Source organism: Pinus tabuliformis, chromosome 1_2, assembly GCF_031772625.1.
Source record: "Pinus tabuliformis cultivar Carrire ecotype Pingquan chromosome 1_2, CPIR1, whole genome shotgun sequence".
NCBI classification, from domain to species: domain Eukaryota; kingdom Viridiplantae; phylum Streptophyta; class Pinopsida; order Pinales; family Pinaceae; genus Pinus; species Pinus tabuliformis.
The window spans coordinates 61,280,375-61,352,463 of record NC_142298.1 but is presented as its reverse complement, the minus strand read 5'-3'; the positions used below and the strand labels follow the sequence as shown (position 1 = coordinate 61,352,463).

General features: G+C 38.6%; 1 protein-coding gene across 1 annotated transcript; it reads right to left on the bottom strand.

Annotated features, from left to right (window-relative positions):
* Window positions 1-51,275: 51,275 nt before the first annotated feature.
* On the bottom strand, window positions 51,276-56,639 carry LOC149204423 (uncharacterized). Its single transcript, XM_089397119.1, has 4 exons — window positions 55,483-56,639; window positions 55,245-55,332; window positions 54,404-55,109; window positions 51,276-54,304 (listed from the first exon to the last, which is right to left on the bottom strand). The coding sequence occupies exons 1-4, from the start codon at window positions 56,637-56,639 to the stop codon at window positions 51,276-51,278; spliced, it is 4,980 nt and encodes a 1,659-aa protein (XP_089253245.1).
* Window positions 56,640-72,089: the final 15,450 nt, after the last annotated feature.

Here is a 72,089-nt window from a genome sequence, read left to right as displayed (position 1 = left end):
CTCGTTGAGATATTTGTTGTATAATTTTCTGCATAAATACCCCCTCAAATGGAGTATTGTGGGTGGATTCCTAGACTTCACTGTAATATTGATTTTTTGGAATAAAGAGCTTTTGGAATCAACTGTTGCATGGCTTACTGGATGAAGAATTGAAGCAAAGGACTTGTCACAGACTTATTGAATCAACCACTGGATCAATAAGTCCTCTATATCTTGTTTTTTAAAGTTTTCTTAGTTTATTATATCATTTGTGTTTCACAATCTGAATGATAAAGAAAAGATTTAATTTCAGAATATGCTTGATTGCACTCTGTTTTCAAGTCATTATTGTTCTCTGTGTTTTCTTCAGAATTAGGATAAGTAGTGAAATCTTAATTGCTCCTGTTTCCTAATTCTTTCATGTTGATTATTTGTTAAAGAATACTTAACTTCTCCTTATCAGTAATCATCCAATTTCCCTCTTTAAATAGGTTGAAGGATCCTTAACTGCCCTTCACCCAATTTGAGCCCATTCCATCTGTTTCAAGTCTTTATTTATTCCCTGTTTGACCACCTTGCTCTATGAAACCATCCTCTGTTAAGAAACCAAATCCAGAAAGCCATCTTCTTTGACTCCATTAGCCCAATGGACTGAACTACTCTGTCTTACCTCTTTGCTCTATTGAATCTCACCACCCAAACTCAAACAAAACCCTTGAACTTCATAACTAGCCTAATACCTTTAAAAATAAAGCTAAATCATAAAGAGAGAGCCCTCTCTGGATACAGATTGGCTAGATTCTATATCTAAAAGATTGTTCTGTGGCTACCTCGGCCTCCTTTCCCTTTCTTACAACTTTTGGGAAAACCTGAGTGATAACACTGCAGAGGCAAAAACCACTTCACATGAAGGTGGGGATGTGTACTTGGCTTCTTCAAGTACACATGTAGATCATAAGGCATGGTTGATTGACTCAGGTGCATCCTTTCACTTCACTCCCCATAGAGAGTGGTTCTGCGAGTACGAGAAATATGATGGTGGTGATGTCTTCTTAGGGGATGATAGGAAGGCTAGAATCATTGGTTGCGGAAAAGTAAAGTTGAAGTTGCAAGGTGGAAGGGTTAGAACACTTCTGCGTGTTCTTCATATTCCTACATTGGCCAGAAATCTGATTTCTATAAGCAAGTTGGATGATGCAAGTGTAAAAACAGTGTTCGAGAAGGATACCTGCAAAATGGTTCAGGGAGAATTGGTATTGATGCAGAGAGTTCGAATTGGAACTTTGTACAAGCTGCAAGGTAGCACTCTTGTTGATGGGTGCAATAATTTTGTGGTTCCTGAAAGTGGAGCAGAAAATCTAGTGGTCTATGGAGAGAAGACCATGTTGTGGAATCAAAGGCTTGGAAATATTGGAGAGAAGGGCCTTCGAATACTTCATGGTAAAGGTATGGTAGAAGGTATGAGTAATAGCTCTCTGGATTTTGATTTCTGTGAAAATTGTGTATATGGGAAGCAGAATCGGGTGAGTTTCCCCTCTGGTGGTAAGAGGGCGAAACATATATTAGAGCCTGTGCGTAGTGATGTGTTTGGACCTGTGAAGGTTCCATCACTAGGTAAGTCTATGTACTATGTATCGTTTATAGATGACTTCTCAAGGAATACATGGATATATTTCCTTAAGAAGAAATTTGAAGTCTTTGACAAGTTTAAAGAATTCAAGACTCTGGTAGAAAACCAGACAAAGAAGAAGATAAAGGTGCTAAGGACAGATAATGGTGGAGAGTTTTGCAGCAAGGAATTTGAAGAATTTTATAAGAAATGTGGTATATCACGGCAAAAGACTACTCCATATACACCTCAGCAAAATGGAGTTGCAGAAAGAATGAACAAGACATTAATGGAAAGGGCAAGAAGCATGCTCATTGGTGTCGGGTTAGGATAGGAATTCTGGGTAGAGTCAGTGGATACTGCATGTTACCTGGTCAATAGGTCACCTTCATCAACATTGGAGGATAAGACTCCACAAGAGGTATGGACTGGTAAGAAACCCTCTCTTTCACATCTAAGGGTATTTGGATGTAATGCATATGTACATGTTCCAAAGGAGAAATGAACCAAGTTGGATAGTAAATCTGAAAAGTGCATCTTTATTAGGTATAAGGGTTGTTTAAAGGGTTATAAGCTTTGGAACTCAGTAATAGGGAAGGTTGCGTATAGCCGAGATGTGGTGTTCAGAGAGGTGAAAGATGTTATTAAACATGAAGTCCAACCAAAGGAACCTAAGAAGATAGAGTTTGAGCTAAAGGAGGAAGAATCAAACTCTACAGCAGAGGAGGAATCAGAAGATGAAGAGCCACAAACTCCGGCTATGAGAATATCAGTTCGAGAAAGAAGGCAGCCAGAAAGGTATAGTCCATCTGTTTTTTGTTCAAATTTTACTATGTCTGTTATTGATGATGATCCCAAAACTGTGAATGAAGCAGTGGATTAAGAGGATGGAAAACTCTGGAAAGAGGCCACGTTTGATGAAATGGCATCTTTGCACAAAAATGATGCTTGGGATCTAGTGGAGTTGTCGACTGGAAGGAAACCCATTGGCAGCAAATAGTTGTTCAAAAAGAAGATAAATGAAGAAGGAAAAGTGGAGAAATACAAAGCTCAAATGGTAGCAAAAAGTTATTCCCAGGTGCTGAGAATTGATTTTGGTGATATTTTTTCTCCTATTGCCAAGGTAACTTCTATTATATTACTTTTATCTGTTGCTGCTGCTTTTGATTTTGAGGTAGAACAAATGGATGTGAAGACAATATTTCTTCATCGGGATCTAGAAGAGGAAATCTACATGAAGCAACCTGAAGGCTTTGCAGTGTGAAGGGTAAGAAAGAACTGGTATGCAAGTTAAAGAAGTCTATGTATGGGTTAAAACAGTCACCAAGGATGTGGTATCAAAAATTTGATACATTTATACGGGGACTTGGCTTCACCAGAAGCAAAGCAGATCACAGTGTGTATTTTAAATTAATTGGTGACCATGTTATTTATCTAGTCTTGTATGTGGATGATATGTTACTGGTTGGAAATGACAAAGAAATTATCTAGGATTTGAAGACCCAATTGTCCTCCAAATTCGACATGAAAGATCTTGGTGCTGCAAACTATATTTTGGGCATGGAAATTAAAAGAGATTAGGCAAAGAGGAAGCTCTGGTTAAACTAAAGGAAGTATGTTGAGACAATATTCCAGAGGTTTAATATGTAGGATAGTAAACTGGTGAAGGTTCCTATTCCTGTAGGTGTGAGGTTATCTGCGGAACAGTGTCCCCACACACAAGAAGAGGAAGAGGACATGTCCTATGTTCCATATGCAAGTGCAGTCGATAGCCTGATGTATGCAATGGTATTTACTAGACCAGACATTTCACATGCAGTGGGATTATTGAGCAGGTTTATGTCAAAACTAGGAAAGGAGCATTGGACAGTAGTGAAACGGGTTTTCAGGTATTTGCGTGGCACTAGTGATTATGGTTTATGCTACCAAGGAAGACCAGGATTGGACAGAGTGTTGGATATTCGTGGCTTTGTTGATGCATACTGGGATGGAGATCTAGATCAGAGAAGATCTACAAGTGGGTATGTGTTTAACCTATTTGGAGGTGCAGTCAATTGGATGAATAAGAAACAATCTATAGTGGCACTATCAACTACAGAGGCAGAACCCATGGCAGCCACTCATGCAAGCAAGGAAGCAGTTTGGTTGCAGAGATTGTGTTCAAGTATGGGGTTAGTACAGGAAGCTATAAGGATAGACTGTGATAGCCAAAGTGAAATTTTCTTGGCAAAGAACCCTGCATATCATTCAAAGACAAAGCACATTGATGTTCAGTATCACTTTGTGAGGGATATGATAGAAGACAAAAAGGTGTTGCTGGTAAAGGTGGACACTTTGAAGAATACTACAGATGCATTGACAAAATCTGTGAGCTCTGAGAAATTCTCTTGGTGTAGAGAAACAATGGGCATTGCAGGGTTGGATAAATGACTAAGCTCTCTTGTGGCCCCTTGTGGAAAGAAAACAACAAGTGGGAGAATGTTGGGTTGTGTTATATTCTTTCCATGACTAGCCCACATAGTTAACTAGGGGGGTCACATGGGGTTTGAGGGGTACTCGTAACCCCACCCTATGGGGTCCAGGGTAGTGCCCCGGAAAATTTTGGTTTTGGACCCTATGTCAGGTTGGGCGGACCCACCTATGGTTTTGTTCATGATTTTCGCACATGGTTTTGGATGTGATGGTTTTTGGTCCATGGTTTTGGACGTGATGGTTTTTCGGTCCATGGTATTAGATGCTTTGGCATGTATAAATATGTATTGTAACATTGAAAGGAATATAATGAAAAATCAAGCTAGTAGTCCCAGTTTTGGGATCCAGTGGAAATCTCTATGTATATGTGTTTTATGTGTTATGCTCTCGCATTGTTTATTTTCTGTGTTTTAGAATTCGTATGTAGGTAATTTCTGTATGGGGTTAAAACCTACACTTCTATCGATGCATATAATGCAGATTGTCCAATAAGTCATATAACACCCACAATGTGCAGTTGAGCAGAGCTAGATGCTGCTCCTTGAATATAAATCACAGGCTCGACAATGCCCGTGGAATTGAACCTCTGATCTTACTTTTCCCATAGAATAAGTAACAAGGAAATCTCCATTAACAGAATGTATGAATTATGTGCTTGAAGCTCATGCAATGGCTCGAAGTTTGTCATTGTCTATGTTCCATGCATCAACCTCCAAACATAGCATGTTCCATGATTATTTGCAGCTACAACCAGACTTCCATCCCACATAACTATCACTTGTTTCAAACTAACAATACATAGACATATTACTGCCCAAATCACTTCATCACCGAAGATACAATTCGTGATAAAAGAAACTTCAATAAAATGAAGGATGTTTTGGTGAAGAAATTAAGAGCAACAACACAGAATCATTGGACTCATAGTGTAGGAATGTGAATGTAGTTCAGGAATCCTTCATAGTGCAGGAAGCCCACTATAACTAGTGCAAGAATCCCAATGCATGGTGTAGGCAGGTAAGTGCAATGGTGCAAGCATGTGAATGCACTGGTGCAGGCACATCCCAAAGTATAATAAAACAAGCTTTAATCCTACAACATACAAGCCTTAATTAAACTCACATTAATGCTATTTTAATCCTATTAAAACAAAGAAGTAGCAAATACTCTTCAAAAATAATCATTTAGCCAATCGACAACATGAGAGAAATAGATAAAAAATAGGACATAACAAAGACCCAACAAAGGGTGACAAAGTGCTACAACTTCCTATGTAAAATAAGAAGGTGCACATGTATCTAAACACTACAAGGTATGTATGGTGTTGTTTCAATGTTATGTTTCAGCTGCAATATTGATGGAACGATACTCCCTAAGACATGATGAGTATATCACCTTCACAAATGGCTCATGTATGCATATGAAAGGAAGTTTGATTCATGATACCTATGATGAAATGATGCACTTGGTAGTGAACAAGTATCTTATCTTTTAGACATAATGAAATTCTTTATTCTATGTAACTACTTAATATTGAGCTTTGATATATTGATATACTTGATGTTTTCTATCATTTTGTATAACTTCATCATATAAAGAATCCTAGCTCCTTGATTCTAATAGATGGTAACATGATACTATTGATAATGGTTGTGATAAGCATGGTAACCATGATGATAGAAGTATAATAATGAGATTGATATTCATGATCTTCTTGTTGACCATGGTTAATTTTAGATGTGCTAGCTTGATTGAAAAATAAGTAATGTTGTGATCATGATTCTTGAAGTATAATCATATTAGCTATTTGACACTAACCCTTGATGAAATATTGATGTCATGATGTAATGGTGAAGTAGTTGATGCTAACATGATATGGACATGATAAATATGTGATATAGTATGACTTTATGATCTAACAGATATGTTGATGCATGATAGTATTATAAATAGGTTCATGACTTAAATGGAGATGACTAAAGTGGTTTCCCATTTAGAGGAAAAATCTCTCCCTAAGATCCCTACTCCTATTATCATTTTCATTTTATGTATAGAAGATTATTTATTATTGAAGTAGGATTTATGGACATGAATAGACAAATATATGATGTTGTTGGTCTGCAACAAAGTTTTGGTCTAAGAAGAAAGAGTTTCCCTTACTTGAGTTTCCCTTACTCTAACCCTCACCTGCACAGAAGCAAGGCTAAGGGTGTCACTCTAGCCTCTCAACCCCACGGAGGAAGTCCTATGGGTGAAATTATACCTATAGGACACAAAAGTGAATATTTGTGCATGAAATCATAAGTTCACTTGAAGGATGACAGTCGTACAGAAATAGTGTAGACAATAGAAAGTTATATGGGCAGGGAAGTTTGAATATTTGACTTACTATAGAGAATGTGAATATGTTGACTAAACTTTTGTTTGCGGGGGACCAAAATATGCATATCAATATGTCATTATGATTTAACCATTGAGTCTTGTGTGTGATAATTTCTTATAACAGTTGCAAGTGTTTGAATAGATTTGGCTGATTGGTATAGATAAGAAATGCTTTGAGTTTTGACATGATGTTTGATAATTACTTAGAACTTTGACTTAATGTTGAGATATGTTTTGAGCTATAGATTTCACTGTGATAACAAATTTTGGTTTTGACCTGATGACTAATGATTTTATTTGACTTGATAACAATGTTATATGGGCATAATGACTTTCAGTGACTTATATTGGTATTCAATAGATATTTAGTATTTCCATCATTAGCTTTGGCACATTGGTTGAAGTATAAACAATTGTGATTCAATATGTAAAAATCTCACTATGAATGAATGAAACTCATAAGACTTTTCCCTAATGTATCCACACATACTTAGTTGCAGAAATTATTTATGTTATGATCATGAGTATGGCTTGATAAAGTCTAGTTGGATAATTCTTGGAAAAAAAAATGTTGTAACTTGATATCTGGATATGAGCTCTACTGGCCACCTGGTCCAAAAAATTAGTGATATTGACAAGTTTGATATTTGTTGTGATATAACATATAGAATTTTAGACGATGACTTAATTGATTTGATTGCACAATATTGGTTTATGTGAGCATATTGGTTTGAAAAAGTGTTATGTTTGCAGAAAGCATTGTATGAAGAAAGCTCCTAGATCCTGATATGTCCGTATTGATAGTTATCTAGTAAAGATAGGATGATGTGTTCATCCAAACCTCTACTTCAAAAGTGGTCTAAGATATGACCTTGATTTTTTTTTTATTATATACTTATGGTATATTCTTGACAGGTAATGAGTCTCTGATGATCAAAGTAAGAGGGAGATGGACTTTGAAGTTCAAAATTGTTGAAAAGTGTAACTAGGTTTGGTCTTCATAATGACATGTAATTTTAATATTTGTAAAGAATAAAAATATATTTTTTATTGTGATTCTTGCTTCATGGGTTTCATGAGAAATGGATTTTATTTTTAGGTGGCTCCCAGTGTGAGCCTTTAGGATTTTTCAAAAGATTCAATGTCATGAATAACCCTTCTTGGGCATGCTACAATGTATATGAGTCTATAGTATTGTCAAGTAGCCCTCTAAATACAAGCACAAATTTATCCTCTTCAAGTCGGCCTCAAGTTAAATTGAAGAACTCATGTCGGATTCACCTAATGAAGACACACCTATTCAAATGCACATGTCATAATATTTATGTAGGACAAACCAATATATGTGTGTGTGTGTGTGTGTGTGTGTGAAGGATCTTCACATTTCCACAGACATCAAGCTTGGATCTCTTTGAAACTTTAGATCACAATTCATATGTCAAAGAAGGAACTTGGATAGATGAGTAAGGGAAAATGAGGATATTTTTGGGCTAATCATAGTGAATAAGTTCAGAGCTCTCTTTTAATATTTGGATGACAATTATAGAGGTAAGTTTGGATAAGAGTATAGATATTGTTTCAGTGAAAGTACTCAGTAAAGGGTGCTAGATGGAAGAGGTAAGCTCGGTGATATCTCGCCGTGAACTGTCTCTATGTCTCGGTGTCATAACAAGTTCAGAAATACAATATTAGTGTCCTAACCATTTGTTGCAATCACAATTCATTGATGATGTTGTTGTGTTTCGGTGCCATTGTAGTAGTAAATATTCGGTGAAGGAATCAAGATTATCAAGGACTCAGTTCCATCACAAGGTATCATTAATATGACAACGAGGATTTCTCATAGTAAAGGAGATCACAGTGTCAAGACAGTGATAAGATCTCGGTGGTAATAATGTCTTGATGCTAATAAGGTCAAACTGGAAGAGGATTCAAGAAGAATATTGATTGTTAAGAGAACTTGTGTCTTGGTCTTAGAGTGGAAAACATGTTAAGGGTCTTGGTCTTGGTATTCATCAATTGGAATATCTATAAGAATAATCTGTGCGGGCTTTCCTCTCAAAGAGTGAGAGGTTTTTTCCCTAGATGATAACCTACAATCTGTGTATATTGTATATTTATGTTCATGCATTGGCAGTTGTTTGATGAATGAGAACACTAATAATCTAAGTAGAAGAAGATCTGAATCTAAAGAAGTTAAAATAATTTGTAAGCAGTTACTAATAGAAGAGAAATCACCTAACTATTGATTCCCTATATTTCTCAACATGTTATCAGATCTAAGGTGACAAAGTCAAGAAAGGGGCATCTTATCAAGGGACACTCAAGGATCGAATCTTGAGAAAGACACCAAAGCATGTTGAAGGATATCAAGGTATAGTCGATATATACATAGAAATACCAACCCTAGATAAAAGAAGAATTCTACATGAGAAAATTTTTTGGGAACCTCTAGTCATCATCAAAAGACCACAAAGTCCCTCTTGGAGAAAGTCAAAACTTTAGAATCATCCCTGGATCTGCACTCTTCCACCACCATAGAAGTCAAAGTATCTTAAAGGCTAATTATCCAGAGAAGGCTAAAGGAATTGTCATCATACTCAAGAATGCTATAAGGCAAGGTCCTTCACATTGAAGTAAGATTCCCCTCCTTATCCTTATAAGAAGATCATCAAAGGAAGAATCAAGGCATCTTCATCAGTCACCATCAACAAAGGGAGCTAGATCAAAAGGAATTATCATCACAAAAGGGGCAATATACCTTTTTTTGAAGAAGGGATTTCATTAGGAAGAAGATCATCCAAAACTGCATTAATACATCTTCGTCAACCACCATCAAGAGGATCAAGTTGAAGGTTTCATCTTCACTTGTCAAGTAAGTATCTTTTATTCTATAATCTAATCTAGTAAAATGACTTTGTTTTGCAAGGAGATCTATAATCCAGTTGGGTCATCAAACTTCATTTCATGGAAAATGAGGACAGACATAGTCCTCGAAGAAAGTGAAGTCATTGATCATATCAATGAAAAGTCTCCAAACCATATGAAGGTAAAGTATTATCTGAATACATGGAAAATGATCTAAGGGATCAAGATATTCTTATGGACTCTGTTAAGGATTCCCTCGTAGATGGATTGGAGACATCAAAAAACATATATGATAAGCTAGTAGAACTATTCTCTTAAGATGCGATAAGGAATGTGATATAACTTAGATCTAATCTATACAAATTAAATGTATCAAAGGATAAAGGGTTAACCTCGTAAGATCTCAACTACAAGATTTGGGAGAGATGATTTCATATAAGGAAACAATCTTTTTTTCTTTTCTAAATGCGTTAAATAATGAATAAGGTAACAACAACCTATGGGGATAGGAAAGCTATTCCATTGAACAACTTGTGGTTTCTATGCAAGATAGAAGAAGATAGGTTGAGGGAAAAAAATCTCAGACATTTTTCGGAAAGAAAGAATAACATAGCTAAGATTCAATGCTACGAGCATTATAGGAAATATTTTCCTAAGTTCAAGAAGGGAAATATCAAGAAAGATAGAGAAGAAGCCCATTTCACCACAAAAGTGGAGGAATCTAAAAGGAAGTCAAAGGAATAAGTCAACCAGGACAAGTCTCATGAATCCTCATCAAAAGGTTCACCGATCTAGAGAGGAACAAAGTGTTTCATTAGGAAATCCAACTTGTGGAATTCATGGGATGATGTTGTGATGACATAAGAGATAAAAAAATTCAAGGGGTTGAAGCTCTTTTTAATCAAGGAAGTTGTTCAAAGAATCTTAGATGACCTAAAGGTAAATGAGGTATGTATTCTTGTATTCAATATTATAAAGTCATTTTATATGGTTGTAGGTAACATGGATCACTACTCTATCCTGAGAAGCATGATCAAAGGAAAATGATCTCTTCCTTCGAAAGGATTCAAGATGGCATAGGTCACACTAGATGAAATCAACATAATATCTCCTCATATGAAAATGAGGTGGTTAACAGTAATTAGAGGAACTATTATTGGAAGTTCCTAGGAATGTCATGTGTCAAGTAATAAAGGAAGACATCGTAGACTATGAAATCATAGTAAAGGAAATCAACATCCGAGGACTACAAGATTTGACTAGGAAATATCCCGAAAAGATATTAAGACTCTGATAGAAGTCTAAAAAATATGGAGACCCTTGACAATGGATATCTTTGGGAGATATGTCATCATGTATGCAGGATGTTGATGCAAACTAGAAGATTTCATGATGAAAAACCATCACAAAGGTAATTTTGAAGTGTTCATTTCTTATTTTTGAATAAACACCTTGATAGCTATATGCAAGTCTTCCAAGGGAAGAACCGTGGATGTCTTCCAAGAGGACCATGTAGAAGGATGTAAGTTCCTTCAGAAAATATTGCATGAAGAAGGAATCATGACATGAAGCAAATCCAAATATAGACTGATGGATCACCTTCTGATGAATGGAATGATGACATTACTGACTCATGGATGAAAGTGACAGATGGTTTGTTCCTTATGAAGAAGTCCTAGAAGATGAAGACTCCATAATGAAAAATAGATTGATGACATGGAAGGAAGGATTTCTTCAAGCAGCTAGTTGTCTTTACATCTCCACCCGAGGAGGTGATATAGGTCCCTAATTAAGAGGGAGTCTGGAAGAAAGATTCTTACTTGGAAGAAACTTGGAAATTCCTAAGCCAAGAGGGATCTTAGGTACATTCCTTTCGTAGGAATGAGTACATTTCTTTATTGGAATAGATATGTCCTCCCTAATTAAGAGAGAGAGATAGACACGCCATTCTTTTCTTCACTTAGGAAGATAGAATGGAGGATTGGGTGATCATCTGACATTTGGTGCTCTTTACGGATGCGATAGGGCATCAAAGGTAAGGGTAATCGTAGAGGACCGATATTATTGAGGACTAGGAATCCAATACAAGAATACTCCTAGTGGAACACACCCTGAGAACCTGGGTGGGGTACGTTCAAGGAGAGACAATGATTAGAGTGTCTATAAATCATTGGTCTAACCAGCATTGAGCTCAGATCTTGCAGAGAGATAGAGCTATTAGTCAAGGCCTTGCTATGTGAAATTTTTTGTTGATATGATGTTATACAGATGGATTACCAATCTGATTCTTCTTATGAGAAATTATTCAGATTGAGAATGACCAAGTACCATTATGAATAAATCCCTACTTAAGAGAGAGTGTTGAAAAGTGTAACTAGGTCTGGTCTTCATAATGACATGTAATTGTTACTTTTGTAAAGAATAAAAATAAAATTATTGTTGTGATGCTTGCTTCATTGGTTTCATGAGTAAGGTATTTTATTTTTAGATAGCTCCCATTGTGAGCCTTTAGAATTTTTCAAAAGAATCAATGCCATGAAGAACCCTTCTTGGGCATGTTACAATGTATATGAGTCTATAGGATTGTCAAGTAGCCCTCCAAAGACAAGCACAAAGTTCTCCTCTTCAATTCGGTCTCAACTTAAATTGAATAACTCATGTCAGCTTCACCTAATGAAGACACAGCAGTTCGAATGCACATGTCAGCTTATTTATGTAGGACAAAACCACTATATATATGTGTGAAGTATCTTCACATTTCCATAGTCAGCAAGCTTGGATCTCTCTAAAAATTTGGATCATAGCCCAGATGTCAAAGAAGGAACTCAGATAGATGAGGAAGGGACAATGACTATATTTTTGGGATAATCATAGTGAGAAGTTCAGATATCTCTCTGAAATTTTGGATCACAATTACAGAGGTAAGCTCAGATAGGAGTGGAGAGGTTGTTTTGGTTAAAGAGATCGGTCAAGGGTACAATATGGCAGAGATAAGATTGGTGCTATCTCATGGTCAAGTGTCTCTTCATCTCGATGTCATAACAAGTTCAAAAATATAGTTTTAGTGCCATAATTGTTCGTTGCGATCACAGTTTGTTGATGATGCTATTGTGCTTTGGTAGCATATTAGTGATAAAGGGTCAATGAAGGAATCAACGTTATCAAGGAATCAATGCCATCACAAGGTCTAGGTAATATGAGAGTGACGAGGTCTCACAGTAATGTAGATATCAGTGTCAAGATAGTGATAATATCTCAATGGTAACAATGTCTCGATACTAAGAAGGTCGAAGTGGAAAAGGAGTCAAGAAGAATATTGACTGTCAAGTGAACTTGTGTCTTGGTCTCGGAGTGGAAACTAGGTCAAGGGTCTTGGTCTTGGTATTCAACAATTGGAGTCTATATAACAAGCATTTGTGTGTGTTTTCCTCTCAAAGAGTGAGAGGTTTTGGCCCTGGATGATAGCCTACATTTTGTGTCTTTTGTCTTTTTATTTTCATGCATTGGTAGTTGTTTGATGAAGAAGAAAACTAATAATCTAAGTAGAAGAAGATCCTAATCTAAAGAAGTAAAAATCATTCACAAGCGGTTACTAATAGAAGAGAAATCACCTAACTATTGATGCCTTGTATTTCTCAACATGGTATCAGAGCTAAGATGACAAAGTCAAGAAAGGGGCATGTTATCAAGGGGCACTCAAGGATCGAATCTTGAGGAAGAAACCAAAGGAAGTTGAAGTATATCAAGGTATATTCGAGATCTACATTGAAATATAAAACCATGTATCGAAGAATAAGTATACATGAGAAAATGTTTTGGGAACCTCTAGTCATCATTAAAAGACTACAAAGTCCCTCTTGGAGAAAGTCGAAACTTTAGAAGCATTTTTGGATTTTCACTTATACACCACCAAAGAATTCGAAGTATCTTAAAGGCTAGTTATCCAAAGAAGGCTAAAGGAATTTCCATCATCTTCAAAAATGCTATAAGGAAATATCCTTCTCATTGAAGCAAGAATACCATCCTTATCCTTAGAAGAAGATCTTCAAAGGAAGAATCAAGACATGTTCATCAATCACCATGAACAAAGGGAGCTAGATCAAAAGGCATTGTTATCTTAAAAGGGGCAATCTTCTTTTTATTGAAGAAGGGATTTCATTTGGAAGAAGGTCATCCAAAAGGGCACTAATACATATTCGTCAACCACTGTCAAAGGGATGAAGTTGAAGGTTTCATCTTCACTTGTCAATTAAGTATATTTTATTCTATAATCTAATCTAGTACAATGACTTCATTTTGAAAGGAGATTTATAAGTTGGTTGGGTGATCAAACTTCCTTGCATGGAAATGGAGGATAGACATATTCCTCGAAGAAAGTGAAGACATTGATCATATCAATGAAAAGTCTCCAAGCCATCCGAAGGTAAAGTACTATCTGAAACATGGAAAAGGATCTAAGGGCTCAGGATATTCTTATGGAATCCGTCAAAGGATTCTCTTGTAGTAGGATTGGAGACATAAAAAGAGATATATGATAAGCTGGTAGAAATATTCTCTGAAGATGCGATAAAGAAGACCATATCACTTAGATCTGATCTACACATATTCAATGTATAAAAGGATAAATGGTTATCCTCGTAAGATCTCAACTGCAAGATCTGGGAGAGATGATTTTGGATAAGGAAATGATCTCTTTTATAAAAGGATAAATGGTTATCCTCATAAGATCTCAACTGCAAGATCTGAGAGAGATGATTTCAAATAAGGAAGTGATCTCTTTTGTTCTAAATGCATTAACTGATGAACAAGGTAACAACTACATATGAGGATAGGAAAGATATTCCATTCAACAACTTGTGGTTTCTAAGAAAGATGGAAGAAGATAGGTAGAGGGAAAAAGTGCTTAAACATTTGTTGGAAAGAAAGAAGAGCATAGCTAAGATTCAATGCTATGAGCATTATAGGAGAAATTTTCCTAGGTTCAAGAAGGGAAATATCATGGAAGATAGAGAAGAAGCCCATTTCACCAAAAAAGTGAAGGAAGTTGTAAAGAATGAAGTCAAAGTAAGAAGTCATCCAGGACAAGTCTCAACATACATCAGTCAAAAGGAAACATCTACTGGTAGGGATATGCAATATTCTCAAGACTCTCTTATAGAATCCTCATCGAAAGGTTCACCGTCTAGAGAGGAAGAAAGTGTTTCATCAGGAGCTCCATCTTATGGAATTCATTGGATGATGTTGTGATGACATAAGAGATAAAGAAGACCAAGAAGTTGAAGTTATTTTTAATCAATAAAGTTGTTGAAAGAAGCCTAGACAACCTAAGGGTAAGTGAGGTATGTATGATTGTATTTAATATTATAAATTCATGTCATATGCTTGCGGTAACATTGATCACTACTCTATCTTGAGAAGCATGATCAAAGGAAAAGGATCTCCTCCTCTAAAAGGATGCATGAAGGAATAGGTCACACTAGATGAAATCAACATAATATGTCTTTGTATGAAGATGAGGTGGTTGACATTAATTAGAGGAACTATAATTGGAAGTTCTTGGGAATGTCATGTGTGAAGTAAGAAAGAAAGAGATCATAGACTATGCAACCATGGAAAAAGGAAATCAACATCCGAGGACTAGAATATTTGACTAGGAAATCTCCCAAAATGATATGAAGACTCAAATGGAAGTCTGAAAAAGATGGAGACACTTGAATATGGATACCTTTGGGACATATGTCAGCATCTATGCAAGATGTTGATGCAAACTGGAAGAGATCATGATGAAAAACCATCACAAAGGTAATTTTTAGTTAAGTGTTCATTTGTTATTTTTGAAAAATATCTGGATGGGTTTATGCAGGTCTGCTAAGGGAAGAACTAAGGATGTCTTCCAAGAGGACCATATAGAAGGATGTAAGATTCTTTTGGAAAATATGGCATGAAGAAGGCAACATCACATGAAGCAAATCTAGATATAGAATGATGGATCTCTTTCTAATGAAAGGAATGATGACATGACTGACTTGTGGATGAAAGTGATGAACGATATGTTCCCTATGAATAAGTCCCAAAAGTTGAAAACTCCATAATGAAAAATAAATTCATGAAATTGTAGGAAGGAATTCTTAGAGCAGTTGGTTGTCTTTACATATTTACTTGAGGAGCTGTTGTAGGTCCCTAATTAAGAAGGAGCCTAGAAGAAAGTTTCTTAATTAGAAGAAACTTGGAAATTCCTAAGCCAAGAGGGAGCTTAGGTATATTCCTTTCTTAGAAATGAGTACTTTCCTTTATTGGAATAGATATGTCCTCCCTAATTAAGAGGGAGAGATAGGCACATTATTTTGGTCTTCACTTGGGAAGATAGAATGGAGGATTGGGTAATCATCTACCATCTGATGCTCTTTGAGGATGAGGTGGGGCATTCAAGACCAGAGTAGTCATAGAGGACTGATATTTGAGGACTAGGAATCCAAGATAAGAATACTCCTCATGGAACACACCCTGAGAACCTAGGTGGGGTATGTTCAAGGAGAGACAGTGATTAGGGTGTCTATAAATCATTTGTCTTGCCAGAATTGAGCTATGATTTTATGGAGAGATAGAGTTGTTAGTTAAGGCCTTGCTATGTGAAAATTTTGGTTGATATGATGCTATACAGATGGGTTACCAATCTGATTCTTCTTATGAGAAATTATTCAGATTGAGAATGACCAAGTACCATTATGAATAACTCCCAAGTTAAGAGGAAGTGTTGAAAAGTGTAACTAGGTTTGGTGTTCATAATGAAATGTAATTATGATTTTTGTAAAGAAGAAAAATAAAATTATTATTATGATGCCTACTTCATGGGTTTCATGAGGAAGGGATTTTATTTTTAAATGGCTCCCATTATGAGCCTTTAAGATTTGGCAAAAGAGTCAATGTCATGAAGAGCCCTTCTTGGGCATGTTACAATATATATGAGTCTATAGGATTGTCATTAGCCCTCCAAAGACAAGCACAAAGTTATCCTCTTCATGTCAACCTCAATTTAAATTGAAGAACACATGTCAACTTCACCTAATGAAGACACACCTATTCGGATGCACATGTCGTCTTATTTATTTAGAACAAACCATTAGATATATGTGTGAAGGATCTTTGAGTTTCCATAGTCATCAAGCTCAAATATCTTTGAAAATGTGGATCACAATTCAGATGTCAAAGAAGGAACTTGGATACATGAGGAAGGGACAATTAGGATATTTTTCAAGTAATCATAATGAAAATTTTAGATATCTCTCTAAAATTTTAGATGACAATTACAGAGGTAAATTTAGATAGCAGTGCAAATATTGTTTCGGTGAAAGAGATCAGTCAAAGGTACAGGATGGTAGAGATAAGCTTGGTGTTATATCACAATGAAGTTTCTCTCTATCTCGGTGTCATAACAAGTTAATAAATATAGTATTGGTGCCATAATAGTTCATTTCAATCACAATTCGTTCATGATGCTATTGTGTTTCGGTACCATCTCAGTGATGAAAGCTTGTTGAAGTAATCAATGGCATTAAGGACTTGGTGCCATCACAAGGTATCAATAATATGATAGTGGGGAGGTGTCATAGTAAAGGAGATATCAGTGTCAATATAGTGATAAGATCTCATTGGTAACAATGTCTCGATACCAAGAAGATCGAAGTGGAAGAGGAGTCAAAAAGAAGATTGACTGTCAACAGAACTTGTGTCTTTTTCTCGGAGTGGAAAATAGGCCAAAGGTCTTGGTCTTGGTATTCGTCAATTGGAATCTCTATAAGAAGAATTTTTGTGGGTTTTCCTCTCAAAGAGTGGGATGTTTTGGCTCTGGATGATAGCCTACATTCTGTGTCTCTTGTCTATTTATGTTCATGCATTGGTAGTTGTTTGATGAAGAAGAAAAATAATAATATAAGTAGAAGAATATCCTAATATAAAGAAGTAAAAAGCATTCACAAGTAGTTACTAATAGAAGAGGATCCACCTAAATATTGATGCACTATATTTCTCAATAGAAATGAAGAATCATGGCATGATGAATTACTTTATGAAGTTGGGAAAAGAAAATCTATATAGTGAAGCTATTAACAAAAATCTATGATATGTGACTGCATGGATGTATTGACCTTGTATAGGATCATTGTTGATGAGATAAACAAATTAGGGTGCTACCTTAGTGTGAAGTTTTGGATGAGAATTTTGTAGTGTTAAGAATAATCAAGGTTGAGTATGATCTTGCTGGAATGACCAGATGTGACCCAAGATGAAAAATATCTTTAGAAAGTTTTTTGGGCAAGTTATGGATATGAAAGGGATACATTCCGATAATAAAGAACGGGATTCGATTGGAAAAGAATCCAGTATATAGTTGGGATTGAAATACCTTCATATATGAAGACAATATTGTTGTATGAGACAAGATTAGGCTTGTGATTGGCACCTCCATGGGAGGGAGGATGAATAACGTATCCTTTTGTGATATATATATTTTTTGTTCTAATATTATATTTGATTTGATCTCATGTATGAATAAGAGACAATTGTTATTGAGACATGATGATTACAATATATGAGCACGATGATATGTTGTTTATCTATATAGAGAATTTTTAATCAAGGACACTTGACCAACTCTTTCCCCCCGTTTGATCTCCTAGTGTGTGGAATTGAGATGGAGGGCTCCTGAGGTTGAGGGATCTCTAGAAAGTGGGGTCGTAGATGTTTCTCCCCTATCTTAGTGTTTTCAAAGTATACCCCAGTTGGCATCATACCCATAAGCCGGGCTTGTTGGGATTTTCCCCCTTATCTAGCCAACATGCTAAGGAGGATTAGCGCATGTGATCCTTACCTTTTGGTAGGTCGGGTATCTAGCCCAATCTCAGATTATGATGCAGGTGTTTTACCACATGGCTCTTGAGGGTCACTATGTTAAAATATGAAACTTCGCTCAAATTCCACTTTGGATAGATCACTTGATGGATATAATGATTGCATTGAGTTCATATTTTTTAGAGGACCAAAATTGACCTAAAGATCACTTAAATCAGATAAGGGAAAGTGTATTTATGAAGAAAATCCCACATGTGCATAATTGATAGGGTTGGCCCTAAAGCAAAGTGGACCCCATTGAAGGCTATAAATACAACTGACGTCTACCTCATTTGGACATCATCATGAGACACTCTTCTATATTGGTTTTTGGCTCACACAGGTTTGATGCTTGTCCACGGAGGAAAATGTTCTCTCTCAGGTGAAATTGCAGGGTTCAAAGCTCACATTCCAGATCTAGGGGTTCGTGCCATACTCACAGGCATGACATAGAATTATTTTGATCACAATCACTCCCATAGAGGTTCATGCATGCGACTAGAACCTTCCAGTCGTACATATAACTCACTTTGCATGAGATCAAGAGTTAGGGTTGTAGAATCTCAGTCGCTTGCTTTCCACAATCCAGATCTGACCCTAGTCGCTCACATATTAGGCTTAAGGGAGCTCCTAGGAAGCTATAGTGGCTTGGATGACTCCTCCTTCATGTGACTAGGAACTAAAATATGAAATATGAGTCTTCTGAATTATTCACTCGTTGGCCGTAGAGTTCAGTAGTTGACCACAGACATTGACAATTTATTACAGGCTTTAGAATCGATATTTTCAGTATAAGCATTGTTGGGTTCATTACATGGATGTTGTAGTTATTTTTTCTAAATGGTTGTATGGATGAACTTGTGGATCATTGTACTCTACTTTTATAAATCATTTGATGGCTATCTAATAAGAAGAATAATTTGAAAGGGTTTTCCCCATAGTGGGTTTTTCCTGATCTCTGACCAATCCTCGTGTCTCTATGTGTGAATTCTTTTTTTCTATTGTTCCTTTATGTTTCGCTGCATTGGTGATGACGATATTGTTCTTTCTACGTAGTTGCATATGTTTTTGAATAATGAGATAAATATGAATAATATTATGACTTTATGGGGTGAAATTAATGTGTTAATGAAGAAATGCAATTATTGAAGCAAAGAACAATATAGCCCTAAGAAAAATTAAGACATTGATGGGAAGATCAGTAGGGAATAGGATGGGTTGAGATGTGCTCCCTGATATGTTTTTGGGTTGAGATTAAGCTCCCCGATGTTGTTCTAGATTGAGATGGGCTCTCTGATGTTTATGCAGGTCATAGATTTGGATTCTCACTGATGTTTTTTAGGTATTGGCATTAGGATCCCCACTAGTAGATATTATGGGTGGTAATAGTGGCTCCCCGATGGATAAAGGGTGGTAGATTGAGCTCCTCTCTAATGTCAAATTCTTCTTCTTTTAGATTTGAGAATGTTCAACATATGTGTAGGGACAATCAAGAGATAATTAGGAATAAGCAAGAGATGAATCTAGATGAACAGTGATGATACATGATACTTGATATTAGATATGATTTGATGACAAGATACACATGACATGATACAGGTGGAATTATCCCTAGTTGAGAGGGAGTGTTAAAATTGGTAACTATGGCCAAATTTCACTTTCGAAAGCTCATTTTATGAAGATGATTATTACATTCAATTCCTCTTTTCAGTAGGACCCAAATCGACTTAAAAATCATCTAATTTTGATAAGGGAAAGTGTATTTTTTAATTATAATCCCACATGTGCATATTTGATCAGGTCAGTCCTAAAGAAAATTGGGCACCCTTGGAAGGTTATAAATACAAGTGACCTCAACCTCATTTGGACATCATCATGATACATTCTTTTATTCTCTTTCTTGCTTTTGGCTCACATAGGTCTGAGGCAGATTCATGGGGGAATGGGTTCAGACGAAGTTCAAATTGCAAGGTTTGAATCTCGTACCATTTTTTTATGGTTTTGGGCCTCAGTCACATGCATGTCACGGAGAGATCTCAGTTGTAGTCGCTGGTTGGCCGACTCATCTATGTGACCAAATCCTTTCAACCACACAAAATATTCTTAAGTCCAAATAACATAACATTATAAGCATAGGAAACCCATTAAATGGTGAAAGTGGTTTTGTTTTTATCCTCCTCTCCAATATGAACTTGATGATATGTAGAAAGCCCATCTGCAAAAGAATAGGTTGTGTGCCCTGCAACATTGTTTAACACCTCTTTGTTGAAAGGAGTGGGAAATCAATCATGAACACAGACATTATTGAGACTATGATAATATACACAAAATTTGATATCATCTCAATCCTCCTTATCATGGATAACAATGGGACTAATCCATTCAACTTCACCAACTATAAATATGAGACTTGTAGCCAACATTTTATCAATTTCACTCTTAACCTTTTCTTTAATTCATGGATTTAGATGCTATGGTCAGTGCTTAATTAGCCTAGTATAAGGTTTAAGAACAATCCTCATCTCTCCCAAATTACATTTTATACCTTTAGGTTATGAAAATGATGTGGGGAATAAATCCTCATACTCTTTCAATAAATCAAATATTTCCTTTGTAGTTTGTTCATCCCAATAATCACTAATAGAAGCTAGCTTGGGTTTGTCTTCAATTCCAATGTTACGCTTGCACAACTTCAAAGGCTTCAGATGTGGAGAATTATTTATAGGATTGTCCTTATTACTCCTTTCACCTTCAAATTCCTTGAACTATAAATGCCTTAGTTCCTCCAAATCATCCTCTTCATGTTCTTTGTTAACTTTACTGCAAGCGATAGCTTCTTGGAATCTTGACTCATGTAGGCTCTTGTAGCCTACATTGCTACTGAATTCAACCATTGGATTTCATGTAGAGAATAGTACCCTCTTAATTTCTTTCAAAGTTTTATCTATATGTTCATCCTCAATTGATAAATAAAATTCATTACAAAATTGAGCTATCAATCCATCCCAACTAACCCTCTACCTTTTCATTTCTTCTTTTAAATACCAAGCTTGCAAAAATCTTCCCAATGTATGAATAAGTTGATGCATTCATAACTCAATAGGAAATACGACCTTTGTCTAAATAGTGGTACAAACATGAACATGCTTCTAAGGGTTAGTATAACACTTGTACATAGGGATTGTATTCGATCTCTTTTTAGGAATAGTTAACTGCCATAGCACAACAAACTTAATCAAGTCCCAATTTTGGAACCAGTGTTTCTTGCAAAGTGACATCCATCAATGAAATTATTGGATTTTCTTCAATGTGCACCTCAATGTCTTTGATAAAATTAACAACAAAATTAATGACATTAAAAGTAGGGTAATTAATTGCCTTTGTATTGATCCATCTAATAGTATTTTTAAGGAACTCATTGATGTTAGGGTCATTATATAAAAACCCATGGGTAGTGCCATGTAACTAACAAAAAATGATATCTCCCATGGGTAAAACCTGTGATGTATATCAATCATTGATCCATGGCATGGGATTATCACAAGATATTTTGGACTTTTATTAAGGAGAATATCTATCGATCATGTGAAATTTTTTTATTAAAACAAGTGAAAGGAGGTGATAGTGTGTGCATCATAAATTTTTTATTGAAGACCTTCTTTCTATGTAAACTCTTTATTCTCTTTCTATGTTCTCAACTAAACTATGATTTAACCATGGATTAATGTGTTTGATTCTAAGAGTGTAAAATAAGTAATATCTTTCCTAAGAGTATGAATGGATAAGGTTTTCACCACTGGACATAAAGTTTCTTTGTATATTCAATGTATTGCTCAATGTGCCCTTTCTTTTAACTCAACTATTAGATTACTAATGACTTTGTAGATGTGGACCTTTTCTCATTGTAATAATGACTCCCATATAATACTTGGCACATATAAGGTCACACAATATTTGTATGTTAAGAAGAAGGGTGTAGCTCTAAACTATAACACAAGTAATCTTCAAACAAGGCTCATAAGGATTTACTTAATGATGCCAAGCTTTCAACGACATTTTTAATTTTAAATGCATGTTTTTGAATGAGAATAATTTGAAATGATACTCATTAATGGGTGTGTCATAGTAGGTTCTAACAATGGTTTTGGCTTGGGGACAAAATTCCCTTCTGGAATTATTGAGAGAATTATAATCTTTGGCTTCTTGCAATAATGCGTAAAATCTTGTAATTTCAATTCATTCAAGTGGGCCTCAATTTTGAGTCAAAATTAGATCATACATATGCAAAAACCTTCACTTATTGGTTTTACCAACCATTCAAGCCAAGGTATCAATATATTCTAGCTCTATTACATGCTTATGACTAACCTATGATAAAAGAAACGTAACTATTTTAAAAGCTAGGCTTAGTTTTTATTTGGAAATTGAATGGAGCTTATTGTAATAATAACTAGATAGCCAATATAAATTGTATAAGGAATAATATATTAAGGGAATTCTTGACTGGGTGGATAGGTTTTTCACGTGGACAAGACAACATTAATATTGGTTGTGAATAGAAATAGGATAAAAAATCATATATTTTATTCTTCCATAAATATGAAGACAATCCAAAATATTATGATCTAACATAATGAAAAAATATTATATGCATATCTCAATTGAGTCAACATATTCCCATGGTTATCCAAATATTAAATGTAGAATTAATTGTTGACAATAAAAGAGAATGTGCACAATTTACAAATTAGCATATTTAACTAAGAAATCAATATCGATTATTAGTGATGAAAACCTCTTATCATCAGTTAGACAATCATGTAACTTAATTCCTTTTAGATCTACACCATCTCAAGATAGACGAACAAATTTCATTATGATTTTATAATAAGTGAATAACTTTCTAGCCATAATAAATCAACCTATAACATTGAGAACCATTATTCATTATTGAAAGTAATTAATATGTAACATTATACTTTCTCAATAACCTATTGTAGCGGCTGCAACACCCTCCAAAATTTTGGCTTACATCCAAATTTTGGAAACTTCCTTGGTTTTTCCCTTGATGGTCGCAAACACTCGAGCTCATCCCATGAGCTCTTGTTGAGTTTTCACACCCTCTTCGCTTGATCGATCACCGGTTGTCTTTTGGTATGTTGATCACTATGTCATTCTTGCGAGTTTTTTCTCACATTTTGAAGGTTTGTCTTTGTGTGTATGAGAAGTTTTCGCTCTGTCAACATCAGTCACACCAACACACTAAGTTGTAAACAATGTCGCACAAGTGTCGTCACGGTCATTCGAAGAAATATTTCAACTGTCACACTTGTCGCTCTTAACCTTTGAGTTAGTCTCAGTGAGCACATGTTGTCTTGTTGGTTTGAGGTGTCTTATCATTGAGTCATGTGTGTGATCAAATTTTCATGTCTGCATGAGGACACTTGCTTTCGCACTTATTTAATTTTCCTGAAAATATGTTGACTGAACAACCCTTCGTCAACAGGATGCAATCTCTGTGACCATGCACTGGTGCCTGTTACACAGTAATTTGTCACTGTCTTCACTCCAGTCCTTCTACTGTGTCATGTGTCCAAGTCAAACATGCTCAAATGCTTTCTTGTGCTGCCAAATGACCCACTTTTCCTAAGTTATCTTCCTCATCGCGACTATGGACTAAATATACGAACTGAAGGGCGCTCATAAATAGTCCAAATGCACTGCCAGCGCGGAAGTACATCTGATTCCTGTGATGGTTCGATTTCATGTCCCAGCACGAGGTTATTTATAATATTTAGCGATGATCTAACTAAATATGTTACTCACTAGCGATGTCAGCATTATAGCTCAGTTATGTCCCCACGATGATCTAGATTGGGCGAATTTGTTCCAACAGTCGACCTTCCAAATGACTCTAGACCTGGTTGTTGGCATAGATTGTATCACCCTCCTTTCTCTGGCATGGCAGTTCCATCAATTGTGCTACCTTCCTTGGGGATAAGCTCACTCTTCCACCTTTCATGGAGACTCCTTCTCCTATTTAAACTCTCACCATTGCTATGCATTGCTAGTTTTTGATAGTTGGCTAGTTGAGCAGTGCTGTTAGTGTTTGTGGGTTTGCTAGATAGCTGGTGTGAGTGTGACAAGTGTGGGATTGTTGATACCTTATGGAAGGTTGTGAATTGCCCATAATCTTGTGTAAAACTTATGAGTGAGAGAGATCTTTTATGTTGGAGATCCATCTTCAAAGAGTGAATGCTCGAAGAACACGCTGGCTGGATCCCTCTAAGAAGGCTTGTGACGTCAAGACTTTGGTTGTAAGCTTACTCTTATTTTATTATTAATACAATCAATGATGTTTTCCTATGTCTTATATGTAATTTACTTGATAGCTCATGACTTCTTAACTTTTTGAGTAAACAGATCATTGTTGTTTTTCAGTTACGTGCTTTGTTGTATTTCCTTTGCATTGTTTCAGGTTGATCACTCATTAGGAGAAGGAAGCAGAAGCTGGAGTAGTGCAACGGAACTCCATCGACCACCGGTTGAGGTAGGCCTCCAACTATGACTATTTAAGGAAGCTATTGTTGATCTGTCCTTGTTTGTGACCAGACCCACTCTAGGGCTAGAGGGGTTGCCTCTCTCCGCAGAGGGAACACTTTCCTGCATCACAGTGCCCATAAATACACAAAGCTTGAGATTATCCTTTGGGAATCCTTCTCTACACAATTATGGAAATGAGCCAGCTGACTAACCCCCAAAATTATGCATATGTTTTCCCAGAATCCGATCCACTTTGCACTTCCCACAAGACCTCCCATCAAGCCTCTCGCTGGTCAACTGGAAAAAGAATTTGAGCTGTGACCTTCGGCTGTATTGAGCTCCAAAATTGTATAGAGATTTTATTCCCTGCCCATCCTTCTTGCTCTTCAACTAGCCCAGGGATTGCATAGATTTGTCCTGTCCTGCCCTTCCTACCTGCACTGTAACCAGCCCAGGAATTGCGTAGTGTTGTCCTGTCCTGTCAGCCCTTCTTCCGTGCTCTACAAGAAGCTCAGGAACTATGCATAGCTATCCTATCCAGACCTTATTCCATGCTCTACAACCAGCTCAGAAACTATGTAAAACTATGTGTACATGGATTGTCTCTTAGCATTTCACAGTTTTGATCAGCAACTCCCGCAGCCCAACCTTGTGCTCCTTTGGAAAATTGCAAAAATTTTATGCTAGTGACTCTTGCTACCAGCACTGCCTTCCTCAGAGAAATTGTGCAGACCCCAGTTGGATTACTTGCCTCATGCTCCCTTGGAAAATTATGCAGATTGGCCTAGCAGCTCCCCGACACCCCGCCTAGCCTTCCTCTCAAAAATTGCATAGTTTTTCCTCCCAAATGGGTTTTTCCCTATAGCTATCACTGTTGTCTCAAAGTGTAAAAATCTTTCTCCTAGTGACATTTGTGCATTTTTTCCCACTACTGCTCCAGAGCCTCACATCACTGCCTGTGTTGTGATCTATGTAGTCTTTGTGCCTTGTCCCTTTCCTGGGCACCTACACCAAAATGGAAAGCAATACATCATGGTAGACTAGGATATTTTTGTATTTGATGTAGTGTCGTCATGAATTATTACAAGAACGGGTACATCGAGGAAGCATGGCACAATGATGAATGGGATGGTAAAAAGGAGCATGCTAGAAGACTTGCTTGTAGTTGAATGAACACATGAAGCACATTGAGAAAGTGAGCGAAAGGGACACATGCACATGCACCATCAAGAAAAGACCAAGACCATTGAAGTTCCCACACACTTTTCCATGTGGAGGTGAAGACATGTTACACTGAGAGCATATCATCACTCAGTAGCACAACAACTCAACACAAACACCACAGTCAACCAGTACAAGTCAATAGTGTCATGTTGAGTTCTGTCATGAGTTGTCTCAGCCACATACTCACTATTATGGGCCATACTTATTGTAATTAATCTAATGTAAAGTGGAAGTCTAAGAGACCCACATATGAAGTCGAAGAGTCATGTAAAATTGAAAAGTCATAATAAATCAAGGGCTAGTTATACCCCCTCATTGTATGAGCAAAGGAATTTTCACCTTGGTTCCTCCCTCGTAGCCTTGAGAGATTGTAGTTTGTTCTTTGAGGAGCGAGCAGTGGCTCCAATGTCGCACTAATGGGACTAGTGATGTATGGTGTTCAGATGTGTCTTGGATCTTTTGCTTAATTCAGAAGCCTATCTCAGGCCAACACGTTTTAACACATGTTTTGTATCTGTTTCTAAGACTATTGTTTAAATGTTTGTAGTGCATGTTTTCTTAAAATGTACTAATATAATTGAAATACTTCAGTTATTTTAGTACTCATATTATTGAAGATATGTTGTATTGTTTATCATTATTGTCACGTCCGTTTGGACTACTCCATTGCACATTAGATAGACCATATTTTTGTATTTCTTGGTGTTAACAACCATCACCCCGTGTGGACTATTCCACTGGATGTTGTAGGTGTTTTCCATTGAGATTTGGTTTTCACGACTACCGCATCTGTTATGGACTATTCTGCTGGATGTTGGATAGGTCCTTCTTGTTGTTCGTGTGTGTTTTTTCTTGGGTTGGGACTATTCCCTCTCATCAAGAGGCTCACTTTACCTCCTCCCTTTGACAATAAGAGAACTCAGACATAAAGTTACATTATGCACTCACCAGGCACACTCACCTCACTTTCTTGAAGTTACAAGCATAACAATTTCATGTGCTCAACAATAAGAGCTAAGGAAAATCTCTAAGATAGTGGCAACTAGGCCATCGTACCAGATTGGACTCATACATCAAATGGTGTGAGGTCTAGTTGGGACTTCATACCGGGGAGATTCCCTTAATGTTGCTGAGTCCAACACTGTCAACATTTATGGCACTAGAAGGAGGCTTGCGAGTTTTTTATGGCTGAATTTCCTCTCAAACCCATGTATCTATCATCTGGCCAAGGTAGTAACACAAACTCCCTCTCTCCCGTGCGCAACTCTAAAGTTGGTTATTCCTCACCTCCCAAACCTGAAGAATAAATATCATATCATCACCTTCACTCGGTCCATCCCATCACCCATTAATTTACCAAAGTGGTTAGACTAATCCTAGGAGTACATAACCTTCCCTCTTCGCAAAGGAAACAAAATACTACACCCATAGAAGTGGTATTCTTGTCTATTGAAGAAGTAATCCTCACCAATATTGAAGAGCTGGATGAAGCTATTGAGAACGAAGAGGAACCTCTTATTTTCCTACAAGGAGAAGAAGTTAACAACACACTCTTGGGCTTAGCTTTTGGCAGAGGTAGTGGAGGGTAAGGCAATGGAGGAAGCCAAGGTGGAGACAAATCAATAGATTCAGAGGTTGAATTATTGGATTCAGAAGAGGAGGAGTACGAAGAAGAAGAAGACATGGTTGATCAAAATTTGGAATGGATGACACAAGGCCCATTAGCACTCCACAATTCCTTGCACAAGATGCCAATGCATGTAGAGAAACTGTTAAAAAAATATGACCTTGACACTGCAGTGAAGGTAGAAGATCATCTAGACACATCCTACCTACATCTCCAGATGTTCAAGGTATGTTACGAAGATGTTGATGTAGACTATTTCCATGTACCTTAGATGATAAAGCAGTTTTATGGTACCTCAACCTTCCTATCAAATCCATTCAGAACTCAGGGATGTTCAAAATAATTTTCCTTGAAAAATTTTCTATTGACAAAACCCCGACCATGTTGTTGAAAGAGTTCGATGGCCTTAATATGGAGCCAAAAGAGAAAGAGAAATACTTTAACCAGAGTTTTAATTATATCTTCAACAAGTTCACTTTAGATACTAAACCTCATGACTCCATCACAGTCAACTACTACACATCTGCACTATTGACCAACATTGTGGAACCCATCAAGTGAGCTGTGAAACGAATGCTCTTCAAAAATTTGCAAGAAGAAATTGATGTGGAAAAGGACTTGTGCGTGATTGGACTCATTATAGATGTTGAATTAACGAAGGACTCCAAATACACAAGTAGGAATTCTTAGGCTATTGTGAGTAAGGTGAAGGAAAAAGAAACAAATGAAATTGAGACCCTTACTCGTCTCCTTAAGTCCTTGAAAACTGAAGTAGAAGAACTCAAGCAACGGACAAACAATACAGCGGTGAGAAGTAGACCTTCCGATTTTGCGTGCAGGATGAATGGGACATTAGGTAGCAGCAGTAGTCACCTGGCTAAATTTACGCAGATTTTAAATTTTGTATTCCAAATGGAACTTCTTGGTAAGGATAACTTTTGTTAGTTACACCAAACATGACACTCAAATAAGACCTATACAGATTAGAACCGAGTTGTGGGCTCTATGGCTTTGAGAATGAACAATCATATTAATGCCAGTGACCAAGTTTAGCTAGAAGATGAAAATGAGGAAGAGGATGTTGCATCTGATGAATCTCCAAGTTTTGGGCATGTGGTTAACATGTATCAGTGTCTAAACATTGCCCAAAAGGAAACAAACACAGAGAAGGAGGCCCCAAAATAAAATGATCGATAAAACTTAAGAAGTCAAGGGGCTCCTATTGTGATTGACATGCTGAAAGATAAATTCAAGAATATGTTCAAAAAGTTGAACCACCAGTACCCTCAACATAGAAAACAAAAAACAATTTTGGGAAGACAGTTCCAACAAAAGACACATCCATGAATATCTCACCTCAAAACACTCCACCAGATAGTAAAAACATAATTCTTCCCCTAGTCAACTCAGTGAGTCTTCCCACTTTGGACTACAATATTTCCAAATACTTGAAGAAGACTCGTGCAAACATCTCTCTGTACAAATTCACCAAACTCACGGGTCAGCGGGATATTTTGATGCCCGCAATGGGGCAAACCTCCACAGACAATGCTTCCTCTTCTAGCAAGGGATCAAGTAAGTCTCCCAGATCACTCACATATATACTCAATGTGCTTCAAAGAGAGGAAGTGAACTCGCTCTACCCACCATTTTTGTTATCTTTCCAAATATTTAACTTCAATGTCCACAACTATTTGGTTGACTCTAGTGCATCAACAAATGTCATGCCACTCTCCATTTCTAAAAGGATTATTCTGCAATGGAGCAATACAGCCGCAAAGATCATCCAACTTGATCGAACATGTGTACCATCCATTGGTGAACTCTGGGATGTGATCATGTAGTTAATGTTCGATGGACGAGTTCACCAGTGCATCAACATTGTGATAGTGGACATCCTAGAAGCATATGGCCTAATGCTTAGTAGAGACTAGTCCAGCAAGTTGCAAGGATATTTTGCTACAGACTGGTCACACTTATGGCTTCTATATCAGGGTAGAAGAAACCATATAAGAGGTATATAAATCACAATATTACTCCCTTCGACGGGCAGAATGAACCATTGGTTTTCGTAGAACTTCTATTCAGGAATTTCTTTCTAAAAACACAGCTAGGGTATTATATTGCATAGTTGAGCCCCACCCCACCAAATACATAGTTGGGTCTCCTTCCTTGCCCAACTGGTGAAAATGAAGCTTGTACAATACTTTGTAACAATAGTAGTAGTAGTGTTAGTAGTACTAGCATGGCAAGTGGTCCTTGTACATATTACTTGTGGACCTTGTATTTTGATGGATCAAAAACACAAGATGGCTTTAGAGCCGAGTGTGTTTTGATCGACCCAAGGGAAAGAAGTCTCAAGCCCCTTAGAGTTCGAGTGCACAAACAACACTATTGAATATGAAGCACTCGTCTTAGGTTTGCACAAAGCCCTCAGCCTCAATGTCACTATGCTTGAAGTGGTAGATGATTCAAATATTGTGGTACAGAAGGTACATAACACCATACATTATGTCTCACCTCATCTTAAAGGTTACCATCAAGAGGTATGATGGCTTATTTCTAATTTTGAAGATTTTAATATCATATTTGTACCAAGAATGTGCAATGCAGCTGCAGATGCTCTGGCTTGACATTTTTTATAGGCCATCTATCCTTGAAAACATAACTAATTTGCGTGTTTTTTATGATGATGAGCATATACCTCATTTTATGGCCAATGCTGATGTTTTCAAAGATGCAGCCATAGATGAGGACATGCACAAGAAGTCTCTGCAAGACACACCTGATGACAACAAAGGTAACCCCATCCCTAATGGTGTGGTTTCACTTGAGAAACTCTATGACATGCATAACCACTTCAAAGGATCTAGGAACACCAAAACCCACAGTTCCACACCAACGCATGAACAAATCAACTTGGGAAAAAAAGAGATCCGAAATTCAAAAATATCGGTACATGTTGCACACCATAGGAGCAACAAGCCTTTGTCCACCTATTCAAACAATACCATGAGGTATTCGTATGGACATACGATGATTTGAAAACATATGACATGCGAATAATCCAACATGTCATTCCAATAAAATAATGGCACAAGTCGTTTCAATGGAAACTCAGGGAAGTCCATCTGTCACTTGAACCCCTCATATAGAAAGAATTGACTAAGTTGTTGGATGCTCGGATCATATACAAGGTTCGTCATTCTACTTGGGTTTTGAATTTATCTCCTATAAGGAAGAAGTTTGGGGATATTCTCCCTTGTTTTGGTTGGTTTGGAAGACTCACCCATGAGCCGAGGGCCATGGTATTGTATTAGAAACGCTATAAATAGTTGAGTCATAGTGAGTCTTAGAAGTAACTTTGGATAGATAATTGGGTATTTTGAAGAGTTTTTGTGGTCTTGGGTGAGTGCTAAGGCAGGAATTCTATGCTTCTTGCGCTTAGGTGAAGAAGGGAAGGCTCCTACAACTAAGTGTACAGGAGGCCTGGGTAGGGTCTGCGAACCCCTATAGCTATGTGTGCAGGGTTGAGAGTCTATAATCTGTGAATGAAAGATCAATAAAGACATATTTTTGAAGAATTATTATGTATTTCCATTGAATCTGTTTATGTTATATTTCGCCGAGTGAATGATATGTTTATGAAATAATGAATGAATGTTGTGCGAAGCATGTTATGAATAATAATCTAGTTTTGTGATGTTAGAAGTTATTTCTCTTATGTTTTCTGCCGAATTAAGTAGATCTATGAAAAATCCAATCTAGGGTTGCTCATTGATGCGCAAAAGTAGGTAAATCACCTATTTAAGGTTCACAATTGCTGATCACAGGCCTTCGTGAAGGTTAGAAATTCGGTTAACCTAGTTGCAGTAAAAGGGCCCTAGAAGTATATCGATCTTCATGGAAGTATATCTAAGGTGCTGAGAGACATCACACTAGTTTGTGGATGCAAAAAATTGGTTCTTTCATCCCCCAATACTGCTTCGAGAGAGACTGTAGCCTGTGCTATGCAAGTTGTTGCCAAAAGGGCCAATAGTGTAGGGTTTTGTTGGTATGAGCAACTAACTCTAAACTTGGTTCAAGAACCCTTAAACCAACAAATGCTTCCATTGTTGGGACTGGGATCTACTTAAGAGATGTGTGATTTCGCATCATTGGAATCTCAATAAGAAAGAGATTGAAAAGTGGTTAGATCAGAAGATTCATGAGTTCGCATCTCAAGAAAATAGGAATCTGCACCTATCAAAGGAGGATTGGTTGAATAGGTATCTGTATATAGAGGTACACGAATGTTTTTTTAGCACTTTTCCAATTGAACTATATGAGTGGTTAGCTAAATTGGTAGAAAATCAAGGAAGGTGGAAGCTCAGTAGTATTATAGTGTGGATGCCAGAATTGGTGCAAATATTAGAGACATTGGATAACAAGATCGTGCGGGTTTTCAATCACTGATTTGATTGAATTCTGGGAGGATTTGTTACTAAATTTGTAGTAGACACATCAGTTAGTTATAGTGAAGTGGAGTGAAAATTATTCAAGGGACCATGAGGTAAGTACGTCAGGTCATTGAATACTTGGATTAAAATGTTTTTGTGTGAAAAGTGGGTAATGCCATTTCCTTGATGTTCGGAGCTATGCGAAGTGGAAGATTATTTAGAAATCGTGAAGAATCAGGTCCAAAGTATAGCCCATTGATTGGACCTCCTTCCAGTGACGATGAACAGGTGGTGCAGACTATGTCATGAAGTGTTGTTTAGCTAATAACTCAGGGTATTCATAAAACACATCATCCATCCACTCCACCTCTACCACATAAACCTTCACCCACACCTCCACCTCAACCTCCACCATTAAACATGGTGAATGCAATGAAGATGCTGATCTTCAAGGGGATAGGAAATGAATATCTGGAGAAATTTTGGTTTGTTACAAATGTTGTATGGACATGAATATCTGGAGAAATTCTGGTTTGTTACAAATGTTGTATGGACAACGCAACAGATCACCGATGATAATATAAAGAAGGCATAGTTGGTTACCACCTTGCAGGATCGCACACTAACCCAGTACATTAAGTATTTCTTTGATAATCCTCAAGTGTCAGTAGCAAAGACATAGATAGCCCTGAAAAAAGAATTTAGTAAGCCTAAATTTGAGATGTAGTCGGTGATTTAATTTAAGGAGATCCTAATGAGATTCGATGAAACACCTTGGGACTTTGCTCAAAGGTTGATGTGCCAGATCAGTCAAGCTAACATGAAAATCTCAGATACCCATTATCGCAACTAGTTTATTTCCTTACTTTTGTCAAACTAAGAATACCTCTATCAGAGCAGAAGATAGCCACGCAAGAAGAAACCTTGGGGATCGTGATGAGAATGCATGGATCACCTATTCAAGATACAAACCTGGGGGTACAAAAGATTCACTTGCAGTTAGAGAGCCTGCACATGGAATTATAGAGTCTTAAGAAAGAGATGGAGACCAAGTCAGAAGAACACGCAAAGGTTTTGTGCTTGAAGTGCAAGGGCCACGGGCACGATAAAGATCATTGTCCAGTCTACACGAATTATATTATACGGGGAGGGTCGGTTCCCCTAAAGCTAGCAGCCCCAGCTGGGCCAAGTAGAGGAGTTGTGCTGTGGTGCGCCATTTGTCAAGTCACTAGGCAACATGCAACGGATAACTGCCACTTACTTTAGAATTTCGTTCAAACACCCCAACAGCTGTTTTGCAATTTCTTTGATAATGATGAAAAGAACCCCTACTTACTGTATGCACGTAGAAACTCAGCCTCTAGATCAAGGTGCAAGTGGAGTGTGCGGAGGTTTTCAAGGCCGAGGAAAAGGAAGAGGAGCATGACCTAGTAGAGGTCATGGTCAGATCATCTACTACAACTATGGAGAGTCAGGGAACTTCGCATGAGATTGCCCAAATGCTACACAACCTTCATGTAAGTACTATAGATAATTCGACCATGCCATAGAAGAATATCAAGTGCTAATATCTAAGATGTAATAGAAGAAAAGGAAGCCTCAGCAGCATATGGAGAACCTACAGATGATGAGGATTGAGCCCTGTGTGGAAGACCATAGTGTTAATATTGTACTGATAAGTGGAATGACGACTGGTGCTGATAAAGGTAAGCAACTTGAGGAAGGCGGATGGGTCCACAAAGCTCATGAGAAAGAAGTGGCCTTTGACCTAAATCGAACCAAGGAAACATTTATGGAAGAAAAGAAGAGATTCACTAAAACCTCCACCCCAGGAAGCCAGGGAAAGACACTAGAAACCAGTACAACGCAAGAGGTTGACCCTTCTGTACTCATTACTTTTTTGGAGACTTGCTTGAAGCTACTGTGTGATAGTAAGGCTATGGAAGGACTACAAGAATTAATAAATAAATGGGCCAGTGAAGAAAATGTCCCTGATGGACACGCATGGTAACAAATATTGGGAAACATAAGGCACAAACAAGATGAGAGATGCAGCTAATAACATAGATAGTCGATTATGAGATGGACCAGGTAATTTTGGATCTGGGGTCCGATGTGAATGTTCTGCCGAGACAGTCATGGGAAAGGATGGGGAGACATGCACTGCAGTGGTCTCTAATTCAGCTTCGAATGGCGGACCAGTAGAAAACCATCCCCATGGGACGATTGTATGGAGTAACAGTTGATATTGATGGTGCAAGTGCATTAGCAGACTTCGAAGTCATAGAAATTCTCGATGACAGTAATCCCTACCCCATGCTCCTAGTAATCGATTGGGATATTAAAATGAATGGGGTCATTAATTTGAAGAAGACGATTATGTCATTTGAAAAGAAGTCGCTAAGGGCTATGGTGCTAGTGGATCCTGCGGAAGGAGCGCATTATACTGAACCAATCCGTGATTACATAGAAAGTGGCGTTGAGCTAGATCAAACATACAAAATAACAGTGTGAGATCAGGATTTGATCAATCCAATGATGGATGGATGGATCTTATGGGACCAAGAGATTTCATGTACTTCTAACATAGACGAGGAGTTAGAGCATTGGAAAAATCGCTTACATGAAGTGTCTACATTGCGGTGCAATATGATGACAAAGTTACTGCACTGTGTGTCATTGGAGGTAAGAAAACTACCCTATTATGATGATCTGACTGACGTAGATATGTTTTTAAATGAATTTGAGCGTGAAGTCCCTGAAGACAACTTTTCCATGCATTGGAGTTTGTGTTGTGTGCTACCCCTACATGATGGAGGGGTATGCATATGGATAGTTTTGTTGGATGGAGGGATTACAAGCAAATGATGAAGCTATGATTTGGGCATACTAATACAAGAATGACTAAGAAGTATAGTGGGAAGGATGATCCACACAATCCTTGGAGAAGTGGACTAAGGCATGGGGGATGGAACTGCAGCCCGAATGGGTACATATATTTTTTCATACCTTGGATACAATCCCCATGAACTCATATCACAAGACAAAGCTCCTACATGGCATCGCAGAATAGGATATATTGAGAGAAAGTTTCTTATATACCTTCAGCTTCAAGGATGGGTTTGAAAGCATCTATCAAGTGCTTCAAGATATTAAAGCAAGTATCTTAAGGACACTAAACGAACCTAAGGAATGGGCCCAACATAATTGGAGCACCGAGTTGCCCCACGCATTGGAATGTTATAACGTGACCGTTGAAGAGGATTAAGAAGATCCGAGGAACATCAATACCCCAGAAATAGAAGGATAGTGCATAGTAGAAGGACCACAAGTAGAGAACCCAGACATCTACACACCCTTGAAAACAAGACTGGTAAATGTTGGTACTGAAGAAGAACCAAAGTTTGTGAAGATTGGAGATTATTGGGATGATGCTACAGTAGATAAAGTTGTTGAATTACTTCGCAAGTACCAAGACCTCTTTCCCATCAAGTTTTCGCACTTAAAGGGCATGCTTGGCAATTTGGGTGTTATGCGAATCACATAGAAGCCAGAGGCGAAACCTGTCAAGTAGAGGCCTTATCGCCGTAATCCAAAGTATAAGGAGAAGGTTTTCCTAGAGCTGGATAAAATGTTGGATGCTGGTATTATAGAACCTATCGAAGGGTCTAAGTTGGTGAGCCCAATGGTCATCCAAGAAAAGAAACAAAAAGGTGAAATAAGGATCTGTGTAGATCTATGGAAGTTGAATGATGTGTGTGTCCATGATCCATTTCCAACACCATTTACAGACAAAGTGTTAAACAATATTGGAGGGTAGGAAGCCTATTCCTTTACTGATGGGTTTTCCAGTTATCATCAAATTAAGATCACACCAGAGGATAGCAGAAAAAAAACCTTCGCAATAGAGTGGGTTTGCTTTCAGTACATTGTTATTCCTTTTGGATTAAAGAAGGAAAATGCAATATTTTCTCGCGTAGTCATCGTATAGTTCAAAGATTTCATTCATAGGTTTCTGGAGGTAAAATTTGATGATTGGACTATGTTTGTATTGGTCAAATGCCATGTAGCAAGTCTATGCATGATGTTGGATACATATCGAAGACACGAGATTGCACTGAATTTGAAAAAATGTATCTTTTGTGTTCCTTTTGGGATCTTTCAAGGCCATGTAGTGTGTGAAATTACATATGGTGGTGTAGTTTATCTCACGAAGCTAAATGGGGAACCATTCTCAGGAAGAGTGAATGGGAGTAGGCTGAAACTGTGTCCAGGGGATCCTACACAATGACTATATGGCAGCAAGACAATCTTAGTGCTCCAAGAAGTTGCAAGGGAGCATGGGACTATAAACTACACTGCCTGACTTGGAGGACAAGGTAGTAACCAGGCTGCACAAAAATTGATGAGGGTGCACCATTTGAAGCTGCGCTCAGGACTCTGTGCCATGGAGGAGGGTGTAGCACAACCCAACAGGAAAATGACTGTTGGAGTTACTATTCATGATTTGATGGTTAAAAAGTAGTTAAGAGAAGTGGGGAGTCAGAAAATAAGGGGAATGGTTGGATTTGAATTAAAATTCCCCTATAAATTATGCGTGCTAGTCCAATAGAGAACACTTTGCATTCTAAGAATTGTTGAAACATTTTACTATCTAACGCATATGAATCGAGAGTTCTGGGAATAATTTGTGATTCGACCCTCATTTGTGAACTATTCTATAGTGGCCCAAGAGAGATTCATTAAGAATATGATTACTTCCAACCCCACCGAAGCGATCAGTTCCAAAGTAGTTGTGCCTGACACATAAGGTTCCAAAGTATCTAGTATGGAGGCTACGCCTATTATGCCTATTTTCACTCCAGGAAACTCTCCTAGGTTGCAGCTCGGAGATGCCTGGTAACATATAATATTCAATATTGTTCTTTGAACTATTGGGATGAATGATGGTTTGGAGAGCCAAATAACCATTTCAACTATGTTTTTACCCAAGACATGCCTGAACACCCTCAGCTTACAAGGCTTTAGACCACTAATGCTCAATAGTTTGTAGATTCAATTAATAGATGGAGAATACTGACTATACCAACAGATGCATATATAAACACATATGAATGGCTAGCTATAGGCAGTAAATGAGAATACTGACTGTACCGGCAAACGCATATATAAAACATATGAATGGCTAGCTACAAGTAGTAAAAGAATCTTGCAAATCTAATTTATCAACGCAGAGATAGGATGATAGTTATTTGGCATTAGATACAGAAGAAACATGAAAAACCTATTCAAGTGCAAGATTAGAACAGGAGAGAAAATGGACATTGAACATATAACAACAAAAGAAGCTTATATTTCTAATGAATGAGGATGAGAAGCTTGAGTAGCAAAGTCTCAATAATCTCCAAAAGTTGAACCCTTATTACATTTTTCTTTCAGATATTTATAGCTCTTTACAATGCTCTCGAGCCTTTTGAGGCTCGAGAGGTCTTAATCTATCCCTATGTCTCTTCAACAACTTTGATGCCCTGACTAGGCAAGCATGGCTTAGAGATTCCTTCTTCTGATAGAAGAGTAACCACACTTAGGTAGTTTGATGCATTATTTGGGAGCTCTCTTGTGCCAGAGATGCCCCACAATTGGTGAATCTGTTGTTTTTGATTGAGCGTTGTCTACTCCATGATGTTTCTATTTGTTTTGGACATGCTGCGCATGTTGTGGCCCTTGTTATTCCATTTTTTGTCTCTATTTCCCAGCAATCTATCTCTCGGACACTGCTATCTGGTGGAATGGGTTTGCGTGCGTTTGTGATCCCTTTAAAATTCTTAATAATGAGCATTTTTTGTTTTACACAGAAAACACTGCAATACTGTGACCTGCCCATTTCTGCTTTTCCAGACTTCAAAAGTCCTTATACATGACTTATTTTCCTATTGGGTCCACCCTTTGGGTCGCTATCACCTATCACAGATGGCCTAGTCCCTTTGTATTTTCCTTGTATTCTGAAATATGTAAAAACACTAAAAACACATGAAAATTGGCTTCGATGGACCTGAAATAATATATATTTTCATTCCCAAACCCTTTCGGGTCTGGGACTTATCGCATCAGGGTTGCCCTATGTTCCCTTTCTATTTCATTATATAATGAAAATACACAAAAATGCATTAAAACGGCCCTCCTATGGACCTGAAATATTATAAAATAACACTTATAATGCCATCGAGTCCAGTTCTAGTCACATCGGAGTCACTCCTTAAGGTTTCTCCGATTGTGATCTACCGATGCGATGTGGGTCGTCGATCTGCACACTTGATCGATGGTCCACATTTAATCACTGATCGCAATCGCAATGCCCATACTATAATCATCGATACCTCTGTTGATGTGACCTACCAATCCGATCATCGAAGATCGTTGATCGATGGTGTCTTGAGCTGATTTCCACTACCTGCCAATCAAATCCGTCGATTGTGATTTGCCGCTTAGATCTGGGCCATTGATTGGCTAGATCTAACGGCTGCTATGTGTTTGGACCGTTAAGGCTTCAATAAATGGTTTTTCACTGTTTTTCAGTGTTTTAGCCTCCCGATAGTGTTTTTCCTCCCTTTTAAGGGTTGTTGGCATGTGATTGTTTCGATCTATGGATGATCTTAAGCAATATTTGAAGACTTTGGGGCATATTTGGATCCATTTGCATGACTTTGCTGGCTTATGGAGACTTTAAAGAGCACATTTGGATCTATTTTTGGGCCATTTTCCAACAAGGCTAATAGTGCCCACGGCACCAAGGTTGCCTAATTCAAAATAAATTGTGACAAAAGAAAAGCAGCTTGCCATGAAAGAAAAGAAATCGGTCGTGAAAGAAAAATAGAAGAAGTCGGTGCCAGTGTGAATGTCACCAAGGAAGCATACCGAGGCACAAGCGAAGGAGAAAAAGGATAAGCAACCAGAAAAAGTGGTGGATTTAGAAGAAGAAGAGTACCAAGGTGTCGAAGAAGTCAATGTCAAAGGAATTGAGACTATCTCTATGCTACCTGAGTACATACCTCCACAGAGGGGAAAAACTAAAGTGACTAAGGATCCCGATTCGGGAAAAAATTTGGTATCCACTCCCTTGCTACTAGAGCATGTCACATTTGAAGGACCTAAGCTCATGCACATTTTGCTGTTGAAAATGGAGGACTAGGACCTCACAGACCATGAAAAATTTCTGCGTCTCATGACCCATAAGTTTATGACGAATATATATTATGATGAGACAAGAGTTGCAGAGTTGGAGCGCATGAAGTGGGTCCACGACATTGAGCACTCGGGGCTTCTGAACATGCTTTTAGTATCACATTATCACCTCTCGCCTGTCAATATGATTTGTGTGCACTAGCTCTTCGCGCTGGTGCACAATGGGATCTTGTGGATGGGGTAGCATTTTCCGATAACCGACATGTTTATCCACATGATAAAAAAGTTGTCGTACAAAGGAGTGGACCTTGCCAAGGATTTTGCAAGGAAAACTGAGGAAAAGGAGCTAGATGATAAAATGAAGGAGTATGGCCTTATGAAAAATTCGTGATGATACTCTGTCATGTCAATTCAAGGCTACGTAGTCTAGTTCGTTGCCCATATCCTTGTAGGAAAGATTATGAGGAAGTGCCGCACGGATGAGGTTTCGGTGTTGGTAGTTTCACTTGCTACACAGTGCAAGAAGGGTGTGAAGTGTAATTGGTCCAAGTATCTTTGCCAAGAGTTCCTCGCGAACTGCTGAGAAGCCTAAGAAGAAAGCAATCCATTTCATTATGCTTGGCTTCTAATATCTATTATATTAGCTGCGTGGAGGTTGCTGGAGTACAGCGAATTTCCTCCACATAAGAACAATTTTCCAGAGGCAGCGTGATTCGCCTCACTCTGGTATACAAAAGATGCGACACACATCAAGGAAACAAATATTTTATGGGTCCTAATGGAGATGGACCTTTGGATGGTGATTAATTAATGGTCAAGGTTGTCTCCAACCTTGCTCGGGCAATTAACAACCTACGTGGAGTTCAAAGAAAACTTTCACAACGTATCAATCCGTGTGTGGATGGACCTAAAGGGAACTTGGCATTTGTTGCCTTATTTAGTGTCTGTGATGGATGTGCAAGAAGTTGTAGGGTATTGGCCACCAGAGTGGCGTGAACCTACAACGTTGGATGTGGGAACTATAAAAAGTGAAGAAATCTCTGCTACGCAAAAGCGAAAGGATGCCGCTCAGAAAGCTACACGCAAATTGGCTGAACAAAAGAAAAAGGAGGCTACTAAGGCCGCTGCAAAGAAGGAATGTATGGAGGAAGAGTGTGTTGCTAAAGAGTAGGTAGAGAAATAATGGAAGGATGTTGAGGAGTGTGAGAAGTTTGCTTCGCATCATACTAATGAGTAAGAGTTGTTAGAGTAGGGAGGAGGCAACGATGAGGAGCAGAGCACTCCATTCATACTGAAGAGGGATGACCAAGAACAGATGGGTGGACAATGAAAGAAACATAAGTTTGATGAGATTGGGGACAAGATACAAGACACAACGATGAAGGTGTCGCATCAATTTGAGCAGCAATACACGCAGACACTAGGGAGCATCTAGAAGGATTTATGTGACCTGCAGATCTAGGGGAACAGGATTCAGGTGGGTGTCAGGCAGGCAAGCGGTGCACAAGTGAGCCTGACATAGGGAAGTGGCATAGTAGCAGAGATTTAACAGACTCTAGATCTCAGAGGCATTGCTTTTCCAAAGGGGTCCATCCACGTTGAATCAGATGAGGATCGTGTTGTGCTCAGCACAATGACAGATATAGGACTGAACCTTTCCATGCTGCCACTCCAAACCTTTCATGTGTTACATCAGGGGGTCTCATACGAGTTGAAGATCAAAGAATAGTGTGCACTCATTGTTGTTAGTAAGTTTAAATTCAACAATGATCAAATTTTTGCACAAAAAACTCGGGCGCTGAAGGAACAGGAGGAATTGCAGACACAGCGCTAGAACCTGGTAACAACAATTAAGTAGGCTTATAAGTCTGTGCCTAAGCTAAATATACCAAAGGATGGAGAGGCCTCAGCCAAAGTGAGGAAATTGGCTGCTTTAGTACGTGCTTGAAAGGAGAAAGTCGATAAGATGACTTTCAATTTTCTGATGAAAATAGTTGAGCTATAGTTTAAGTTGCAGCCAACAACACCACCATAAGTTTGGGAGAAAAGAGGCACAACTATAAACGAGTCCATGGGTCAACTAGTTGTCATAGTTCAAGGTTGCAACCAACTCTTCACTCAGGCAATGGGCCTATGGGATACACTGCAGGAGGATCCTACGTTGTAACAATTGAACATAGAGATTAGGGAAGTGTAACAACGATATGATGAGATTAATATGACGATGTGGATGTTGGCGCCATTCCAGCACTTCACGCTCTTCTAGGAAGGCAAGGAAAAGTTGATATACATCCAGGAGTTGCAGACAAAGCAGTCCTTACTCAAAGAAGGGCTTCATCCTTGGATAGAGGAAGTGAGCCAACATTCATGGAACATTCATGAGAAGTTGAAGGCCTTGCAGTAGACCCATAGGACTACGCAACTTGCCATAGAGTGGCCAACCACAGAGAAACTTGTCTAGGAACTCCAGCAAGAAGCATCACAGAGTACCGCGAAGCTTTCAATATTGACAAAGGCATTCAACGATCTCTGCCAGAAAGTGGAACAACGAGTCGAGTGACTCGAGGGAAATTCATGGTATTTGTGTTGGGGACCTGTTGGGATGGGGTCCCTAGGGGTAGAATTGAATTAACATAGTTATTTTTGTAAAGAATTTTGAAAAGATGTAAAGTCTTTGCAAAATGTGGATGTGGAGCATGCAGATAGATAAGAGTCAAAGGGGTCTTAGACCCTTGTTTCGGTCAATTTGGAAGACTCACCCATGAGCTAGGGGCCATGGTATTGTATTAGAAAAGCTATAAATAGTTGAGTCATAAAGAGTCTTAGAAGTAAATTTGGATAGATAATTAGGTACATTGAAGAGTTTTTGTGGTCTTGGGTGAGTGCTAAGGCAAGAAGTCTTTGTTTCCTTTGCTTAGGTGAAGAAGAGAAGGCTTCTATAGCTGAGTTCGTTGGAGGCCTGGGTAGATTCTGGAGCTGAGTGTGTGTCTGGCAGATGTGTGTGCAGGGTCAAGGTTTTGTAATCTGTGAATGAAAGATCAATACAGACAACTTTTTGAAGAATTATTGTGTATTTCCATTGAATATGTTTATGCTATATTTTGCCGATTGAATGATATGTTTATGAAATAATTAATGAATACTATGTGAAAGCACTTGATTTGTCTTAATAATCAATTATATGAATAGTTATCTAGTTCCACGAAGTTAGAAGCTATTTCTCTTATGCTTTCTGTTGAATTAAGTAGATCTAGTGAACTCTGATCTAGGGTTACTTGTTGATGCACGAAAGTAGGTAAATCACCTATTTAAGGTTCGCAATTGATTCTTGTCAGCCTTCACGAAGGTCAAAAAGTTGATTAACCTAGTTGCAGTAAAAGAGCCCTAGAATTCTATTGATTTGCACAAAAGCATATCTAAGGTGATGAAAGACATCACACTAGTCTCTGGATGCAAAAACTTGGCTCTTGCATCCCCCAATACTGCTTTGGGTGAGACTGCAGCCTGTGTTATGCAAGTTGTTGCTGAAAGGGCCAGTAGTGTAGGGCTTTGCTGGTTGGCGCAACTAACTCTGAACCTATGTCAAGGCTCCCTAAGCCAACAAGGAAGATTCTTGTTGGGTTATTTGGTCAGCAGATGGATCCCACAATGATTTACTGTGATAATGATAATTGCATCAAACTCTCTCAAAATCTTGTTTTTCATGATCGGTCCAAGCATATTGACGCCCAATATCACCATCTACGAGATTGTGTGTAGAGGATAATCATGTTGTTGGAATACATTCCTACAGAGGAACAAAATGCAAACATGTTGAATAAGGCACTATCAAGAGGAAAATTTGAGTTCCATAGAGGAATAATTGGTGTATTTGATACTCCATTTATTGTTGAGAGGCAATGTTTAAAATGCAACAAGAAAATCCTTATTTAATTTTGTCCTTAAATTAAATTATAATTCCACATCACAAGAGAACTTATACGGGTTAATTAAGTTAATTTGACTTGGTTGGCTCATTTTATTAGAATTGAGGGTCTAAATTGAGTCATGTAGAGTGTCTCCTACTTTATACGAGCCTTGGTTGAGTTTATTTTGAGTTGTAATTAATTAATTCATTTTAACTGAGTTAAAGTAAGTTAAACTAGTTCCAATTGATGGAAGAACTAATAAGAGGTCAGACGGTGGGGTATTACTTCATGTGTTCAACCAGTTAATTGATGATTCACTCATAAATAACTCATGCATATCAAATCTAAGAGTTCCCTAGTTGAGATTGGAGTTAAAGGGTAGTGTACTATCAGTTGTATAATCATTTGAATTGTGCAGGTGGTGCATGTAGTCAGAGCAAGGCCTTAAGAACCTGCACAACTAGACAACACAAGCTGAGAAACTACGAGATCTATGTAGCATCATCTATCTACTTTATTCAACAGATCAACATGGTATTGAAATATATGAAACAATGACATCACATATAGGAAAACAAATAACTCTTTGTATTGATATAAATGGAGTGAGTTACAACCATAAATAGCTGTTGATCTTATAGAAGAGCTCCTCCAAGTTGTTGAATTTTCCTTCCTTTGTCACAAAGTGTACCTCCAATCACCCCAAATGCATGAAAATATCACTCTCATAGCACGAACATAAGGGTAGGATCACTCTCCAAAATCTAACCTCTTGCATATGGAAGGATGTAAATATATAGAGGAGTTGGGTAAGTTGGGAGTTCTTATCCTTTTACCAATATTTTTATTGAGATCCACTCTTGATGAGAGGATGAGATATAAGGATAAGGGATGAAAACTCAAAGGTAGGATAAGGTAGGATCCAAAAGTTTTATCTGAGGCAAATGGTTACAATAGATCCAAAAGCTTCTGGAAATGAAGGCTTTGAGATTCTCTCTCTTTTTCCTAAGCAATAGGAATATATATATATGAACTTTCTTATGAGGAGAAATAGGAGAATGATTTTATCGGAAATTTATTATGAGGAGAGTTATGATATTATAATGATCTAATGTGAAAATTCTAATAATGTATTAAAGGCCTATTGAGGTTTTAATTAATATAAGAAAAACTAAAGAATACCCAAACTATGACTAAAAAAATACTTCCTTGAACATGTTGCAAATTTACAAATGGTTGGCTGCTTGCTCATCTCAAGTCTCCAAAATAAAGTCAATGAAGACCTACAAAAAGAAAAAAAATAGAAATAATAAGTAAACTATGAAAAATAAAACTAACAATCGATGAATATGAACCTATAAAATGCATAGCTTGAAAAAAATTGATTGTTAGTTTACCTCATGAATCTTCAAATTCCCCCATGCATTTCTCAAAATTTTCATATGTTCAACATCATCTACTTATCCAGTGTAAAATTATAAGTAATAAATTTTCAAATTGCATGCATCTCAAATTTACATCGGAGGACAAGAGTGGTGAATATGATCCTTTTTACAAATACTTGTGAATCAACAATTTCCAATCCATAATAATTCCTTGGAATTTCTTCATATATGATCAATGTGATTAAGTTTTACAAAAACAACACAATCAGGCTTTCACAAGTGTGTATGATATTATTTTATAAGAACTTTGATATCTTCTAAACCAGTTTGCCAGGAAATTAAAGGGAATGTTAAGGGAAAAGCTTGGGCTCATTACTTGTTTATTGAATTTCTGAAATACTGAAATAAATGGAAACATAAAAGGAATCTAATCTAAATTAATCTATTCCTATTGCTAAATGAATGGAAGAAAACATGACTAGGTATAGTCATACTTCCAATGTAACCATTCTCTCATTCTAATTCTTTCATGTACCTATAGATCAAACATTAGTAACAAGAATATAGTTAAATGAATAAAAGTAAATTTGAATATAGTATGTACACTAATTGCTAATATACTTACATAAAAAAAACTTATTTATAATTACCTTCTCTTGAAATGTCCCTTTAAGTTGAATTTCAATTAGATCATAGAAATCTGGATGGATTTCCATTAATGATTGGAAAATGTTTAAAGGAGAAGATATCAGGCCAGATTATGGAATAGGATTTTTAAATATAATGGTCTGCAAAAATTTGTTTGTCTTATGGACATATGTTAAATTATTAACAATATTTTGTGTAAGAAAATTTTCCAAATGTCTTTCAAATGGGTCAATGAAAAAGGGATGAAAATATGATAGATTCAATAGAAGATCATTAATTGCAATAGATTATTGGTCATATTGTGAAAATTCACTCTCTTGTTGGCACTTCTTTTGAGAAGAAATAAGCAATTGATAAGAGATGAACATCAATTGAAATTGGAAGAGTAATAGTTCTTGATGTTCATGATTATGATTTGAAACTTCATTTTCCCATTCAGGCAATGCATCAATTGAGTGTTCAATATTGAACCGCTCAATATGCCAGCATAAGATATCTAAAAATTGAAAAATGAAAACAGAAAACAAATATGAAATTAAATGAAATAAGTGAAATAACAACAATAAAATAAAATCAATATCTGCAATAGTAATATAATTATTGTTATAGCACAATTTGGATTGACTTGAAGTAATTTCCTCTTTACAAGGATTAGCCAGAATAATGGAATTAGAATTATTTCCAATACCAACTTTTGAATTAAAGGGAGGGTCATGTCTATGAATATGAGCCAGAATTCAATCACCATAAAAATCATAGAGTGGAATGGGTTCTTGAATGCTGAAATAATGAGTATGATTAATTATTTGAAAATGAGAACTAGTTGAAACAATTTCTGAGTTAGAGTGTTCCTCATTTTCACATGTGATTTTGATTTCATCATGAGGATTCATTTGAGAAGAAGACAAATAAACATCCTCAATTTCACAGTAATTATCATAAATGAATTCATAACACTCTTTATAATTCCCTTCGATCTCATCCAATGTATCAAAACAAGAAGGAATATGATGAATATGTTCATTAATGTCAGATGAATGATTAATGAATGATTCTCTATCTTGATAAAAGCTAATTGGAAATTCATTTATATCAACCTCTCTATTTTCTAAAACAACATTAAAGTAAAGAGGGGATAAATTGCTATCAACAAAAATATCAAGAAAGAGGTGAAATTGAGAATCGGAAGTAATGAATTTAAAAATATCTATATTTGCAAATTCTTGTAAATTCTTTCCATTTCCAATTACAGATTCTAGATCATTTATTTGTTTATTAATGTTTTCTTGAAGAATATTTCTTGGTTGCCCTGAATTTGTCTTTTGATAAACATGATCAAATTCATAAATTTGTACAACAGATCGCATAATATTGGAAACTTCAATTTTTTCTTGTACTTGTCGATTTATAATATGATTTTCCATAATTTAATTCACAGTGATTTTCAGATTTCGTGGTAGATGGTCCTTCAAGTTTATCACTGATTTCTTCTTCTGGTTGATTATTAAATTCTGGCAAGGTTTGTGAAAATGATTCATTAGCATGATTATCATTAACACTTTAAGAGGCGTGTACTAAATTTAGGAATTTATCGTACATGGCTGAGGCCATTTCATCATGATTAATATGCACCTCTATATCAGAATTTCTTATAATATTACCAGAAGTTGAAGGAGATTCATCAAAGCTTGCAATTGTTTCATATGGATTTGAAATGGGAGGAAGAGAACAAATATATTCAGACCAATCTATCAGTTCAGTTCCTGAAGGTTTATCTTCAACTTTGAATCTCAATAAAATTAATTGAAATCTACGGTAAAATATAAAAGAGATTAATTTTCAACCTTCATAGATATTCAAATTCATGACATACCTATTGATAATTATAACTGTCAAATTGATAAAGGAACATTGTGATAAATTGATCCCAACTATGAATAGTGGCAACTGGAAGAGATTGACACCAGTGCCTAGCTTTTCCTGAGAATGTAAGAGCAAAAATCTTGCATAAAATACCTTCATCAATTTCATGAAAATTAGAATTTGAATAAATTTTGAATAAATTGTAAAACATGATTAAATCGAAGATTATTTCTCTTACTGTTAAAATTTACCTTTCACAAATGTTTTACTATTTTTGGTGGAGTATTGGTAGATGCACCTCCAGAGATACAACTCTAAATGGGAAGTTTGAGAGGATCCATTGTGAAAAATAAAACTTTTAGAATACAAAACTCCAATAGACAACAAGTCTTCAGGACCTCGTTCTAGTGCCAAAAATGTTGAAGGCTCAAAATTCTCTGCCTACAACATTATAAGGGAGACCACCTGTTTGGGACCTTAGAGCAACTCCTTTTCCATTTGGAATGGTGGTTCCAACTAGTTCAACTAGGTCTAGTTACCTTCTCTCTATCTCTACTCACCTAAAGTATGACTTTCACTTATCAATAGAGAAGAGACATCAGATCATCTCTCACGCTAATTAGGCAAGAAAGTGATCCTTAAGCTAATCTGGGGATCATCCAAACCACAACTAAATTTTGCCTCTTTGATAATCTGACTTCTAGGATTGTAGAATTAAATCTAAACGCAACAAAAAACAAAGAATCCTAAGCCTATCTCAAGTAGGAAGATGTATATCTAACCTAATTGAGAGAAAATATATAAATGATTTGGATTTAAATATGTCTGCCTTATAATGAATATAAAGTTATGAAGTATTTCAATTAACTGATATTATGAATACCAAAACAAATTATGTTCAAAGATCAATTAACAAGAATAATTAGTCAACGACATTTAGGAAGTAGTTCACAAAATGATGATGATTAAATTAGTGATTCGAATGATTAAACAAAAATATAAGGAAATAGTTCAAAAAATATTATTGTTTGTTGACTTGGAATCAAAAGACTAATTTCTAAGTAAATAGTTACTCAAAAATCAAACTTCAATTCATGAGAGAAGAGATAAATAATAACATATTATTGAGACAAATCGCCCACATTGAAAATAGTGCACAAATATGAATAAAATGATATATTTATGTCATTATAAAATGAAATCAGTATAAAAACAATAATATTTTTAAATACCAATTTATTGAAATTATTTATCTGGTTCGGATCTCCAACGGTCATTTACAATGCTTGAACTTATGTTGTTAAAACAAGAGCTACAATAGTGCAAGCTCTGCTCTCCATACATAGTTTAGAATGCAAATGAAAAATCCTTAATTATCCCCCAGATATGAGATTTACTCTCCTCTCCACCTACATCTCTAAATCCCCATTACAATAGCGCTTTTAAGAATTCCATAATTTCATAGAACAGAAGTCATTTTCTCATTATACAAACTCTTATTTATAATTTACAAAATGAATTCTAAAATAGGAGAGTTTTTGAAGAATCCTTTTGCTCCAACAATTTACATTGGTCCAAATTTATATTCTTCTATTTTTGGAGTAATCTCATTGATTGAAATCTTCTTTTCCTCGTCTCTTCAACCTTTTTCCTTCCAAAACCAATTAAAATGCAAATTAAAATCAAAATACCAAATCTGGAATACAAAATATCTATAATAAAAACTTAATTAAATAAATAAATAAAAATAAATTTGATATTTTTATTGATCCTATAAAGATATATTTGACAAAGAGACATAGTCGAATGGATCTGCACTCTACAAAGGCTATGAGCAAATGAAAACGCAGAAAATTAAACTCAGAAAATTAAATTTGTTTAAAAATGCAGAGCTTCATTTTCTGCTAAAGTTTTGACTCATTTAATTATCAAATATGTTCATACAACCACTTTAGAAATATTATCCATGATTTTATCTATCCAACAAGCCATCCTAGGCCTCATTTGGCCAAGTAAAATTCAACTTGTGAGACTCCAAAGTTGAAGAATCAAAACGGCCAAAATTCTGGAAAATTTGTTTCCTCGGTCAAAAATAAGAATTTTTGAATTAAAATCTTCTCCTAAATTAAATTATAATTATTTCTTAATTAGTACTTATTTTATTATAATTACAATATTAAACTAGATTAATTATAAACTAATTATAGATAACAAAAAAAATAATTTCAAAATTAAAATGAAATTAAAAGTTATTTAAAAATATAATTATATTATATTTTTTTTTTTTCGTAAGCTGAGGTGTTTCTCATTCTATTACTCGTTCAAAAAACATTACATCATATCATAATCAGTCTTTGCCCGCCCACTAGGGGAAACCAGGCCAGAGTGCCATCGATAGTTTTTGAAAGCAGCCCAAAAATAGAAGGCTCTCAGTCTGTTAGTCTGAGCTAGATAAACTATACAATCATGAGCCTTACTAGAACTATGCCTAAAACTACTGTTCTGAACTGCATCCTTTCTACTATCTATATCAGGTTCAAAGCTAAAACCGCAAAAATTTCTATAGTTCTTAAACATATTTCATATCATTCGTTACTGCCAGGAGGTTGCTGAGCTGCTTCTTCCGCTGGGGCTGGGATGACGCGATTCAGCTGCTGCTGTATAGCTTCCAGCTTCTTATCCTGTTCAGTCATTGCTACACGCAGGAAAGCTAGCTCACGGCGGATATCAGGACCCCCTTTAGCCAGATTGACCATTTCTTTCGCCACCTGCTCCAGCGCTTTAGCCAGGAGGCCCTTCATAACCCAGTAGATGTGGAGCGATTGTTTGAATAAGGACATGCGCCCACGCGTATGCCCCGGGTCAGGGTTAAGAAATTCCCTGTCACCCATCTCCTCATCAGATTGTTCCTGGATCGAATCTTCTTCCAGGTGCTGCATGAGCTTGCGGACAGCAGGTTTAGCGTTCCGGTTAAAAGCCTTTTCCGCCCTGCGAATACGGTGGATGACGGTTTCTTTTTTCTGCCATTTCTTCCCCTGATCACCTCTGGAGGTCTCCCCCTCCATCTTACCTTTACCCTTCTGGCTTTTCATCCGTTTGCCGTCTCGGTCTGGGTCCTTATCAGTTGGCGGGCTGCGCTTCCTCATGCCATAGCGTCAGACCTTCGAGCCTTGTAAACTATTCAAAACCGCTTCCCGGTGCTCCTTTCCTTCCCCCGGCGAGTTGTTTCCGTGGAATCTGCAGTCGCTGCCAGTATCAGGGGTTGGGTCGTCGCCCGAATCATCCTCAATTTCCAGAACAGTAAAAGGAGGGTCCTGCTGCATAATGAATTTGTCTTTACGGCTTCGGTTGTCAACCCCGACACTCTGGTTTTCCTCCACCTGCCTACGCTGCTGTCTAGTTTCCATGGTCAACAACGGTCAGATGTTCCTTATTCTCTGGTTCCTTGGAACAGTCTCTGCTCTCTGATGATGCTTGACAGGAACCTCCCCCTTAACCCAATTTAGAAATATGCAAGATGGTTTTTCATTCAGCCGATTTAGGGAATATATCCGGCTTCTTTCCTTCGAGAAACCGTTTGATTCGGTTGTCCTGTGCCGCCCATAGCACTCCTGTAATCCCTTGTTCCCTGTCATCATATCGGTATTCCTCCCTTCTGTTGTGAGGTTAGGCGAGCCGCAGCCTGCACCTTTCATCGTTCGGCCATTAATTACCTCACCTGGAGTGTACTCCCGCCCACCCACTCCATCCGCCGTCACTGTACTATAGTCGAGGACTCGATCCTTCTCTCTGCACCCTTTCATGATGATTTTTCCATGCCCCAACGAATTTCTTCCCTTTACTCGAGGCCTCCACCTTCCCGTATTAGTCCAGCTCACTGATTCATTCATTAACATTTGTGGCATGGTCATGATCGGATTTGATTAGGTTTGCCAGCTCTTCCCAATCCTGATTACCTTCCACCGCTCTCCATTGGCTATCCGTGGTGTTGCCACGTCCTCGACAACCCCAATTGGCTAGCCAATCCGCAGGCTGATTGCCTTTGCGCCGAACGTGGCTGATGAGTCTATAGTTGATGCGCTTGATGAGGCCTGCAATTTCTTGAATAATGCCCGCGGTGCGCCAGCTTTTGGCCACTTTCTCCCATGCCTGCCCGTTGCTGAGCCTTCTCAGCATGTCAACCGCCATCTTCGAGTCCCCAGAAATTTCCAGGTTGTTATAGCCATTCCTAATGGCAATGCATAGACCTTGGTGCAGGGCCTAGAACTCTGCCTCATTATTAGTCATCTGCCCTCCCCAATCCGCAAAGATCCATCTTACCTGATGGTTGCAGTCTCTGAAAATTCCCCCAAAGCCAGCTTCGCCCGGGTTCCCCTTTGAGGCCCCGTCGAAGCTGAGCTTGATAAACTGATCTCGCGGGTACCTGAATTTGTCTGGACTTTGAGTTCGCATGTCATGAGTGGTCGAACGTTTGAAGTGAACCATTTCTATTTTAAGATTTAACTTGTTTAAAATTTCCTGTTCTTCCGAGTTTGTTTTCCAATCATCATTTTCCCATTTTTCGACCAGGATAGTCTCACGCATACTTTCAATCACCCGATCCCAAATAATCTCTGGATTTTTTCCAGAGTTCTGAAACACCCTCCTGTTTCGCTCCTTCCAGATCATCCATAGAATGAAGGGAGAGATGAGGTTCCAAGCCCTCTGGACAACCCTGCACTGAAAGGTTTCCTTACTCCACTGGAAGACCAAATCGGTGAAATCTCTGGTATGAAAACCCGTTTTGTTGAATAGCCGTTTAGTCATCTTCCAGAGTTGCTCTGTGTAGGAACAATTGATCAGCAGATGGTCCCTAGTCTCAGTATCCTTGTTGCAAAGATAGCAACGAGAAGGGCCGATGAATCCTTTCTTTTGAATTCGATCCCAGGTCAGAATTTTGTTTTTGGAAGCTAGCCATACAAAGATGGATACCTTAGGCCACCAGTGGCTTTCCCAGATGGTTTTCCAATCCTTATTCCGGTCGACTCTGTCTTGAACATCCGTTAAGAAGTAGGCCTCTTTCGTTGTGAATATCCCTTTCATAGTGTATCCCCATCGGAGGATATCTTTCCCATTTCGTTCTCTGATTTTCCTTGAGCTCATTTCTTTTTTGTAATGATCCTGAAGCTCGGGGGAAAGTTCCCGATCCCACTCTGTCGGGTCTTCCCAGACTCTCCATCCCTCAACCATTTCATTTATTTTCCAATAGTCTTTAACACTGGGTCTGTTTCTTTCAATTCTACCCCGTATCTGCAAGAGGTCTTGATTGTTCATTAATTTTTCTCGCTGTTGCCACCTATCTTCCCAGAAGTTGGCTTCTCTGCCTCCTCTAATTTCCCAGAAAGTATGTTTGCTAATTAGATCTCTGTTTTGGGAGGCAAGATCCCAAATAGAGGAGCCTTTGGGAAATTCCTGATGTCTTAAGATGTCAGCTGGGGAGTTTGGCATTCTATATTTGGTCCTCCATATTGTTTTCCATAAGTCGTTTCCGCCACTGAGCCATCTCCACCACAATTTGGCTCCCAACACCTTATTAAGAACTTCCGGGTCCCTTAGACCTAAACCTCCTTTATCCTTTCTCTCTGTCAGCTGTTTCCACGAAACCAGGGCCCATTTTTTCTTCTGATCAGAACCACTCCAGATAAATTTCCTTATTATTTCCCTAATTTTGGCACAAACCCCAGCTGGTGCAGCCATACTTGCTAATGGGTAAATCGGGATCGCCTGAAGGACTGACTTGGCAAGAACAACTCTGCCAGCGATATTCAGAACTCTGAAAGCCCAATTTGATATTTTGTTGTTAAGTTTGTCAAGGATGCCTTGCCAATTCTTTGCCTTTTTTGAGGTGAGGTCCAGAATATTACCTAAATATTTGGTAGGTAATTCTCCTTTCTTGAATCCAAGAATTCCAATAAGGTGAGATTTGATCTGCTCCATTGTATTGAAAATGAAGATGCAAGACTTGTCCCTGTTAATTTCTAACCCAGATGCCTCAGCAAATAAGTCTAGGATTCTCTTAAGATGTCGAACTTCTCTTACCGTTGGTTCCCCATATAACATAATGTCATCAACAAATTGTTGGTGAGTTAAAGGAAGGTTGTTCCCCCAGAGTTTCAGCCCTTTTAATCTATCTGCTGCCCTTTCTTGTTTAATAAATCTACCAAGTCCTTCCGCGGCTAAAATGAAAAGGAAAGGGGACAAAGGATCTCCCTGACGGATGCCTCTGGAGGCATTAAAGGTTTTTGAGGGGCTTCCATTAACCAGAATAGAAAAGAGGGGGGTGGAGATCAGATTATGAATCCATGCAATCCATCTTTGGTGGAAACCAAATTTCTCCAGAACTGTTTCTAAATAATTCCAATTAAGCCTATCATAAGCTTTGGATAAGTCCAATTTAATCAGCATCCCTTTTTGTTTTTTCACCTTAAGGGAGTGGATCACCTCCTGAGTTACCACCAGCCCATCAAGAATTTGCCGTCCTTCCACGAACCCAGTTTGTTCAGCCGAGATAAGATTGTCTAAGAGAGGTTTTAGTCTTTTGGCAATCAGAGAAGTTATCATTTTGTAGATGACATTACAGAGGGCTATAGGCCTGAAGCCACTCGCTTCTTCTAAGTTGTCTCCCTTAGGTATGAGGGTAAAGAAGGTTGAGTTAAGAGCCTGCCATACCTTTTGATTCATTCTTGATTCTTCTACTATGTCCAGAATCTCGTTCCTCAGGAAATGCCAACTTGCTTGGTAGAAGTCCACTGTGTAGCCATCCGGTCCAGGTGCAGTCCCTTTTTTCATACTCTTCACGACCTCTTCCAGCTCTTCTAAGGTCACGGCCCTCATGAGGGCTTTGTTTTGATCCTCAGTGACCAGGTTAGGAATGGCAGAACAGATCTCTTGGATGGCCCCCGATCTATCCACTTGCGGTTCGGTTAGCATCTCTTTGTGGTAATCTATTAAGACCTGCTCTATTTCCTTCTGCTCTACCACCCTTTTCGCATTCCTATCTTTGATCGAAAGGATTCTATTTCCTTGCCTGTGTTTGATCATTGATTGGTGGAAGAATTTTGTATTTTTCTCGCCCTCTCTTAACCATTTTATCCTAGATTTCTGGCGCCATAGGATCTCTTCTTGTTTTCGTCTTTCTTCCAATCTTCCAAGGATTATTCCTTCCTTGTTGATGCTGTCCTCGGTTCTGCCGTCCAGAATAATCTTCTGTTGCAGCTCTGTCATTTCCTCTTCCAGTTTTTGTTTATCTTCTAATATATTGCCAAATTCCTCTTTGTTCCATTTTTTTATTCTGTCTTTTAGTTCTTTCAGTTTAAGCTGGAAGGTGTGCATTCTACATCTACCCTTACTGGTACATTGCTTCCACCATTCCTCCATTTTCTTGATGAAGTCAGGATCCCTCAGCCAAAAGGATTCGAATCTGAAAGGTCGTTTCCCCTGAATCTTCTTGATATCCATCTCTAATCTGATTGGCCAATGGTCTGATCCCAGAGATGGGATGATTTTGGCCTCCACAAAAACATCTTTGTTCATAATGTCCTCAGAAATTAGAAATCTATCTAATCTGGATGCAATTTGATTCTTCCCTCCCCTTCTGTTATTCCACGTGTGGACCCCGTTAATGGTCTGAACGTCAACAAGCCTAAGTTCAGCTATCATGTCATTGAAGTTGTCCATGAGGGGATCCCACTTCCTCGTCCCTCCTTTCTTCTCTTCCAGGGATCTGATCAAATTAAAGTCTCCCCCAATGATCCAAGCAACTCCAGGGTAAAGTCTGCGGATCGAATTGAAACTGTTTATGAACTGCTTCTTTTTCCCAGGGGACGGGGGGCCATAGACGCCTGAGATTACCACCTGATGACTGGTTCCTACTATTCTGCCTAGCCCAGTGAGGATGCCGCTTGTACTTGACCAGTTTTCTATGATGATTTCATTTGGGTTCCATAGGACTGCAATGCCTCCAGCAGACCCAATTGCATCTTGTCCCATTACTTGATACTGTAACCTGCCTTTTCCTATTATTTCTTCGATTTGTTGGCTCAACATCTTTGTTTCCTGTAATATCATAACACTAGGTCTCTCTTTCTTCAATTTTTCCTTTAGATACCTCTGTTTGCCTTTGCTATGCAAACCTCTGATATTCCAGCTGAGCACTATCATTTAAAACTTTTTGTAAGAGGGGAAGAATACCTCTGACAGAGGTATCACTTTTCCGGAGTTTATCAATATTTCCCCCACTGTCTGGATGGTCTCGCTCATTGGTTTTCGGCCTCTTTTCCTGCTATTTTTACCAGAATTGGTCATTTCTTTGTCCTCATTCCCTTGTTCACTTTCCGATATGGTGAGGTTGTCCGGGGGCTCTCCTTTTTTCTCTTTGTATTTTTTGAAAGCTTCCTTATATATTTGTTTTTGTTTTTCAGGTATGAACCTGCTGTCCAAGTGTTTCCATTCTTGTAGCAATCTTCTCATAATTTTCTCTTCCTCTGCTTCGTTTTCAGACGGGATTTCCACTTCCATCTTAGATTCCTGTTCTGTTTCTGTTGGTACCTCCTCTGATTTTTCTCTGTTTTCCTTGTTCATTTTTGTTTCATTTCCCTTTCCTTTCTCCTCTCCCGCTATTTCCATGGGAGTATTTTCTGGGTCTTCATCATCTTCTAGGTTTACTTCATAATCTTCATCTTCACTCTGAAGGACCTGGAATTTGTTTTGGTTAGTTGTTTTGCTCGGTTTTTCCTGGGTTTGCGTTCTTGATGCTTCTCTGTTCTGTCGTTTCTTCCTTACTACCTGTTGAAAACCTTTCTCAGCCTTTTTTTGATGATCCTCCTGGGTTTTCTTAGATTCTTCCTCTTTGTTCAAAGGACATTGCCTGTATAAATGGCCATATTCGTGGCAGATGCGGCAGCGGAAGGGTATATGTTCGTAATCGACTGGCTGCTTCCAGATTTCATCGTGATACTCTACTTCTACTGTTTCTGGGAGGGGCTCTGCTAAATTTATATAAACACAGATTCTCGCATAAGCATTGTACTTACCTCGTTTCGTGGCTTCAGCAATTTTGACGAAGCTCCCAATCGTATTTCCTATTCCTTCCAGAGTTTCAGGGTCCCAGAACTCATCAGGAAGCCCAAACAATCTGACCCAGACGGGTGCCGCAAGCATTCTTTCCTTTTCTGGGTTGTACCTCTCTTCCCAGTATTTCATGAATAGACCAGCATTATTCAAGAAATATGGTCCCTCCTCAAAAATCCGGTCCTTATCTTCCAAATTGGAGAAGATTGCTGTGAAGAAACCTTGGGCTCCGAGTTTGAGATCTATCTGTCCCTTTGGTCGCCATCGTTGATCAATCCATCTGTGGAGCTCTCGCTCAGACGGCCAATACCCAACAAAGCGGCATATAATGGCATGGTCTTTCATATAGCTGTTATACTCTTCCAGTTTGTTATGTGGGATTACATACCTTGGTTGTTTTTGAGCCCGGGGTAGGCATTTACCTCTCATTCTTCTTTGCCACAGATTACCCATTACTGGGGCATAACCTTCCTTCTCCGTTTGTTGTTCTCCTCCTCCTTTGCTAGTCTCGCCCATTACCACGTTTTTGAAGGAGGGGATCTCTCCCCCCCCCCCCCTTGGCTCCCCCATTCCGCGCAGTGCGTATTCTGTGGTTTAGGCTCCCGTTTTCGGCTGGTATTCCCGAGATCACCCGTGACAGCAGGCCGGGGACCGCTGTGCTCGCAGATCTGAACGTTCTTACCTTCGTCAGGCCTCTACCTGCAACCTTTGTCAGCGGTGCTCAGTGCTGAAAACCCTAGCACGCATCGCCCTCCATTTTTTTCTTGGCCATAATTATATTATATTAATATTATAATTAAATTATATTAAAATTATAATTAAAATATAATTATATTATATTATTAATATAATATATTAATAAAATCCATTTACAAGAACTCAAAACAAAAACAAAAATACGTGGCTTTTTTGTTTCCATAGGTGAATCAAACATGATAAAGAGGGAGCTTAACATCTGAGGTGGAGGGATGGAGGTGTAAGGAGGTAAGCATGATGTAGGGATGATGAAGTAGTGGGTATTATAAGGGAACCTTATAATAAAAAAATATAGTCCCAACATAAACTCGTATTGGAGGTCGGAGGCCCATACATATCAGAAGATTTTATATGCTCACAAACAAAAAACGTCGATATGCCACTATTATGATATCGGGACATGAAAGCTTTTCAATTTCAGAGGAATAAAATCAGAAGTTTTAAATTTCAGAAGAATTAAATCAGAACTTTTGAATTTCAGAAGATTTATATTGGAAGGGAGGAGGTGGGATGAAGTGGGGTCCAATTTGAGTGGAATAAAAATTCTACAAAATGAACTACAACCACTTTGCAATTTTGAGATTTTGGGTCTTGTAATTTCTTTTAAAATTAGGAATTGGAATAAATTACCGAGGTCCCAAAAATGCATTATTTTAACTATTCTACAATTTTGCTAGGCAGTTTTGCAGGACCCTTACTGAAAAAGAAGAAATTAGTAAAAATTAACTAGGGATTAATATTTACAATGAATTACTAATTTAATTAGAAAAATTAAAATAATATACATTTTTTACATTTTTTAAACTAAAAGGTAAAAATTATCGAACTTCGGATGAGCACCATTTGCAAATCGTGCAACCAAATGAGATGAAACAAGTATCGATGGAAAGCTAGTGAAAATTAGAACTAAATGAAGCAATCAAAACATAAATCCAGCAAAAATGAAAAAAAAAAAAAGGCAAAATTTAAGGACACTTAACCAAAAGAAAATATTAAAAGGTGATTTAGCCAAAAAAATATGGAAAGAGTCCCCATCCTTTGGATTAAGTAAATCAAAAATGGGGGGTGTTGGGTTTTCCCTACACTAGGATGCTACCAAAGTTCTCTGCCTACATCGTGAGGAATTTTAGTGCCTCCTAGTCTCTCAAGCTTTATCGTAATGCACAATCTGATCCAGGGATCACTAGACCCTACACTGGGACCCACTCTCCAGTCTTCACCGTACATCCCATCCCGGGACTACTAGACCCAATGGAAATTCACCTCTTGGCTTTACCGTATATCCCGCCATTCACCACAAAGGATTCATTGGCCTACCAAGGCATACAATATTGGATTTATTGCAACCCACAATCTGTCTCAGGGGTTACTAGGCTAGTGAACTTACCGTGATCCATAGTCTAGTTCAGGAACCACTAGGCCATGTTTTTGTCTTTTCATAGATCCACCTCACTCAGCTTCGAATCTAGATGGCAATCCATCTCAACTGAAGTATGAGAACCCATCTCATCAAGGATATCCGGAAATGAAAAGGCTAGGCTAAAAACACTGTCACACCTAGCGAAACCCTTTCCATGAAAGAAAACGACCACATCCGATACCATGCATACAAAATATAGCAATAAAATCACACATGCAAATCAATACTTTCAAAGAATCTTGTTGTAGCTGCTTGATCTTTCTCTTCCTTACTTGATCCTTCCTTCTTCTTGCCTTCTTTTTTCTTTCTTACTCGAAGAAAACTCTAAGTCTCCAAGAGTGTGTGAGAGAGAGAGAGGGGGGGGGGAAGGAGGGAGAGAGAGAGAGAATAATGAGAGAGCTCCAAAACTAAACTAATAAAAGGTCCTCGGAAGGATTTTTATCAATTAGGCCTCTATTTTCTTAATTTTCCTTTATTTTACTTCATTTTCATCCTCATATGCAACCTGTGACCTTTCACCTCTCTTTTCTCCAAATTTCCATTATTTTTATGAATAAATGTGTTGCAAATGCCATTTTTCCTTTCCAAAGCCTTTTCCTTTGCCAATTTCCTTAGCCATACTAAATCAAATGAACATCCACTAGGATGTTTTTCCCAACATTTAGCTTGGAATAAGTGTCCCATCAATCGTGGTTATTATATTTTTTTTTTAACTTTTATTACATGGAATTTTCACCAAGGTTGTTATAGAACCCTCCCCCTTAGGGGACATTATCCTTGGTCTTCAACCACACATATACCTTAGAAAAACCACTGGAAAGAAAACATACTTCTCGTGGAGCTTTATAACATAGCTCGATGCAACATTTACAATGATCACCCTGCTGAAAGCAAACCAACATGACAACATGACAACTATAATGACATGACACTCATACCACTTATTAGAGCTTTATAACATAGCTAATGGCAATATTTATATCCATATACATATGTACATATATCAAAACATCACACCAAAACATATGCCAACACATATACCAAACATCATAACAAAACTTATTTTCCTGAACTAGTAAACAATGAAGGATACATAGCCTGCACTTGATCTGCCATCTCCCATGTAGCCTCCAAAGTGCTTCCATTTCACTTTAAACTAATCGATTTCTCAGTTCCAGAGCATGAGCATATTTTTCTGCAATATGCACTAAGGGTCCAGCTGGATTTCTCCATCTAGCTCCACTTGCAATACAGACCAATCAATAACATGATCGACATATTTGACATACTTATTAAGCAACGATATATGAAAAACATCATGGAATTTCACTATGGAAGGTAGTGCAAGTCGATAGGCTATTGGTCAGATCCTCTCAATAATCCTGAAAGGTCCACAAAACCGTGGTGCTAGATTGACACATGGTCCAATCCTTAAGGATCTCTTCTTTGGTTTCATGCGCAAGTACACATGTTCCCCAACTTGTAAATCCTTAAACAACCTATTCTGATCTGCATAGCTCTTCTCCCTATCTTGTTCTACCTTCAAATTCTTCTTGATTACCTGCATTTCACATTCTATTTCAGCCAACATGTATGGTCCAATCAACACCCAATTAACCGAATCGTTCTAACTGATGGGTGCATTGAAACTATGTCCATAGAATGCCTCAAATGGACTCATCTTCAAAGATTCTTGATACCCATTGTTGTAAGAAAACTCTACCAGTGGAAGATATTCTTCCCACTTTTGTTGTTGATGCATCACATACATCCTCAACATGTACTCCAATATCTTGTTGACTCTCAATATGTCCATTTGTCTCTAGATGATAAGTTGTATTGAAGGCCAACTCTTTTCCCAAACCTGCAAACAACTCCTTCCAAAACTTGGAAGTGAAATTTGCATCCCTGTCTAACACAATCTTCTTTGGAACACCATGAAATATAGGCACATCTTGAATGTATACTTGTGCTACATCGCTAGCTGAAAATGTAGACTTCACTGGAATGAAATGCGCAACCTTTGTCAACCTATCCACAACAACCCTGATGGAATCATGTCGTCTCATTGTCCTTGGAAATCCTATGATAAATTCCATGGAAATGACCTCCCATTTCCACTCGGGAATCGCAATCGATTGTAGCACTCCATGTAGATGCTTGCATTTTTCCTTGACGATTTGACTATCCAAACACCTACCTACAAATTCTGCCACATCCTTCTTTAGATTCATCCAATAATAGAACCTCATCACTACAATTAAGGTCTTTTAATAGCCTGGGTGACCCAAATATGGTTTCACATGAAACTCCCTGAAGATCACCTTCTTGAGCTCACTATTGTCTGGAACATATATATTGTCTCTAAATCTGACCAATCCATCTGTCATGAGATGATAGTCCAAATACTATACAATGGATCCTGTGCCTATACCTGTACCACTACCTGTATCTATACTTGTACTCTTGTTGGCTTATATGGGCTTGATTGAGGTTTGGAAGAATTATTTAGCCAAACAAATCTCATAGCTACCAGCCCTTTTGGCAACAGCCCGCGAAGCGCAGACTAAGGTCTCACCCGAGGTAGCAGGGAAGGGTGTTGGAACCAGGTTTCCGCACCCTGGGGATGTCTTAGATGTGGTTTGGGGCTCGCGCTCTGTTCTGCAGCCTACGCTACGGTAGATCCACGCAGACCAGAATACTCTTATCGCGTTTATTACAAATTGAATCACTTATTACTAGTTTGATCAAGTTAAAATAGTATTTAAGCAAACATTTATTACTTTTGGTTACTTCGCACATCAAGATTAATCCAGTTCACATGTATTCAACCATGGAAAATGCAAAAATCATAATAGTTCATTTATCGTAAAAGAGTAAAGTCTCAACTAACACAGAATTTAGAAGAAACTTATCTTTATTATCAATCTTCCACAATACATCTAGATCCACCCTACGCACACAGCTGCAGTGGTTTGCGCACACAGCTGTGGAATTTCCAGGCCTCTATGCACACAGTTGCAGAGCCTCTACCTTCTACCCTACTCCCTCGACTTGGACTTACAGTCTCTTTCAAGCTATTGCCTTCAAGGACCCATTACATTTCATCTTTTTCAAAAGAACTACTTTCCCTCATAGAGCCCCGCTCTATTTATACTTTCCCTTGGCCCGCGATCCCTTTGCGGGGTGACTCTATTACTATTTATTTATATTATTTTTGGGTGGACTACCCTTTGACTCAACCTACTATAGTTCGTGCTCCGCACTTTCTACAGAGTCTTTTACTCTAATATTAGCCAAAATTCTAAGCTTCGCACCCCATACTCGTTCCGCGGGGCTTGTATGACCCAACAATCCCCCAACACAATCATCGTGACTCGTCCCGAGTCACTTAGATGGTGCGTCCATCTTTGCACGAAGGTTGTTTAACAATTTCTGCACCCTGCGTATCTCTTCAACAAATTCTGTGGCAGTCCATTGTACCAGTGCCACTCGTGTCGCTCATGTATCTGTGTCTAATGGGTTGGCTTGCTCAGAATCACAGACTACTTGCATCTATGCTATCTTTTCCTCCATCATTATAGAAATGGTAAATGCTTCATCGAACCATGGCTAAATGCAGTCTTTAAGTTCTGCCTCCTTTTGTTGCGCAACATCCATTTGGGCCTTAAGAGCCTGAGCTTCCCTCATCTTAGCTAGTTGTTGTGTGATAGTGACCATTTGTGCCTCTCCGCAAGCTATATCATAGGCCTACTGCAACGTTCGTACCTCAACTTCGATGCGCTAAATGATGGGGTCCTCCTGTCGAGATGTAAGTAGGCCAACAGACTAATCCAAAAGTCCTGAATATTCTCAAACCATTCTTCGCATGGTTTCCATGCCTTCTTGAATTTCCACGTGACAATGTTCATCATCAGGCTAAGGTTGCTATGCCTAGAGCCGAAGCTCTACAATCTGTAGGGAAAACTCTCCTTGTGCTTTTGCGGCCTCTTCTTGGACCGTGCGGGCTTCTATGGCCATGTGTTGAACCTTGGTCAGAGTTGGAAGATCCTTAGGGATAGCTACCCTCAGAACTGTGCGGCATGCTTCTGTGACGGCTTGTTCAACATTCTTGTAATGCTCGACCTAGACAGCATGCTGAAGATTGACCTGTTCGATCTTAGCTTTCTGCTCCCATAAAGTGTGGAGGGTGCAACCTTCCCTAGTGTGGAGTTCACTAGTGAGCCCCTCCTGCAATTGAAAAAGTATGCTACTAGGTAGGGTAGCCAGATCTAAATCCCAACTACCCTCATCACCAGGTCTTGTAATAGCAGCAGCTGGCAATGTTATAGTGTTTGGTGTGGGCGCACTCATCAGTGGCTCAGTCATACCTGTGTTGTTGGCAAGGTGAACCTTCCCCAGAGATTGTGCCTGCAATGTTTCCAACTGCTTCCGGATTTCCCCCAACACAGTTGTTTGTTCTGTAAGTAGAGCAGGCAATGTAGGGCTTGCTGTGAATTCGTTCTCCACCCCTGTTATTACTTTGGACTTTTTCCTGATACTTGGTGGGTCCTCCTACCACGACCGTTTGACCTGTTCTCCGAAAGCTTGAGTGTTTGTCTCTTGTGCTGGTTCCAATTCCTACTCTATTGAAGTCTCTTCGACTGGCGGTTTCTGGGAAATCACTTGTTGGGAAGTGAGCTGTTGTTCCTATCGTGATTTTTTTCTACTAGATGCTAGAGCCACTGTTGTTGTTCTTTCTCCTGCTATTTGGCAACGAGTTGGTCTAGGATGGCCTTGTCTGGAGTGCGCCATTCGAGAGGCCATTTTTCCAAAACCCCATAGATTGCTTCATCCATTGCGATGAATGGAAGTGTGGTCCAAGATTGGTTCGGGTTCTTTTGCACCTGGATGTACACATGATGCATGTTAGCTTTAAACTCAGCCATGCTTTGGAGATTATTGTAGATGGTGGGAGACATGCACGGTCAGCGAGCAATCTAGATCCATATTTGTTCTGCCATGGAAGTCCAAAATGCTCGAATTGTAGAAACCCTTATCACATCCCTTGTTGTTCATAGCACCATAAACCGTACGGCCTTAGGTAGGTCATCTATAATGCTAGGGAACTGGCTATCCATTGGCATCGCACTTGTTACCAGAAATATTGACAGAAGCAGCCAAGCATAATGAAATGTCTTACCTTTGTCCTGTGCTTTTTGGTAGTTGGTCAAGAACTATATGCATAAGAATTGTGCCCAATTAAACTGCACCCCCTGGGTGCACTGCCAAGCCAACGAAATGACAGAGGGTGGTACCTCATCTACATGACACTTCTGCATGACTTTTCCTTCGAGGAGCTATGTAGCCACTCGGATGGCGCGGTCATTGATGCTAGCTATGACATATCCGCGCTTTCCTTTCACCAGCTTGTACCATGCCTTCATTGTTTCGGCAAGGCTGACCTCACTCCTAGTTCCTGTGGCGTTAGCGGGGTCATCTCCTTGCAGTGGTAGGTGCGTTATGCAATGGATTAAGTCAGCTGTGATCAGAATTGGCTCTTCCAACCGTAAGAATCCATCATGTATAAGGCAGAGAAGTTTCCATATCACAAAGGTCGTAATAGTCACGTGGTGGTAGGGAGGTAGCCATCGGAGGTTGAGGATCCCAACCCTCTCTATACCCAGCAGCCACACCTGTGGTAATAATTTGTCTACGGCCAATTCAGGGAACTTCTCACTGTTGGCCAGATCCCAATCTTCAAATTTGAGGGTTGGAACGCGTCCCCATGGTAAGCCTTCAATCTTTATATCATCTAGAAGAATTGGGGTCTGAAGTTCAACTTTTGCTCCATCTAACTCCTTTGGTATCTTTGTTGACCCTGTCCATAGAGACAGATATGGGGGAAATGATGGAATTTGGAATGCATCTACTTCGTCCTCATCGATCTGGTCAAGGAGCTCCTGAAGAGCCTCGTCCTCCTCCTCGTTGTCTATCGAAACGGCTTTTCCCTTATCGCCTACAGCTTGCTTGGTGAGCCATGGTGAGGCTCGGACTGTGCGGGTCTTCTACTTCGTCTTCTGCCTTCGTGGTGTTCATGGGGATTTTGGAACCTGTTGTTCCCAGCTCATGCCTGCTAACTCTTCCTAATTCAACTGCATTTCTTCAATGAATCGTGCTTGAGTTCTAGCCATAGGACTCATGGGTTGATTTGTGGCTAGATGTATATTGATTTATCTTGGTATATAGGGCCAATATGCCCGTATACTCCCGCAGTCATAAATTAAGACCATCACTTTGAATAGCATTGTTCTTTTGTGTTTAAGTATTGTACCAACGTTCCCTCGAGTGATCTTAATGAATCCACCTCGGAACTTTCATCTTAATGATTCACCACCCGGTCCCTCCTATCATAACCTAACATCTCTGTTATGGAAAGGAGTGCTAATGGTTATCTTTCGACTGGGTTGCATGGTAGCGTAACCCATCACTCGCTGTTGCAATTGAGGGGACAGGGTAATGAAGGCAGAACTTGGTATGCCAGATCGGCTCCCTGCAGACTTGTTTATAGTCCCACGCCCTCTTTCCGCTGCTTGGGGTGCTAAGACTGTGACCTTAATGACTAGTCAAGTGTCCACACCGTTGGTGCAGATCCATACTATCCCTACCTCCTTGTGCTACGAGCATCGTCCGAGTGCTTGGTCAGCTAGGGTTTTGTGCCACGGATGTGTGTGCTGTTCTGATCGCCTGGTCCCTTCTGGGTTAGTTCTAGCAATATTCCATGAGGGTCTGAGTCATCTTAGGTGAAAAAGGGTTGAGCTTCTGTAAGCATTGCAACATGATATTCTCCTGAATTTAGTCCTTTCTACCATGCTTTGCTCTTTGGATCATACCTTAAGGGTGTTGTGAGTGCAGGGTCGATAGCTACCCGGCTTCTTCTGGTTTTTCTTCCATTATCTAATGCAGAGCCCTCTAGCTCACAATACCCACAGCCTCCAAGAAAGTCATGTTAACGCAGCGCTGTGATGTATGCCATCCCTTGGGTTTTTGTGGATCCTGTGGGTAGCTTCTGGTGATTTTTGTTGCTGCGGGTTGCTCATCTTCATCTGTCTAGCTGCCGGTATTAACGTGTGTCTGCAACCTCCACGCTTTAGTTCATGCTTAGCCATGCCTATCTCTTTTGTCAATGTCCAGTCTTTTTATAATGTGAATACCTTCGGTGCACAAGGTTTTCATTTCATCGAGACTACTGGTTCTCTAGAGACTTTTGCGAATGACGCGATAGCTCCTACTACCACCATTCTATTACAATTCAATCTAGTTACTTCGTGCAGTCGATTTTTCCATCGTTCAACCTCTTCATCTGAATCTGATGTGCAAGAGATATCATGGTCCCATGAGAGTCGTCCATCCATAGTTGGGTTCACTCAGTCCCCATTTCGGGCGGTGAGTTGGTAGATGCACTCTAGTTCCCTGTCACTATCATCGTCGTGCACTGGTTCAGTATAGTGGGCACCTTCAGCTGGATCCAAAGGAATAACTACTCAGAGTGCATTCTTTTCGAAGATTATTTTACACTTTTGAGGTTGATGATTCCATTCATGTCTATTGCCCACTCTATTTCTAGTAGTGTCGGATAGGGGTTACTATTTTCCATGATTTCTATGACTTCAAAATTAGCGTGCGTGTGGGTACCGTTGATATCTACAACAATTCCTTGCAATCTTCCCATCGACAAGACCTTTTGTTGGTTTTCCAATCACAATTAGATCGGGGACCATTGTAGTGTAGGCCTGCCCATGTGTTCCCAGGTCTGTTTTGGTAGGACGTTCATGTCGGAACCTAGATCTAAGATGACCTGGTCCATTTCATAATTGTCAATCTAGGTAGTCAGCCACATCTCCCGTCCGGTGCATAAGACATGTTTTCCCAATTTCTGGATTATGCGTGGTTCATCCGCCCCCATGCATCTAACTATTAATTGTTGTAACCCTTTCACCACATTGGCATCCTGCAGGAGCTTCATACATGTTTCTAAAAAGGCAGTTACCAAGGCATTATCCTGTTGTAGGTCCGATTGCTCCTCACTACCCGAAATCGATGCTTTTGAAAAAAAATTCTTAGCCTCCAAAAAGGTTTCCTTTGCTTGCACCAAGTCAAATTTTGGTTGTTTTACGGGAGCCTTACGAACCCACGTATCCTCTTCTAGCTTTTTCCCCTTATATTCCTCGGTGGCTGCACCTCTTCTGAGCATCATGTTTATGTTGGCACCTTTAGTGCGGGGTTCAGCCTTCACAATCTGGATGTTATGGGCGGGACTAGCTAGGAGCACTCCTTTCTCCCTTAATTGCGCGAGCAACGTAGGGCAATTAACTACATCGTGATCAAATCGGTAGCAAGATGGACAACAGGCTCTAGTAGGATTCATACAATCCCATGTGTAATGTCCCTGTCCACCACAATTATAACGGATCAACAGTCCACGGCCCTTGTCCACGTATTGAGAATCCCCCGCACATGAGTGATGTAGACGGGTCCTGTCTGCGCGTCTTTATTTGCATCCTATACATAGGGGGTCAATCCATCAACATGCGGCAATGTCTCTCCTCGTGACCCATTGTTCTGCAAAAGTTACAAAATAAGTGTTGAGGAGGTTTTCATACGTTAGGCAATAGGTAGCAGCTATCTGTCACATGATTTCTCCCTAACTGGAAAATCACGCACCAAAGTGGGGAAATCGTACTTGGTCCCATCTGTACCTCTAGTCGCAAGGTTGTTGGACCCCCTGTTACCGCAAAATTCACTACAACCGGACAATGATCCTTATCATGTCCTTGGCTTCTACACGCCCTACACCATACTTCTTCCCGAACTTCCGGGTGTGGTGCCAGGTCTTGTTTTAACTTCTTTATTTCCAAATACAAATTTTGGACTTGCACTTGGATTTGATGAACTCCCAACCCTGGGTCCTGTACCGGGGTTTTGTACAGCCGCATTGCTACCTCCAACACTTCTGCTTGGGTTGAGATCTTCTATTGTGACAAAGCCGATTTCAGATATGGCGTTAGTGATACAATGAACCAAGCACAGTGTTGTGAATCCGTCAAGGTCATGTTGGCTTCACGAATAGTGATTTTTAAGCTCTGATCCAGATCCCACGGGGTCTCACCAGGCATCATCGTGATTTCGTTGAATCATATGACCGACTGTGACTCTGATTTTGGCCTGCTGAACTCCTTTTTTAACTCCGTGTAGATGTCTGCTATCCCCGCCATTGGGCTGATGCCAGAATACTTCATATATCATGTTAGCTCTTGGTCCTGCAGTGTGCTGACTAAGACAACTTTCTTGATATCATCATTCATGATCTGTTGCGCATTCCATACCGAATTAATTACAAACCAAAACTTTTTCAGATCTTCACTTCCTTCTCCCTTTAATATTAGTAACTGGATGGCACTCACCATTACTACTGTCCTGATCCTTCATCGCTCTTTCCTGTAGTGTCCCCGCCTTTCACACTAGACACCCCTTAGGTAGATCCCGGTCCTAGCAATGGAACCATTTGTTGGCTTATATGGGGTTGACCTAGGTTTAGAAGAATTATTTAGCCAAACAAATGCCACAACTACTAGCCCTTTTGGAAATAGCCCGCGAAGTGCGGACTGAGGTCTCACCCGAGCTAGTAGGGGAGGGTGCTGGAACCAGGTTTCCACACCCTGGGGATGCTTTGGATGTGGTTTGGGGCTCGCGCGCTATGCTAGATCTGCATATATTGGAATACCCTTATCACGTTTATTACAGATTGAATCACTTATTACTAGTTTGATCTAGTTAAAACGGTCTTTAAGCAAACATTTATTACTTTTGGTTACTTCGCACATCAAGATTAATCTAGTTCACATGTATTCAACCGTAGAAAATGCAGAAATCATAACAATTCATTTATCATAAAAGAGTAAAGTCGCAACCAACACAGAATTTAGAAGAAACTTATCTCTATTATCAATCTTCCACAATACATCTAGATCCACCCTGCACACTCAGCTACAGGGGTCCACGCACATAGCTGCAGACTTTCCAAGCCTCTGCACACATAGCTATAGAGCCTCTACCTTCTACTGTAATCCCTCGACTCAGACTTACAGACGCTTTCAAGCTATTGCCTTAAAGGACCCATTAAATTTCATCTTTTTCAAAAGAACTACTTTCCCTCATAGAGCCCCGCTCTATTTATACTTTCCCTTGGCCTGCGATCCCTTTGCGGGCCGACTCTATTACTATTTCTTTATATTATTTTTGGGCGGACTACCCTTTCACTCAACCTACTATAGTTCATGCTCCACGCTTTCTGTGGAGTCTTTTACCCTAATATTACCCAAAATTCAAGGCTTCGCACCCCATACTTGTTTCGTGGGGTTTGCGCTACCCAACAACTATGTTGCAACCTATGCACAATCTCCATATACTTGTCATCATGTCGACCTACGTACAAGATCTTATCTTGTAAATATGTCCCATAGGAGCTCATAGCTTCCATGTGATTTACCTGTACCCACCTGTTAAGAGTATCTATGGCCTTGTTCAACTTTCCTTTGATGTACCTAATCTCAAATTCAAGATCACTAATCATGGCCAACCATCTAGCTTTCCTAACATTTAGATTCGGTTGGTCAAACAAGTACTTCAACCCATTATGATCACTCATCCGTACAAACCTCCTTCCAAGAAGACAGTGCCTCCACATCTTTAATTCATGTATGATCACTGCTAACTCAAGATCATGTGTCAGGTAGTTCTGCTCGCACTCAATTACTTTTCATGACTCATAGCATACCACTCGTTCATCATGCACAAGGACCCCACCAAGTCCTCTCTTGCAAGAATATGTGCATACTACAAACTCCTTGTCCAAATTTTCGATCTTTAACACTGGATCATGTGTCAACAACTACTTAAGTTGCTCAAAATTTGCCTCACACTCCTCTATCCAGTAACATTTCTTACCTTTCCTCTACAATGATGTAATAGGATAAACAATCTGTGAGAAGCTTTTGATGAACCTCAGGTAATAACCAACCAACCCCATTAAGGACCTCACCTCATCTACATTTCCAGGTGCTACCCACTCCATGATGGCCCTTATCTTTTATGGATATACTGCAATTCCCTTCTTAGAGACAACATGTCCCAAGTAATGTACCTCAGTCTGGAAGAAACTGCATTTGTTTAGCTTAGCATACAACTGATGCTCTCTCAACAATATCAACACTGCTACCAAATGTTCGGCATGCTCTTCCTCATTTTTAGAATACACCAATATGTCATCAATGAACACAATAACAAACTTGTCCAACTAAGGATGTGACACTATTCATCAAAAACATAAATGTAGCTGGGGAATTATTCAATCCAAATGGAACTACAACAAACTCGTAATTCCCATACCTAGTCTAGAATGTGGTCTTGTAGATGTCCTCTTCTTTGATGCGTACTTGATGGTATCCTCACCTCAAGTCAATCTTATAGAAAATTGTTGCTCCCTTCAGCTGATCAAACAAATCATCAGTCCTCGGTAATATATATGTATTCTTGATGGTCACTTTGTTCAATTGCTTGTAATCAATGCACAATCTGAGAGTACCATTCTTATTCTTCACAAACAACACTTTTGTGTCCCATGGTGATACACTTGGCCTAATGTATCCCTTGTCAAGCATCTCTTTCAGCTGCAATATTAATTCTACCAACTCAGGTGTACTCATCCTGTAAGGTGATTTTGATTTTGAAGCTACCTCGGGTACCATCTCAATAGAAAATTCTACCTCGTGTGAGGTGGCAACTCTGAGATATCCTGAGGAAATACATCCTGAAACTGTTGTAAAACTAGGTGCCTCCTTAAAACATCTGCATCCTAAACTTCATTACCCTTGTCACTAGAGATATGAATTGCAAATAGCACACACCCTTTCCTGCAACTGCGCTTGGCTCCATAGCTGTCACCATCCTAACTGATGTGGATTTCTTCTTCCCCTATAAAACTCTTGGTTCCCCATTGCCATCTAAGCACTCAATAGATTTGTTGTAGAATTCCACCTTGGTCTTGTGAAGGTACAACCAATCCATACCCAATAGCATAGTGTATGACCCCAATGCCAATATGTTCAAGTGCACTGTTGTAGGCATGCTGCTCAACTCAAATGTACAAGCTCTTACGCAATGGTGAACTATTTTCTTTGTACCTATAGCTAACTGCACTAACCAGAATTTTGCATGAAATTCCTTACTCAAACCACACTTATCCACCAAGTTAGGACTAACATAGTTATAATTAGATCCAGGGTCAATCAAAATATAAATAACTTTATCACAAAGCTTACCATCAATCTCAATGATAGATGCCTAGTGCTCTAACTGTCTATTGTCCACGTCTACATAAATAAGAGGAATGCTTTGCCCAACATCCCCAACATTTTGCGGCTCCTGTGCATTGTATATCTTAGGCCTAACACCCTAATTCTATGGAAAATCTCCCCTAAGATTTTCCTCACTACATGTCCAACAATCCAACCATCTCGTACCATTACTGATATGTTGGTGTTGTTATCCATGTCCCTATCTAGCTACATTAAAATTCTTTTGAGGTGCCACATTTTCTTTCTCCTTTTTCATTTTGAGGCCTTTCTCTCTTAGGTTGCCATTTGCATTTACCTTTGTCTTTCCCTTTCCATCCTTACTGAGATTCATTCTTATTCTTTTACTATTCATAGCGATGTTTCAATTTCCCAATAACTTCCTCAAGTGACTAAGGCTCATCATACTCAATTATATCTCTAAATGCTAATGGAAAACCACTGACAAATCGCTGAACTTTAGCCTTCTCGTATTTAAGATACGGTACATACCTCAATAGCTCCAAAAACTTGGTGATTTACTCTTCATCTATCTTTGACCCCATATTTAGATCATAAAATTCTTTGGCCTTACTGTTGTAGTACCTTTTTGACAAGTATTTCTTCCTGAAACGCCTCTTGAACTCATGCCAAATCAATTCCTCTATCTTGATGTCTCTGACCTACTTCACATCTTCCCACAAAATGTTTGATTTACCTTTCAGGCTAAAGATAGCGATTATAGCCTTCATGTTATCTTTGTGCTCATGAAACTCAAAGAAGTTGTTCATCCCAAGTATCCAAGCCTCTGCATATTCTTGTTTCTTCAAGTCTCCATCAAAAGTAGGTGGATTTGATTTCTTAAATACATCTAGCAAGTATCCCCTATCACTCCTCTTGTACGGATGATAACGATGACGATCATGATGTCTATCTGAACGAGAACTAGAATAGTACTTGTACTCATCACCCTCCTATTTAGAGTGTCCAATAGTTTGCCATCTCTCACCTTGTTAGCGCTATCTTACTTGTGTCTACCAGGAGAACTACTTCCATATGCCCCATTAGTTTTGTCCTCTTACCCATGGTTGATTCGAAGTGGCCCTTTGTGCTACAATTCTAACAAACTCTAAAGAAGTATTTCATTAACCTCTTATTGTTTCTTTGTGCCTGTATGATGTTTTCATTATCTACCTTACAACTCCTTATTTATTCCTTCAAGCTTCTTGATGTTTCTACCAAATCAAAATAGTTCCCACCACAGTGCTCATCTGATTCATAGGGAGAATCATTTTAGTCTACCATCTTTCTATTCATTTTAATCTTTCTCCTGGAAGGCATAATATCCAGCTAAACCAAATCATAATAAACCAACATACCTTAGTATAATTTGGGTAGGATACCTTTTCTGCAAGATCA

Excerpts from the sequence above, each read along its gene's own strand:
- LOC149204423 (XM_089397119.1), bottom strand. The coding sequence starts at position 56,639 with ATGGGCGAGACTAGCAAAGGAGGAGGAGAACAACAAACGGAGAAGGAA. Across the intron at positions 55,110-55,244 it reads AAGTGATACCTCTGTCAGAG|GAAACAAAGATGTTGAGCCA; the intron begins GTATTCTTCCCC and ends ATGATATTACAG. Across the intron at positions 54,305-54,403 it reads ATGGTGGAAGCAATGTACCA|AAGATAAACAAAAACTGGAA; the intron begins GTAAGGGTAGAT and ends GCAATATATTAG.